General features: G+C 40.5%; 2 protein-coding genes across 2 annotated transcripts in view; both read left to right on the top strand.

Annotated features, from left to right (window-relative positions):
- Positions 1-26,482: 26,482 nt before the first annotated feature.
- On the top strand, positions 26,483-54,446 carry CALB2 (calbindin 2). Its single transcript, XM_051974599.1, has 11 exons — positions 26,483-26,661; positions 39,181-39,257; positions 41,477-41,566; positions 43,754-43,834; positions 47,833-47,889; positions 48,658-48,735; positions 49,415-49,470; positions 50,914-50,953; positions 51,124-51,177; positions 51,809-51,880; positions 53,763-54,446. The coding sequence occupies exons 1-11, from the start codon at positions 26,571-26,573 to the stop codon at positions 53,877-53,879; spliced, it is 813 nt and encodes a 270-aa protein (XP_051830559.1). The 5' UTR covers positions 26,483-26,570; the 3' UTR covers positions 53,880-54,446.
- Positions 54,447-61,850: 7,404 nt separating this feature from the next.
- The window catches only part of GOT2 (glutamic-oxaloacetic transaminase 2), a 17,162-nt gene continuing 6,923 nt past the window's right edge, over positions 61,851-72,089 (top strand). Inside the window, exons 1-3 of the mRNA XM_051974590.1 lie at positions 61,851-62,037; positions 70,057-70,213; positions 70,800-70,928. Of these exons, the coding sequence (XP_051830550.1) occupies positions 61,952-62,037; positions 70,057-70,213; positions 70,800-70,928 (372 nt within the window). The 5' untranslated portion in view covers positions 61,851-61,951. The remainder of the gene's footprint in view (positions 62,038-70,056; positions 70,214-70,799; positions 70,929-72,089) is intronic.

The following is a 72,089-nucleotide window of genomic DNA, read 5'->3' as shown; positions in this document are numbered from 1 at the left end:
GAGGGCCTGAATTCAAAAAAAGATGGGCCTTTGTTTTGGGGATACACTTGAGGGCATTAAAATCATCCCTATCAATTGTACCTTTCCAAGATTACATAGTAAGGGACTAGTTCTATAGATCCTCTGACATGTCATCGTCATCATCCTCCACATAGCTACCAAAGAGTAGTCTTAAAACACAACTCTGGCTACATCATTTCTCTGCTCAACAAGCTCCTAGGGCTCCCTAATACCTCGAGGATCAAATACAGACTCTTGTTTGCTATTTAAAGCCCTTACAATTTGGCCCCTTCCTCCTTATACTTTACTCACATCCCCAAACTGTTACAGAGTCAAACTGTCCCAGTTGTTATTCTCACACACACAGAATTATACTCTTATTTCTGTGTCTATGCATGGGTTTTTTTCCATGCCCAGAATGCACCACCTCCTCTCCTCAGTCTCTTAAACTCACTAGCTTCCTTCAAGGTTCAGTGAAGAAGCTATGTCTTCCTTTCCCAATCTCCCTGGCTGCTTCTCTCTAAAAACTGCTTTGTATTTATTTTTGTGGTTTTCCATATCAAGGGATATGTGGAATATTCAGAAGGAAGAGCATCTCTGGTGTGGGGGCTTCTGAGCCCTTTCCAGGACTGCTCATGCACCTTTCAGTCCACCTTCACCTAACTCTCACCAGTGCCTTCAAGAAGCTATCGCAGGTGCAGTGACTATATCCTGGTCCCTCAGAAGGTTGAGATCCCCCATCCATCAGTGAGTTAGGGGATGTCTACCCCAAACATATGAAGATTTTCCCTGGTGGAACAAGGGTATGAAAACAACTTGATCCAATGGCCATGAAGGTGTCTAAAGTAGGCACTGTGGAGAACTTAGAGCTTGGGCAGACATTGAAGACATCAAGTGCCCTGTCACTGGACTCCAATGACTTAGGCAGAGAGAGTGCCGCTGATGACTTTTTGCATCTTTGCCCCATTTAAATCCAATTCATTCCCCAAGTCAAAACATCATTCATGAGGTCATTGGGCCTCTTCAAAAACAAATGACAAACAATAACCCAAACACATAATAGTGTCAAGTACTAGGTAATATGTGGGCATGCAAAGGCAAAAAGGGAAATAGTTCCTTTGCTCAAAAAACTTATATTTTATCAAGAGAGACAACATATACAGAATAAATACAAAGGAATTGAAAGAACATCAGAACATTGGGGTATCAAGAAAGATTTCGCAGAAAGGGCTCGAGCTCTTATGGATTCTCAGACAAAGTTAAGAAGGGAATTCATTTCAGATCTAGAGGACAGCCAGGGCAAAGATACAGAAAAGAAAGGAGGAATGGATGTGTGAGGAATACTAGCAAGGCCACTTTGGCTAGACAGTTGAGAGCAGGCAAGGGAATAATGTATAATGAGGTTACAAAGGTAAGTGGCCAGGTCACAAAGTTTTAAAAACTAAACAGAGGAGTCTATATTTGATCCCAGAGTCAATAGCATATCACTGGCATTTATTAAGCAAGACAGTGACCCGGTCAGACCTGTGCTTTAGGAAATTCACTTTGGCAGCTGTGTGGAGAATGAACTGGATATACAAGAGATCTCAGGAAGGAAGATTAATTAAGAGGCAATTCCAACAGTTCAGGCAAAAGATGATGAGAATCTAACTAAGGCAATGTCTACATGAATAGAGAGAAAAGGAGGAAAGTAAGAATTCTTATGAACACAGAAAGCAAAATTTTGCAAATGATTGCCTATGTGGGATAAGTAAGAGTTAGATGCACTGTGAAGTTAAGTGACAAGAAGCATGGTGGTTCCTTCAACATTAATGAGGAAGCTCAGAAGAGTGAGATTGGGGAAAAAAGAATAAGTTCAATTTTGAGTATGTTGGATTTGACATATCTCCCAGATATCCAGTTTGAAATATCCAATAAAAAGTTGCGAGCACAGGATTGGATAACTTTAGATATATTGCATATATCTGCACAGGGACAATAATTAAAACTATGGGAGTTGATGAGATCACAAGTAAGAATATGCTGTGGTTGTTCAGTTATTTTTCAGTCATATCCAACTTTCTGTGACCCTATTTGGGGTTTTCTTGGCAAAGACACTGGAGCAGTCTGTCCCTTTTTTCTGCAGTTCTTTTTACAAATGAATACTGAGGCAAACAAGGTGAAGTGATTTACCCAAGGTCACATAGCTCTGAGTCTGAATTTGAACTCAAAAAGATGAGTCTGGCTCTCTATCCATTGTACTACCTAGCTGGAGTACTGAGAGGGAGAATAAAAGAGAGGCAAAGACAGAGTTTCAATATATATTGATGATTGGATCTTGTATGATATCAGTGAAAAGCAGCAAGGGAAATGGAGAACAAAAGGTAAGAGGAAAACCACAAAAGAGGAGTGTCATTAAGATGCAGAGAAGAATATCCAGGGAAGAGGGCAATTAAAAGTGTGAAAGGTTAGAGACAGATCAAAAAGGTTGTAGAGTAAGGAAAAAACCCATCAGATTTAGAAATGATGAGCTCACTAATAACTATGAAGAGATCAGTTTCACTTGATTAATGATATCAGAATCCAGCATGCAAAGTTGAGAATTAAGGGAACAAAAGTAGCAGAAATGCATCTAGGCAATTTTCCCAAGGAATTTGTCTGAAAAAGAGGAGAAAGGGAAGAAAGTTCTACATTAGCCTCGGTTCAAGTTCCCGTTTCTGACACATACTGACTGGAGGACCCTAAATAGAGGTTTCTCTTGGTGATTTAGGTAACTCAATAAGATTATGAATTGCAGAGGTGTCAATATGCATTGGTAGACAGAATTAGCTTGCTGGGAGATCCCTATTCCAATGACATTTAGTTTAAAAAAATATATTGTGCATAAATTTACTTTCAATATGCTTTTATGTGTATGTGTTGCCTCCCCCTATGGAATATAAACTTCTTGAGGTCAGGAAATGCTTTATTAGTGTCCCTGAGTTAATATGGCTTAATCCAATGCCTGGTCTATGATAGGTCCTTAATAAATGTTTGTTGATTAATCAATTGATGCTGACAAAACCAGTCTTTATCTATTTGGTTTTTTGTATGTGAAGGTTTTATATTAGAACTTTTAATTGATTGTATATATTACTTAGGGGACTTTATGATGTTCCAGGACTTGGTTCAATTAATTTGCAAACCTGCAAATTGGAGCATATGGAGAACCTTGTGATCTACATGAAATCCTACTTTCATGTGTATTCTGTGCTTGACATCCTCCATGACGATGGGAAGAAATCGATTTAATTTGAAGGGTCTAATCAAGCTCTTTATACATTTTTTCTACTTTCTCATCCTCTGCAACAGATGTTGGTGCATAAGCTACAATTATTTTCATGAGGATCTTTTTGCAAATGCTTGTCAAAAGCACTGTAGTTTTGAGATGATGACCAAATGTATCCTGTTGCCTTTGGACACACGATAATACTGGTGCTACCAACCCTTCTATTTACTTCCCTAAGAAAACCAGAGACCCTCATTCTATTTTTCCTGTCTTCTGATTTCATTATAGTGAGACTCTTGAGATTTATATAATTCTGATCTTCTAGTAGCATAAACACTCATTTGGTCACTGGACAAGACAAGCACTAACAACAAAATTGAAGTTGATTGATGGCTAAAAACAATAATCAATAAGTATTTTTTAAGTACTTATTCTGTCCAGGTAGTGTGCTAAGAGCTGAAGATGCCAAAAAAGAGGTATAAAAGAGTCTCTGTCCTTAAGGAGCTCAAAATATAATGGAGGAATCAAAAACTATACACAAACAAGGTATACACAAGATAAATAGAAAATAATTAACAAAGGAAAGGAACTGGAATTAAGAGGAGTTGGGAAAGACAACCAGTAGAATATGGGATTTTAGTTAATATTTAGGCAGAAATGAGGAGGGAGACTCCCAGGCATGGGGGATAGCCAGAAGATGCCTACTGCCAAGAGATAGCGTATCTTATTTATAGAACAGCAAGGAGACAGTGTCACTAGATCAAAGAATACATGGTAAGGATGAAGGTATGAGAAGGCTGGAAAGATAGGAGGGAACTAGATTATAAAGGGCTTTGAGGTTTGTTAATAAGCATATTATGGGGAATAGAGAGATAAGGTGAAGAACTTACAGAAATGTATGAATTCTTTTTCTGTATTTTATTTTCATTATTTCTGTGTTTCCCCTATGACCTGTATAACATGTGCAGGCTCATATCTACTTGAGCCTTGGCCAGCTAGAAACATATTTACTTAACCTGAGTTGATGACATTTATCAATATTTAATCTATTAGCTGGACCACTATCTGCTTGATTAAGCCTGAAGGCCTGATTTTCTGTTTCCTAGAAATCAGGAGATTTCAGGGAAACAGAAACCTTCCATTCCAATCTCCCCAAATAGCAACAACCAATTAGATGCCTCCCTCTCCCCTTCTCAATGCTCTCTTACTTGTGATGTAATTTCTCGTATAAAAGCTATGTATCTTTACTACTTCTTTAGCCCTCCTACCAAGAGCTTTCTCTTTCTTGTCTTGCAATGGGACAGCTCATCCTCCGGAGGTTTTCAATAAACAACTTTTCTGCCTTCTACTGAGTGATCTCTGAGTAGTCATTTTGGGTAAGGGTCTTCCACATCCCTCACAATATCCTGGTTTGGGGGAAAAGGTGAAGGACTTACAGATTAAGCACATATTGATCAGGGACTGTTATCTAAAGTCTTAAAGGCCTCATTTTAGGAAGCATGTGATTTTAGATAAGGTCTGGACTATATTCTATTGTTCAAAGAAGGACACTGGTGAGAAAACTATACATCTACTACATTCCACTGACCAAATAGAGGAACAGTAGAATTATGTGATCAATCACACCATATAGAGGGTGGGATTTGGGGGGGGGGATCTTTGTCTAAAATGTATAAAAACTGTGAGCATTTTCAAGGCTCTGGCCCTATCCTGCTGTGAAATGTGGTTCACAGACCAGGATGGGGTCCGCTTCTTGAGATTTTAATAAATAATTCTGCTTTCTATGAGTGATCTCTGTAGTAGTCAATTTGGGTAGGTCTTTTTGTTCCAAACATTGGTGTGCCATGATCAGCACTATCAATAGTTCTTCAGAGAAGGCAGTGTGGAAAAGATGGGGCATGAGAACACAGAACCTGATTTCATATAGGGTAATTTTTTTTTTTATGAAAGGAAATTTCTGTTCAATTTTGTTTTAATAGAACATCATGTCTCTCCTCAAGATAAAGTTAAACAAAATGTTTCCACCTCTCTTATTTATGGGGCAAGCACTTTTCAGGCCTACAAAACCACTACAAATATTTTAAGTTCTATTAAGTCAGGGAAGGTAGAAGGAAGAGGTGGAGCCAAGATGACAGAAGGGAAAGAGGGAAAAGAAAGGGAAAAACTAATAGAAGGGAAAACAAGAATTAGGGAAAAGGTATAAAACAGGGGGAGGGGCTCTAAATGGGGAGGACTGTTTGAGGGAAGTGGTCATTAAAAGTAAAATACTGGGGACCCACACGTACAAAAATGTTTGCAGTAGCCCTTTTTTGTAGAGGGCTGAAACTCCAAAAAGGTATGCTTGAGTCAGACAACCCAGCACTTAAGGCTAATTACGTATTTGATGTGAGACAATGATTCTATTAGCATATATTTGGATAAATGGCTCTTCTCATTGTTGGTGTTTGCTGAATGTTTGTTGTTAAGATAATCAGAAGCAAGGATTGGAGGGAGAGGAAGAGAAGCAAAGTCACTTGGCGGCAGGATGAGGAGAGAAGTTGGTGACTCCAGACTCCGAATTCAGGATTCTGCTTGGCTGCCTCTTTCATTTCTCCCCCTAAAGACCAAGGACTTTGATTTATCCTGACTCTGGATGACCCTGAAGCCCTCCAGAGAGCTAGCCCATACTCTAGACTTTTTATAGTGGCAAGAAACTGGCATCTGAATAAATACCCATCAATTGGAGAATGGCTGAATAAATTATGGTATATGAATGTTATGGAATATTATTGTTCCATAAGAAACAAGACTTACATGAAGTGATGCTATGTGAAATGAGCAGAATCAGGAGATCATTATGCACTTCAGCAACAAGACTATACGATGATCAATTCTGATGAACATAACTCTCTTCAACAATGAGATGATTCAAACCAGTTCATCACTGAACAATTGGAAAAGAACCATCTACACCCAGAAAGAAGACTATGGGAACTGAATGTGGACTGCAACATAGCATTTTCACTCTTTTTGTTGAAGTTTGCTTTCTTTGTCTGGTTTTTTTTCTTGATCTGATTTTTCTTGTGCAGCAAGATAACTTTATAAATATGTATACATATATTGGATTTAACATATATTTTAACATTTAACATGTATTGGACTACCTGCCATAGAGGGGAGGGGATAGGGAGAAGGAGGGGAAAATTTGAAACAGAAGTTTTTGCAAGGGTCAATATTGAAACATTACACATGCATATGTTTTGTAAATAAAAAGTTTTAATAAAAAAAAAGAATTAGGAAAAAAAAGAAGTCAGGGAAGGTAGATGTATGTTTGGGCGTGGTGGAGTGAAATCTCAATTGTGCCAAATAACCATTTTATAAATTGGTTGTTGTCTAAGTGGGGTGACAAAGCTTAAGAATTACTCTGTTTGCTAGCATGAACAGATATTGCCTGTAAAATTAAAAAAATTCTTCTGATTTTTGGTATGCATACTAAGCAAATATCAGCACAGGGAAAAATCTGTTGTTTATATTAAATTAGAATGATGGTATTTTAGAGCTGGGAGGGATCTTATCTAGCCCAACCACCAGCTGCCAAAGAGATTTTTCTAAAGTGTAGGTTTAATGTGTCACACTTTTTCCTCAACTTAGTCAATTCCAGTGATTCCCTATTTCCTCTGGGAGCATATATAAACTCTTCTATGGACATTTAAAGCTCTTCCTTGCAACCTTTCTTGGCTTTTTACAACTTGTTCCCAACCTGCCATATTGATCTACTCATTGCTCTGCACAAGGCTCCCTCTCCTGTCGGCCTTCCCCTATGATCTCCGTCTCTTCTGCTGGCTGTTCCCTCTATCTAAAATGCACTTAGAATCTTTGGTTTCCTTCAGCACTCAGCTACAGTATCACCTTCTACAGGAAGTCCATCCCAGTTTCCCCACACCTAACCACAAGATATCCCTTTCCAAACCACCTTTTATTCATTTTGCATCTAAGTTATGGTGCTTAGATAGACAGATATTGTTTCCACCATTATAATATAAACTCATTGATACCACTACACGCCTCTCAGATTGGTTAAGATGGCAGACAAAGATAATTACGAATGTTGGAAAGGATATGGGAAAACTAGGACACTAATATATTGTTGGTGGAATTGTGAATGCATCCAACCATTCTGGAGAGCAGTTTGGAACTATGCCCAAAGGGTTATCAAACTGTGCATACTCTTTGATCTAGTAGTATTACTACTGGCCAAAGATATCTTAAAGGAGGAAACTGGACACACATATGCAAAAATATTTGTGGCAGCCCTTTTTGTAGTGGCAAGGAACTGGAAACTGAGTGGATGCCCATCAGTTGGAAAATGGCTGAATAAATTATGGCATATGAATGTTATAGAATATTATTTTTCTGTAAGAAACCATCAGCAGGATGGCTTCTCTGAAACCTGGAGAGACTTACATGAACTGGTACAGAGTGAAACCAGGAGATCATTGTTCACAGCAACAACTTATACAATGAGAAATTCTGATGGACATGGCTCTTTTCAACAATGAGATGATACAGGGCAGTTCCAATGATTTTGTGATGATGAGAGCCATCTACACCCAGAGAGAGGACTATGGAAACTGAGATTGGATCACAAAATAGCATTTTCACTCTTTTTATGGTTTGTTTGAATTTTATTTTTTCTCTTTTTTTACTTTTTGATCTAAATTTTCTTGTGCAACAAAATAATTGTGTAAATATGCTATATTTAACTTAACACATATTTTACCACATTTAATATTTATTGGATTAATGCCATCTAGGAAAGGAGGTGGGGGAGGGGGGAAGGGGAAAATTTGGAACACAAGATTTTTCAGGGGTCTATATTGAAAAATTATCCTTGCATATGTTTTGAAAATAAAAAAACTTCAATTAAAAATAAATTTTAAAAAGGATATAAGCTCGTTGAAAATAAACCATTTCACATTTGTTTTAATATCCCAAATAAATGTTAGCATAAAACCTACCATATAGTGAATACCAATCTTTCCATTAAAGTGTTACTGCATACACTCTGTCTTGATATATGTATATGTACACAAATGCATGTATATATGTATACATATGTGTGTATAAAGTCCCAAGGGCCTTGAAAGTGATTTTCCTGGCTTATGAGTGAATTCTATTGGATGCATCATCTTGGTCTCCTTGCTCCTCTTTCCATAAGACCCTCCATCTCTTATCTCTGGGTATCTGCTCTGAAGGTCCCTCATGTCCATATTTCCTGATTTCCCTTCTTGACATGTTCAAGACTCACCTCAAATCCCAATTTCTTCAGAAAAACTTTCTTTCCAACCCAGTTTCTTCCCTCTGAACTTATCCCCACCTTTTAAAGTGAGTGAGTGTGTGTGTGTGTGTGTGTGTGTGTGTGCGCGCATGTGTAGTCTTTACACTTAAATGTTTACATGTTGTCTTCCCCATTAGGATGTAAACTTCTTGAGTAAAGAGACAGTGTTTTTCTCTTTGTACCCCCAAAACTTAGCTCAGTGCCTGGCACATGGTAAATCCTTAATAAAAACTTGTTGATGATCAATGGAAAGACATGTTACTAGTCCACCAGACAGATTTTTGCAACTTTCCTATACCTTAACCCCTCTTTGGATAAATGGAATGACAGTCCAGATTTTACCTAGAGAATTTTTTTTTGAACAGATGGCACCAAAGTGCAGATATTAAGTACTATAGAAAACCAAATAATAATAATAATTAGTGTAGATACACTAAGGATTTAACTGAGATTTCTACTGCATTTCAATAGTCCTCACACTCAGAATTCATAAAAAGATGTTAACAGATTTCAGGCAACACTACTTTAGTAATATTCAAACCAGTGACAAATGACAGACTCCATGTTCCAGTTACAAGCCTCTCATTGTCCAGTCCCTTTAAAATGACTGTTCCTATTAAAATAGCCTATACTGTGCCTGAATAGAGCTCAGGGGAGGGAGAGACAAAAGATCCTTTAAATTGTAAGATGGACTTCTCATACAAAGACAATCCTCATTCCCTTAAGAACCCTGTCTCCTGCTATAATAACACGGCGCTCTTTAGTAGCTGATTATAATTTCCCTAAATTTCAATGGCCAAAGTAGATGCTATCTGGATGAACCTCACACCAAACAATATATCATCACACTTCATGGATATTTCCCTGGATCAGCAAGGCACAAGGGCCACAGTCAGCCAGCTTTTCTTTAACTTTCTAGCATGAAAGTCAGTTAGTAAGTGAACAAGAATTGTTTTAAATAATATTTTGTTTTTTCCTACAATAAAAATTGCACATAAAATTTTTTTAATCTTAGGAGCTTTTTTAAGTTTAGAGTTCCAAATTCTATTCCTCCTTCTTCTCACCCTTCCCCTCCCTGAGAGAGCAAGCAATCTGATGCAGATTATATGCATGCAATCATTCAATAAGAATTTATTAAGCATTCATCATGGGTCAAGTCCTGTGGTAAGCACAGGTAGTACAAAGAAAAACAAAATAACTCTTGCCCTCAAAGAACTTAATTCTAATGAATAAAACAGTATGTAAAGAAATAGGTTCATAGTAACAGATAGTCAATTAAGTGATTCAGTGGATGCAGCTACTCAACTGTCCCTAAACTTTGCTGGACCTCAATTTCCTTATCTATAAAATTAGGGGGGTGGACTATATGACCTCTAAGGTCCCTTCTAGCTCTAAACTTGTCCATCAATGGTATGAAAAATGATACGGTTTCTACATAACCCAGCTGAGCTCTGCCATGCAATCTGAATGCCTCCTGGCAGGCAGATTGTGGATAGGAAGGCAAACACTCCAGCAGCTCCGCAGTGTTCCTGTGGGGCATCCCAGCAAGCTGTGGTAAGATCCCACTAGCATGTAAGGTAGGCACCCATTAGATGGGTGACTTCTCCCTACCACCTGGCAGCAGAGAAAGAGCAGTCTGCTCTCTGAGCTCAGCCTGGAAATGGGCTTGCATACCTGCCTGATATTGGCAGATGATAACGCTCCCTGATTCCCATTCAGGGGATTCTTCTCCTCTCATCATCTCTCCCTAGGCGACAGAGCATATGCAGAGACACTCCAGGGAGAAAACTCAGATGGGGTCATGATGCCATGATAGTTCAAGAGATGGCAAAATCACTGGGACGGCAGGGAAAAGCCCTCCCCCGGGTTCAACCAATTTGCTCCCATTGATTTTTCAGATCAAAGGGGCTGGCTCACAAATCAAAAGATGCTCCTTTCCTTTGCCTGCTAAACTCGACCTGGCATCTTGCAGATTCCCCTTTTCGGCCTTGATTAAACTTGCTGCCAAGGACACACATAATCAGCATCGTGGAGTCAGGCCAGGGTGGGGAGGCGAATGCGGAGGTGAGCCGGCTGGCTGGTCCAAGGTCACCCAAGCAGCCAGTGCCAACCCAGAGTAGGCACCCAGAACTCCTGAGCATTTAAATGAATTTGCCTCCGGCCTCCCCACCACTAAGGGCTTCTTGTCTATATTTTCAACAAAGCAGCATGATTCCATTTTAAAAAATACAAACTGAGCAGAAAGAAAGCTGGACTGTGCTACACCACATACTCTTCTCTGCCTCAGTTTCCTCGTGTCTAAAATGAAGTAATATGTCCTGTCTGGGTTTTTTGTGAAGGGCAAATCAGATAGAAAGTCCCAGACTAGCCAGTTGATATTTAAATAGCTAGGAGTCACAGTGCTTAGAGTACTTTTCCTTAACTTTCTAGCATGAAAGTCAGTCAGCACATATTTAACATGTGTTGGTCTACCTGAATCTGGGGGAGGAGGTGGGAGGAAGGAAGGGAAAATTGGAACAAAAGATTTTGCAGTTGTCAAAGCTGAAAAATTACCCATGCATATATCTTGTAAATAAAAAGAGATTATAAAAAAGTCAGTCAGTAAATCAACAAGAATTGTTTTAAATAATATTTTATTTTTTTCTTCAATTACACATAAATTTTTTTTTGGGGGGGGCGGCTTGGAATATAGTATATAAAGTATTGGAGTCAGGAAGACTTGAATTCAAATATACCCTCAAGTGTATGTAACTTTGGTCACTTCACTCAGCCTCAGTCTCCCTCTCTGTTTTATGGGAGAAATAGTAATACCTACCTCACAGAGTTTTGGGGAAGATTAATTGAGATAACATATGCAAAATACTTTGCAAATTTTAAAGCATTTTAAGTACTGACTAATATTATTATTAGAAAGAACTTTGAAAAGTTATTTTTGAAATTATACTACTATGTAGCTGATAGTTCTAGAGTATTGCAGTTTATAAATTACTCTCATTAGAGAAACTCTGGTAGTAAGTAATGTAAGTATCATTAGAGTCGCTTTTTCAGCCTCCTTTTTTTTTTTTTTTTTTTGAGTCCCTAGTATTTAAACACTGTGCCTGGCATATGACAGGTGCTTAAAACATGCTTGTTTCCTTCCTTCCCTGCCCAATGCCCTGACATCATTAGGACACACCTCACTGGCTTGGAGGATTCTGACTAGTTTGATTCAGAGAATCACTGATTCACTGAGAAGAGATCTTACTTAGTATATTCATTCTTTTCATTCAGTAAACATTTATTAAGCTCCTATTATGTGTCAGTCACTGTGCTACGCACTAGAGATACAAAAAGAGGTTAAAAAAACAAACAAACAAAAAAAAAAAAACAGTTCCTTGAGGCGCTTACAATCTAATGGAGAAAACAACATGTAGACAAATATACAGAGAACAATGATAAATCGGAAATAATTAAAGAGGGAAATTAAATAATTAAAGAAATAATTAAGAAGGGTTGGGGAAGGCTTCCTGTAGAAGGTGGGATTTTAGTTGGGCCTTAACGACAACTAGGCAAGTTCAAAGTCAAAGCAGAGGAGAGAGCATTGCAAGTTTGGGGGATAGACAGAAAAAATTCCTGGAGCTGAGAGATGGAGTCTTATTCATGGAACAGCCAAGAGGCCAGTGACTCTAGATTGAATAGATCATATCAGGATATAAAGAGTAAGAAGACCGGAGAGGTATGAGGGAACTAGGTTATAAAATGCTTTGAATGCTAAAGTGAGAATATTTTATTTGATCCTAGAAGCGATTATAGAGTCACTGGAGTTTCCTGAGTAGGGGGGTAACATGATCAGACCTTCAATTTAGGACAATCACTTTAGGGGCTGAATGGAGAATGCCAGAGAATACAGAATGTAGAGTAAAAGGGATTTTAGAAAACAGGCTGTCTGGTCCTTTTCAACAATGAGGTAATTCAAGATAATTCCAATGGACTGGTGATGGAAAGTTATCATCTGCCTGCAGAGAGATAACTATGGAGACTGAATGTGGATCAAAGCACAATATTTTCACTTTTTTTTATTGTTGTTGTTTGTATGCTTGGTTTTTTTCCCCTTCTTCTATTTGTTTCCCTTTGATCTGATTTTTTTTCCACAGCATGACAAATATGGAAATACATTTAGAAGTGCATGTTTAATCTATATCACATTGTTCTCTGTCTTGGAGAGGGAAGAGAAGGGAGAGGGAGAAAAATTTGGAACAGAAGGTTTTGAAAAGGTGAATTTCAAAAACTATCTTTGAATATATTTGGAAAAATAAAATACTATTTAAAAAAATTTAAAAGAAAAGAAAATAGGCTGTTTGAGCTAGAAGGTATCTAAGAACAGGAGAGTCATAGGTGACCAGGACTTCAAAATTAAAGTTGGAAGCAATGTTAGAATATAGATTGCTAGAGCATAAAATCTTAAAGGTGAAAGGAACCATAGAGCTTATTGAGTAATTCCATTTTAGAGATAGGGAAACTAAGACTCAGAGAGGACCAGAGAGGTCCTCAAAGACACACAGCTAATATGATAGAATCAGGACTAAATTCAGGTCAAATTCCAGGGCTTCCTTCCTTCCGGGGATTATCTGTGACACTTTCTTAGATCATTGTGGGGAAAATGTCTAGAACAATCCATCATTCTTCTTATCAACAAATACTTCTCTAGAAGCCTGGAAGCCAAAAAGCATGGCAAGAAGTGTGGTAAGGAGGAAAAATCACTGGGGTAGAAGTGGCAAATTTGGACTCTTGTCTTTGTCATTATTGTGAATTTATATATAATCGATTGGCATTTTGTTCAGTTACTTTTCAGTCATATCCAACTCTCTGTGACCCGATAAGGAGTTTTCTTGGCAAAGATACTGGAGTGGTTTGCCATTTCCTTCTCCAACTCATTGGCAGAAGAGGAAACCGAGGCAAACAGAAGTAAGTGATTTGCCCAGAGTCACACAGCTAGAATGTGTCTGAGGCCATATTTGAATTTAGGAACATGAGCCTTTTTAATTCTAGACCAGGCACTCTATTCACTGCACCACTTAACCACCCAGACTGGGCATTAGGAAGATCTAAATTCAAACCCTCTTTCAGCCATTAACTGTTTAAGATTGGGAATGTAACTAAGCCTTTCTGAACGTGTGTGTGTCTTTGTATATATTATATATATATATATATATATATATATATATATATATATATATATATATATATATATATATAATGTATACACATAAAATGTTTAGCAAACACTTTCTTGTAAGGTAACTTGTAACAATAATAGCTAACATTTGTATAGCCTTTAATATAGCTCAGGACTTGCATCTGTAACCCTTTAATATAGCTACAAAGCACTTTATAAATATTATCTAATTTGACCCTCAAAATAACTTTAGGAGGTAGGCAATATCATTCTTTCCATTTTAGAGGGAGAAAAGATAGAAATTAAGTGACTTGCCTAGGATCGCACAACGAGGAGGTGTCTGAGGCTGATTTGAACTCAGATCTTTCTATATTTTACACATATCCCTTCACAATAAATTCAATTCAATAAAAGCTTATTAAGCATCTTCTCAGGAACAGGCACTGTGCTAATTCTAGGGATATAAAAAGAGACAAAAGACAGTTCCAGTTCCTGTCCTCAAGGAGCTTACAGTTAATGGTAGAGACAACATGCAAAGAAATTTTTCAAAATAAACTATATACAGGATAAATTGATGTTTGTCTTCTATTCTCAAAAAGTATTATGACTTCAGGAAAATAAGAGAAATAAAATAAATAGGAAACAATTAAGAGATGAAAGCTACTGGAATTAAGAAGGGTTGGGAAGGCTTTCTACAGGAGACAGGATTTTAGTTGGGGCTTAATCAGGGAGATCAGAAATCCAACCAGAGAATTCCAAACATGGGGAACAATTCCCAGAGCCGAGAGATGCAGGATCTTGTTTATGACACAGACAGGAGGCCAGGTTTCCTGGGTGAGAGAAGCAGGTATTATACATAACAGGAGTATTATCATCTCCCCTAAAGCATCAGCTACCAGTCTCTTCCTTCCCTGGATTCCTCACAGTTATGTGTGCCACAATAATCCCTGTTCTATCCCTTCATATGATTGTTGTGAGGAGCCAGCAAGATGGGGGATGTGTACACAGTGCTAAACTGATATACGATATTATTATTATTTTTCCTTTCGGACCAGGACCAGTAAAATCCTGGCACTATCCCTGTGCCCCAGAAGGATCCGATTTGGAAGCGGCCTGGTGGCCATGCTGGCAACCACATTCTATGAAGAGATCTCAGTTACGTTGACTCCTTAAAATAAGAGGAAGTTTCCTTTAAAAACCGAAGCCAGGCTGATGGTGCTAGGGACCGGCAGCAGCTCCTTCTGCCCACCCCCATCTCTCCCCATGTGCCTGGCTCACTGCAGTCCTGCCAGTGGGCCGGCGCAGCCAGTTGCCCATAATTGGATTATCCAACTCATTGCAATGTTTTTTGCACCAATGCTCAGGTCATTGACAACAGCAATAGCTCAGGAAAAAGCAGGAGGCTGAAGAGCCCTCCGGGGCCGACTGGACTATGGCAGTCTGCAACGGGCTCTGAAGTTGGCCTGGGTTTTTCTCCTTTGAGGTTATCTAACACATCCTCCTCTTGGGAAACCTACAAACAGGTAAATAAATGACACCTCACTATGTTTCTAGAACCACGTTCCCTGAGGATGACATGCTAAGTAGAGGAAAGGGGATGAGCCCATTTTACAGATCAAGGAAAAGGGGTCACCTGAGTATGCTTAGTAAATCTATAATACAGATGTAACTTGATTACTCTTAAAGAATTACTAGGATCTAATTAATATTAAGCATATATAATGTATAAACTGAGGCACTGTGGGAGATAAGGGAGAGTAGCTAGTATGTACCAGGCATTGTGCTAAGCACTTTATAAATATCTCACTTCATCCTCACAATAGCCTTGGGATTTGGTAAGTACTGTTCTGAACTCCATTTTACAGTTAAAGAACTGAGGCACTACCTTTACAATGTAATTGGAAAAAAAACATATATTATCAAGTGGGAAAAAAAATAAATATCAGAGGTAGGATTTGAACCCAGGGGAAAGAAAGATGAAAGCAAAGACTAAAGTGCCCAGGGTCACATAGTGTCTAAAGTAGAATTTGGATTGGATCTGGAGTCAGCTATTCCTAACTCCAAGCCCAGAGCTCTATCTGCTCTTGCACTAAGCTCAGGACAGTGCTATATATGCCCTCAGGAAGCTGGTGCTCTAATAGGGAAAATAAAATATAAAGATAAACAAGGTAAAACCTTAAAGCACAAGTAGAGAGATAATGCCCATGTTTCAATGGGGATTAGTTGAAAGTTAGCCATAGTCAGGTATGAAGAGTGAGGAGGAGATGGGAGAGGGAGTTGGGGGAGAGAGAGAAAGAGAGAAAAGAGATGAGAGATGAGAGGAGGAACAGTTGGGTACCACAGACCAATTTAGAGAACTATAGAGCTGCAAGGAAGGATCTTGGAAATTACTTAAAACATGCTCTCACTTAAAAATTATGGTTCAAGAAAAAAAAAGATTAAAAAAGAAAAGCTGAGAGTGGAATGAAATTATTTGTCCAACATTAATGCACTCTTATGGAGCTGTAAATTGGTCCCATCATTCTGGAATGCAATTGGAAATTATGCAAAGAAAGTGACCAAAAATACTCATGCTCTTCGACTTATTCCAGATATTCTGAAATGAAAACTAAATGTTCCTACATATACCTAAATATTTATAGCAGCACTTTTTTAGTAGCAGAAAAAATGGAAATAAAAATTGATGTCCATCAATTCTAGAATGACTTGGCAAATTCTATGTATGAAAATAATAGAATATTACTGTGTTATAAGAAACACTGAATATTTTTTTAAAAAACAGAGAAGTATGGAAGTCTTATATGAACTGATGCAACATGAAGTAGGACAGAAGAAAAAAAAAGTTAGACACAAAGATTGCAATAATGTAAATGGAGGGAACAATTGAACAATTAAAATTGAATGCTATGAAGCTATAATAATAGAGTTTGTCCCTAAAGAAGAATTGGGGGGAGGTACCTCCCTGTTCTCCACTTTGTAGAGGTAGAGGGATTATATACAGGTCTGGAATACTTTTGCTAAACTTTTTTCTTTTCCTTCTTTTTAAAAAATTCTGTTATAAGGGGTAGCTTTCTGGAAAGGGAAAAATTTCAGGACAAAGAAGGCAGGAAAGGGAGAGTTAGGGTATGTTGCTTTCTTTCTCTTTTTTTGTTTTTTGGGGGGTTTTTTGCTGAGACAATTGGGGTTAAGTGACTTGCCCATGGTCACACACAGCTGTGTGACAGCTAGGAAGTGTTGAGTCTGAGGTAAGATTTGAACTCAGGTCCTCCTGACTTCAGGGCTGGTGCTCTAACTACTGTATCACCTGCTTCTATTGCTTTCACAGAACATGCTACAGCACCTGGTCCAAGGTATCACAATCCACTAAGAACAATTAGCATTTTCCTGCTGTTAAATCATTTTTCAATCATGTCTGACTCTTTGAAATCCAATTTGGAGTTTTCTTCTCAAAGAAACTGGAATGGTTTGCCATTTTCTTCTCCAGATGAGGAAACTGAGGCAGAGTTAGGTATCCTGTCCAGGGTCACCTAGTTAGTAAATGTCTGAAAGACATTTAGGGAAGGAAATGGCTAGATTTGAACTCAGGAAGAAGACTTTCTGACTCCAGACCTGTTACTCTGTGCTCTGACTGCTCCATAATAATTAGCATACTCTTATTGTAATGTCTGTTACTTGAAATATTACTGTTCTATAAAAAAATGATCAATGGACTAATTTTAGAAATGTCTAGAAAGATGAACCGATGCTGAACGAAGAACCAGGAAAACATTGTATACAGCAACAAGACTGTGTGATGATCAATATGAAAAACTTAGTTCTTCTCGGCAACTCAGCAATCCAAGGCAATTCCAGTATACTTTGGATGGAAAATGCCATCCTCATCCAGAGAGAGAATTATGGAAACTGAATGTGGATCAACACATGCTATTTTCACCTTTTTTCCCCCATGTTTTTCCCTTTTGTTTTGATTTTTTTCCCAACACAACTCATAAAGAAATATTAAAAATTGAATGTACATGTATAATTTTTTTAAAAAATAAAAAAATTAAACATCTATTACTAGTTTTAAAATCTTTGTAATACTTAACGTTCACAGAAGACTCTAGAAGTACTGAACAGCTTTGGAACAGCACTTAGCTGCAGCTTTGGAAGGATTATTAGCACAGGTTATAGATGTATCTTGTGATCCTATAAACTTGTCTGTAGTGCTCAATATCTGATCCTCACATCTCATTTCTTTCTTTCCCTCTCTCCTTCCTCTGTCCCAATATTTGACTGTCGCTACCTTTGAATTAATTTGAATTTAATTAATGAATTAAAATGCTAGTGATGTAACTCTTACAGAATGTTAAATAATGTAAACAAATTCATAGAAGACAATTAGCTTTTGTCTTCCTTGGGTGCAGACTCTTACTACCCACTCTCATCTGAGGATAAAGTGGCTGTAAAGCAACCAGCTAATAATTCTTTGTGGATTGTGATACACTAGACCAGATGCTTTAGCATCTTCTATGAAAGAAACCGTAGCCTAATTCTCCCTTTCCTGCTCTCTCTGTTCTGAAAATTTTCCCTTTCCAGAAAGCCACTCAATTATGAGTTTGCCTCGGTCATATATTGATTCTGTGATGCCAGTCACTAACCTCCAAATAAAATGTAGCATGTCCTTCAATGATGATCATTTTTAAATATTAAAAAAAAAACAACTTCCTAAAAGATTCCACCAGACTAACTAGTAAAAAACTCAAAACACTAAAAAAAAAAAAAAAAAAAAAAAAGGAAGAGCCCTAAGCAAGTACTGAGTTGCACTTGTAGCAGTAGTTTCTTTACTGAAAGTTACTTTACCAGTGAAATCACAGATCTGACCTTTAAAAAACAAAACAAAAAAAAACTCATCATCTGTATGACATCTCTGTTTGAAGATTCCCAAAGCATATTTCGAAGACTACAAATTGAAATATACATTAACGTTAAGCTGCTGCTAGCCTCCTCCTTCTCTTTTCTCCTTCCTTTCTTCCTTCCTTCTATCTTTCCTTCCTTCCATCCTTCCACCTTTTCTTCTTTTCTCACTCCCTTCCTTCCTTTCCCACCTACTTTCCTTTCTTTTTTTCTTCCTTCTTCCCTTCCTCCCTCCCTCCCTTTTTTCCTTTCCTATCTAATTTCCTCCTTCTTTTCTTCCTTTCTACTTTCCTTCCTTCCTTCCTTTGGATGGAAGGATTTTCCTTGTTCCCTTTCTCCCTCTCTCCCCTTTTCCTCCTCCTCCTTCCTTTTCCACATTATTCAATAAAATTATTCAAAAAAATAAAAAATAAATAAAATTCAATAAAATTATTCAAAAAAAAAATTTTTAAAGACCATAACCCAAGACCAATGAGAAGAGTATTGTCACTCACCAAAGGAACAGAACAAAGAAATAAATGGCACCAATTCTTGGAAATTATAGGGAGCTTGGCAGCCTGAGCACTTTTTGGTTTGGGGTTCATTACATAATTGTCAACTAAGAATGGGATTGCTCCTGGCAGATCTCTGGTGTTGAGAATAGAATCAGATAAATGCCCAGCAGCAGTGAGCAAAGCCTCCAGTGTTTACATTTTTAAGAAAACATTAAGGTTCATAATGCTTTCTTCAAAACAAAATGAAATCATAAATAGTATAAGGATCATTATCCTAATTTTTATAATGAGAAAGTCAATATATTTGCATTTGTAATTTGTATATTAAGTATCAGGGCCTGAATTTGAACTCATATTTCCCTACTCCACTTCTCCTATACCATTCTCCCTATTTTAATGTATTCTTTTTTTTTTTTTTTGGCAAAATAATTGGGGTTAAATGACTTGCTCAGAGTCACACAGTTAGTAGATATTAAGTGTCTGAGGCTGTATTTGAACTCAGACCAAGTTCTTCTGACTACAAGTCCAGTGTTCTATCCACTGCACTATCCTCTCCCCTCGATCTATTCTTGCTATGAAGTTGATTTGAGTTTATAAATTATGGAAGATGAATCTCTATTTATATTAGAAGCTCCTTAAAGATAGAAATTTCTTCTAGATAATTATATCCAGACACACTGGCCTCCTTGCCCTTCCTAGACCAAGATCCTCCATCTCCTCTCTCGACATTTTCAATGGGTGTCTCCCATACCTGGAATTCTCTCCTTCTTCCTCTGGGCCTTCTGGCTTCTCTGGCTTCTTTCAGGTCTCAGCTAAAATCCCAACTTCTGCAGGAAGCTTTTCCTGATGCCCCCATTAGCGTGAGACTTTCCTATGAGACTATCTCCAATTTATTCTATATATGTCATTTGTACACAATTGTTTGCATACTATCTCTCCAATTAGCTCTTTGAAGGACAGGACCATTTTCCCCAGTCTTTGTATCCCCAGCATTTAGCATAATGCCTGACAAAGAGTGGACAATTCAGAAATGCTAACTGATTTAACTTGATTTGACTAGCTAGTACAGTTCTAAAACATTAGGTAGAATTAGAGTGACCAGATCTTGAATCCCAACTCAGAAATTTAGAATCTGCAGGATCCTAGCCCAGCCATGTCCCCTCTCTGCTTCAGTTTCTTCATCTTTAAAGTGAGGATTTAAAAAGTACCTACTTCACAGGATTCTATGAGGGGCTCAAATGAATTAGCATAGGTAAAGCGCTTTATAAACCTTCAAATGCTACATAAAGTGCTAGCTACCATCACCATCATCATCATCATTACTTCTATCTTCTACCTGATCCTAGAGCAAGACTTTTTTGTGTGACATGGACTCCTTTGACAATCCAATGAAGCCCTTCTCAGAATAATGATTTTAAATGCATAAAATGAAATATGTAGGATGGTCAAGTAAAACAGTTATGTTGAAATACAAAATATTTTTTACAAACTAATTTAACAGACCCCAGATTAAGAACCCCTGCCCTAGAGTGCCTAGAAAAGGATTTGGCCCACAATTGCTTGCTGTCTTCACTATCCTGGTTCTACTTATCTATACCCTGAGCTCTCCAGGCCCCTCCCCAAACTAGTTGTATCTGAAGTCATTTAGTCCTTATTGAGTGGAGAATTTGGAATTGAAAGAATTCTTATTCTTTTCCTTAGTACTTTATGTGCAGATGACTCTATTCTCCAAAGATAAATTAGCAAGCCCAATACAAGTCTGGGAGCACAGTGGGAGACAGTATGCAGCCCCCTAGCAAAGAATTAGATGTCCATCAATTGGGGAATGGCTGAACAAGTTGTGGTATATGAAAGGAATAGAATATTTACTGTTCTATTAAAAATGATGAACAAGTTGATTTTAGAAAGATCGGGAAAGATTTACCTGAACTGATGCTGAGCGAAACAAGCAGAACCAGGAATACATTGTATACAGTAACAGCAAGAATGTGCAATGATCAACTGTGACAGACTTGGTTCTTCTCAGTGGTTCAGTGATCCAAAGCGATCCCCATAGACTTTGGACAGAAAAGGCCATCTGCATCCAGAAAAAGAAGTAAGGAAACTGAATAAAAATCAACATACGCTAAGTTCACTTTTTTTTCTGTTGGTTTTTTTTTCCTCTCCCATGGTTTTTCAATTTCATTCTGATTTTTCTCTCCCAACATGATTCATAAAGCAGTGTGTATTAAAATTTAATAAATTAGAATAGAAAAAATATGTAGCTGCCTCTACTGACAGCCCAGAGGCACCAAGATAGTTCATCAAACACCTTGAAAAACTCCTGAAGGGAGCTAGACCTGGCCACAGCTTCTGTCTTGGAGATCAGCTGTATTGACTATTTGGAGTACCATGGTGGCTCAAACCTTCACTCAAGTTGCTTCCTTTCCAGGGCTAATGGGACTGTGTCACTTGAATTAATGAATCTGGGGTGTCAGGATGACTTTTCAGAGGCTATAAAGTTTCTCTGTTCTCCTGAATGGCATTGGGCCCCAGGAGCTATAGAAAGTAACTGTCCATTCAATCTGAGGCATTCAGAGCAATCAAAAGCCCTCCTGGCATCCTGAGAAATCCTAGGGACTGACCATTTCCAGAGATCCATCTGTCTGTTTGGGATGAGATGGAAAAAGGAGGGATTTTTTTTTTTTTGGTTTGTTTCTGTTTTTGTTTTGTTTTTGATGATAATCCCAGTTTCCCTATCATCGGGAAGTCCTATTTAGCCAGGAAATGGGACAGATCTGTTTGCTAACAGTGCCCAGGTAGGACACACTGCCAGGCCCTTAAAGCACAGGCCAAGCCCAGCAGTTTGCTATCAGGTCCCTGCTAAGTTTGGACTCCTCTACTGCCACGGGAAAAGAATGCTTCCCTCTCTCCTTATTTCATAATTCCACATACTTTTTCTCCCAAAAGGTTTCACTGTTCTCATTTTATGTAAGCTTTCCAACAGCCTTGAGGTACAGTGCTTTCCACATTATAGACACTTAATGATGCAGGTTATGTTGTTCTGGGTTGCATTATATTACACTATACTGTAGGGAAGGCTTGAACCATTAGGTCCATTTTATAGATTGGACCCAGAAGAATAATGGAACCCATCTAAGGTCATAAAACTAGCACATGATGGCAAAAGGATGGGAACCTAGTTCATTTGGTTCCAGCCCAGAAATCAACCTGCTAGGACCCTCTGTCTTCTGGCTTTCAATTCATAGCTGAACTTCACTGATCAAGAAATTGGGCTTCCCTGCATGTTTACAGTAAACTTGCCTTGTCATCCATCTTACCTTCCTACCTCCACAGTTCTTGGATCACCTAAAACTTCCCTGGGTGAACGAGATGAGGTGAGATCTTTCAAGACAGTTGTGAAAATCGAGTAAGGCTTCATCTTTTTCAAAGTTTGAATAGGCCTGAAGGACTTTATGCATTAAGTCAAGGGCATACTTAAAGTCTCCTTCTTGTTATCCCCCTAAGGGCATACTTCAGTCCCCTTCTTGTTATCCTCCCTATTTCAACCAAATATGGGCAACTATGTACTTATTTGTCAAGTCCAATTTCTTGGGTAGTTCCCGTGTTTAGAATGTAAGATCCTCAGGCATCTTACGCCCCCTACGGTGCTTCCTCCCTTTGATTGTCTGCTGGATGGGTGGGATGCCCAATTCGCCCCAAAACGTATAATAAACTTTGCTTTGCTTCTAGAGATCTCTCCAGCTTTTTTTATTAAAAGGTTTCTGACCCACACATGGGGAATTCAGATCATAGCTATTCCCAGTCCAATAGACTACATTCAAGGAGGAGCTAAAATGGTTCCTGGCAGTCAGTAGTAGAATGTACCAGCAAAGGGCAAGAGGGTTACCAAAAACCTGCTTCTTAATACTTCAGCAACCAGGGCAGTATCTTTACTCTCATGGGTCTTCTAACAGAGAATCTTCTGCCCTTATCAGGGTGATTCCAGAACCCTTCAGTGCTAGAATGACATGCTCACAGATTTGCTTGCCTCACAACCTCATCCCTTCAGGCCCCCTAACCTAATAGGTCCTCTTCTTTCCTCTAGGTACTATCCAGCCTTTCTCTCCACCACACACACACACACACACACACACACACACACACACACACACACACACCTGTTTCTATGGAAACCACTGTGTTCCTGCATCCCTTTCATCTGAAAGTCTGGGAGGCAAGGCTGGCTCTGCTGGCACTCTCGGAAGCCAGGCATGACCTTTTTAACCTGTCAAAAAAGACCAGAAATGGAACCAAAGAAAAAGTGTCCAAAAGCAAAAGGCTAAGGATAGAAAGAATATTTAGAGGCAAAACAAGAGATGCAGGTCTGCATTCCGAATATTTTTTTTCTCTGATGAAACCAAAATACCACCAGAGGTTCAAACCCCAGCCAGGTAAATACACAGCCTTTAGTTTCACTGTCCATCATAATAGGGAGTCTCTATGTTGTGGGAGTCATAAGAGAAGATTAACAGAGAGAGGAGAAGCCTCCATAGGGGAGAGCAGGAGCCTTGATCAGGGACATGGAGTGCATTAGCCTCAATTACCTTTTCTAGGATAGTTGTGAAATCCTAGAAACACTGGTATCACAGGGAGGGCCTAACCTTGGGGACATTGTCTAATTGACTTGAAAGTCCTTGTCAGCTGTCCCGCAGAAACCTGAGTATTGCTGCTAAAAAGTAGCAGAGGAAATTAAAAAGAGCTTACTTGGCTCTGATACTTGTTATCATGGTGACCTTAATGAACTCATTTATTCACTCTGGGTCTCAGCTTCCTCATCTGTAAAATGGGGATAATAATATTTATACCAAGAGATGTCAAACACAAATAAATGGGGCTAGAACAGACTGAAACATAATTGGGAAATATTTAACAAAATAAATAAAAATATAATAGGATACAGATAATACGTAGTTTTCTAAGTTGATGTGTGACCAACAAGGATTGTTAAATATGGTTTAGTAGCCCCGATTTATATTTGAGTTTGACATCTTTACCTGATATCCCCTCCATCCCCAATAAGGTCTAGAGACTTGGATAAATGGCCAACACGCACATGAGACCTTCACACACACATTCTGGGCTTCCTCTCCTTGACCTTCCCTAGTCAGAGAACATCACTGCCCTCCAGCACCTATCCCTTGGGTGCAAAAATGAGGAACTTCAATAAATAAAAACAGGGAATAATTCAAATAAAAATGGGGAACTTCAAAGACTTAAACTTCCTCATTTTGGGATCTAGGGAGATCCAAAAGTGAGACTTCCCAGAAAAGCTGGTCATGCCCCAAGACATTCAAAATAAACATTCATAAGTGCTACAAGAGCAGATTTAAATGTTATCTTAATCCTACTGTTACAACATCTCTCTAGACATTATCTGTTCAGTTTGTACCACTTTGTATGCAGTCAGAAAAAGATAGCACTTTCTCCATTTCTTAGTAAGAGAAATGAGAAGTTATTGGTCTTTAGCCTTCAATGAGGAGGAAATTCATCACCTGATAACTAAGAAATACTGTCTATCCACCTTATGTTCCCTGCAGGAGATTGCCCTCCTTTGGGGTTATACCCTCTAAGGTGCACTGTGTTTTCAGGATGAGGCTGGTCAGGGAATTTCTTAGAGCTTACTTCAGCCAAAGCAACAGGGCGGATTCTATTTCCCCATGCATGGGGGATCAGTGGTCAGGGCTGGCTGAGTGTGAGCCTAAGCAACATAGTCTTCAATTTCTTAAAGGAGGACGTCATTTCAGTTTCCTTTTCCCATTTCTATTCTTCAGGCACAGCAAATAAAGGTAGTCACTATGTCTCCCATGCAACCAGTGTGGATACAATGAATCATGTGGATAAGCAGAGTCAGGGAGACATCAGATGGGAAAGAAAGAATGACTCACGTCATCTGGCATTTTATTAAAAAGTTTTAAAAACTCATCTAGACATAAATCACCCCATAATTTTCATCAATAAGCTAAGCCACTCCCTCTTTTGGATCCTACAAGAAGCAACGACCCCCTGGTCCTGATGCCTTTTATCATTTACAGAGGGAGAATCGTGAAGAAAGCTCTGAAGTGAGAGAAGCCCAGTACTGTGACATTGGGCAGGTCACTTCTCTGATAGTGGGTTCTACAAGATGGGGATTATAGATCTTGTATTAGCTATCTCCCAAAGTTGTTAGAGGAAAGAAAGCACTTTGTAAGTTGAATGCAAATTAGTACTGTTTCTCATAGAACACTGAGTCCAACTCCCGATCTTTTAGAGATGGGAAAACTGAGACCCAGATTGTAGCTTTTATTTCCCACTTCATGGCTGCTCTTCATGTGCTTCTCAATCATTAAAAAAAAAAAATGTTGGGAAGAAGGGCATGATGTAATTTGCCCTGGTGTCCACACCACAGAGATGACCCAGCCACTTCCTTCCACTTAACAGATAATCTCTCCCTTCTGAGATCTCGTCTCCCCTTTCTTCTCTCTCCTACTGACCTGATTCACCTCCTTTTCCTTTCTCTCTTCCCTCCTCTTTTCTGAAGACTGTTCAGCTAACACTCATTAACACATGTTAATGAGCATTAATTCACATCTCTGCTGCTCCTAGTGATGGAGCAGGTGGAAGCAAGGAGGGGGCACAAAGCTGCCAAGAAGCTGCAGTAAAAGGCAGGCATCCACCAGGTTGTGGCTTCCTGATGGCAGAGAACTGGGCTCAGCCTCTACAGCCCGAGGGACAAGGGCAACCCCAGCATCCCCATCCAGGAAGCACTGGCACTAAAGATGTTCGGTATCTCCAGGAGGCAGTTCAGAAGTACTCTGGCTCAAGGCTGGGCAATCTCTTGGCAAATCCCCAGAGAGTCAAATTGAGCTAGCTAGTCACTTTGGTCCCTTCCAGCTCTAGCACCCAGAGTGCCATGACTGCTGACCTCAGAGAGCCCAGTTGCTGCTCCTTGTACACACTTAACAGGATGGGAAAGGGCAAGATGGAGACAAGTGAGGAACGAGTAGCTATTGGGACAGTTCATCCCCTTGCCCTCTGGCTGGTCCTGCTGGTTCCAGACCATGAGGTAGGGGCTGCTCCCCAGGATGGTTCCCCCTCAGGGGATAGAGAAGGGTGGGATAAGTAACCAGAAAGCCCTAGGTTCGAGGTTCATCCCATCCCCTCATCATGACATCCCCTCCTAAGCATCAACGCCGCCCAGTCCCATCCAAAGCATCCCTTTGCTCCAGATGCGCCCCCACCTGTGCCTCCCTCCGGAGCCCGGAGACTGGTTCGCTGCATCCGTGCGCCCTCTAGTGGACGCCGCTCCCCGTGCGCCCTCTCCCGAGGCTCTGTATATAAAGGCGGAGAGGCGCCAGGGCTGGACGCAGAAGTGGGGAGCGCGAGTCCGGGAGCCGCAGGGAAAGCGCAGAGCTGAGCATCGGCCCGACCTGCCCATCCATCATGGCTGGACAGCAGCAGCCTCCTTACCTGCACCTGGCCGAGCTGTCGGCATCCCAGTTCTTGGACATTTGGAAGCACTTTGATGCTGACGGTCAGTAAGAACTCAACTTTCTTTTGCTTCTGGTGGTGGTGCCGAAGGTGGCAGGGGATGGGGGCTCCGGGGATTCTGGGTCAGGACAGGTGCGTGTCAGCCCCCGCCCCGGATCTTCTGGGGCTCCACACCTGGTCTAGCTTTGGGACATAGTCGGTCTGTTCTCGCTGACAACTGCCAAACAACTTTTTTCCTCCCGAGGCAGTTCAGGGATGCCTGTGTCTAGCTTTCTCCTTTCCACTGCGGGCGAGTTGGAACATTCCTAGAGAGATGGAGAGGGTGGGAGCACCCAAGCACCACTCCCGGGAGAATGCTAATTGGCTGGCTGTGGCCACTCTGTCCCTAAGGTCACTGCCCCGAGACTCGGGACTTCTCTCCCTCCACTTCCAAAATGAAAACCACACCCCAAAAATCCTCACACCTTTTTTCCTCCAGATTCTGCCTATGGTTTAATAATCGTGCACCAGCTGTACCTGCTGATATTGGTGGTCCTGTGGCCATGGCAGAATTGGGGAAGGGATTCTTCAGGAAATTTACAACTTGCCCCCCAACTTTCATCTCTGTGTGCCAGCTGCTGTGACCTCCATCCAAAGCCTGTTTAGAATGGGGAGTCCTTCAAAGGGCACTTTTCTCTTCCCAAGCTGAAACAGAAGGGTGTGGCACCCCAAGTGTTGGGCAGGGCATACCAGCCAGGGTGAAGCTGTGAAACCTCTCTCCTTGAAGCTCCATCAGAATGGGAAAGGTGGCCATAAGTGCTAGGTGGTCTACAAACATTCTTCTATTTAAAGCCTCCCACCTAGTTAAGATGAACTCTTGAGGTTTATTCCATCTCCAGGATTCTGCAGAGTCCTGATTTAGTCATGCATGAAAGCTTCTTGTTATGGCCTTTGCACGGCTAAGGGAAGTCTCCCCATCTGTCCAAAACAGTCAAGCTGCTCAGAGGTCCTAGCTGAAGGGAGCACCCAAAATCCTTTTAGGAGAAAAGAAATCCCACTTAAGTAACGTGTCCCTTAGCAAGAGGTAGATAGAACATAAGGGAACTTAAATGGATGAAGCCAGTTCTGGTTTTCCCCTGCTTTTGGTGAGGGAGCACAATGAGAGAAAGAAGCCAGAAAAAGCAAAAGGGACTTAATTCCAAAGAATCTAAGTTCAGTCTTTTGCTCTGCCTCAAAATAATTGCAAGTTCTTTCTCTTATGCCTTAGTTTCTCAATTGGCCAATTTGGGGGTGATAGGAAAGCAGAAGGGAGATTGATCTTGTCAAAAAGCATATGTCCATAAAGTCTCCTAGATTAAGGGACTTCAGAAATGAAGAATAATTATCCTCCAAGTTATATAAACCTTCCTTAAGGAGCCTTTTTTTTTTCAGTTCTCTGCTCCAAAGACCTGTGTGTGACTGAATGAAAGTTAACAAGTAGCCAAGATTATGCCAAATCTTTCTTTTGTCAAACAATTATGAACAAATTGCCTAGATTCTCCCTCCTTGAATTTTATAGGAAATATATAATCACCTATTTAATTATATAATGACATTTGTTTAGAAGCACTATCACATCCTTAACATCCACATACACTCCCCTCCAAGTCTACACAAGATCACGTCAATTATTCCCATTTTACAGTTGAGGAAATTAGGGGACTGTGTGAAAAACTTCCTAAGATATAGAATAAAATGTGGGCTTAATTCCTAGGACTAGAACCCAAAGGTCCTGTCTTGAGGCTACTTTTTTTTATGACATTTGGCACATCTTCAGGAGAGTAGCTTTCCAGGAGTAATAAATAAGATACCTCAGTAATTTTTTCTTATATAGGATTCCCCAAAGCTCAGCCCTAGAATGGTTGTTTTTATTCCTTGGGGATGAATCATCCCAGAGAAGGATCTTGAGAATGGCTGACTTAAGACTAGCCCTCAAAGGCCACACCTCTCCACCCCAAAAGCCCTAGTTTAATAAATAATAACTAGTATACTGCTTTAAAGTTTGAAAAGCACCTTACATATATTTAATTATTTGATCTTCACAACAATCCTCAGAGGCATGTGCTGTTTGTGTCTCTATTTGTCAGATAAACAGACTGAGAAAGGTTATATAACTTGCTTAGAGTTACAAAGTTAGTAAGTATCTGGAGCTGGATTTGAACTCAGGTCTTCTTGACTCTAATCCTTGCACTCTAGTAAAAGTAATTCTTCATCCAATGTCTCTCTGCAAGACAGATGCTGCAGAAGTGACAGCCCCTCAGGAGGTCTCTGAACAAATGATTTGATAATATCTTTTCTGTTGTCTTCATGAACATAGTTGAGAAATATGGACAAAATGGTAGTACAGATAATTAGCTTTCAAACTGGTTGAATGACCAGATCCAAAGGGTGATCATTAATGGGCTGATGCCAACTTGGAAAGGATCCCTAATGGAGTAAGTATCCTAGAAATCCTTGTGCTATTAAACATTTTCATCAGGGACTTGGTGGGAAGCACATTTGAGAGGGCACAGAACTGGGAAAATTAGCTACCATTTTGGACGTCAGAATCAAGATACGAAGGAAAAGCTTGACAGGTAGAATGATGAGATAAATCTACCAAGATGACATGTAAATAGAGAGCACAGAAACCTAAATTCTTTCACTTAGAAAACACATTTTTACAAGTACAGGATAACTGAAGTATGGCTAGCTAGATAAGAGTTTTATGAAGATACGTGGGTTTTAGTTGATTGCAATTTCAGTAACTCAACAGTGTGATGTTACTGTCCCAAAAACAAGAATTAAAAGAGCCATCACATTCAGAACAAAAATGGTGATAGTTCTATTAAATTATATCCTACTCAGGCCACACTTAGAGTCTTATGTCAAGATCTGGAAGCTATAATTTAGGAAAGACATTGATTACATTGGGTTCATATCAAGGAGGATGTTGTTGTTTGTCCTTCGTTCTTGAAGATGATTATGGTATCAGGGAGATGATACCATGGCATGTAGGTGAATTGGTTTTAAATGAGGAAGCATTGTGCAAGGTCACCTGCCTCATTTTCTCCTCCAAAGCCAATGGCCAGATATAGATCAGAATGACTGGAGATGGCCCTCAAAGGAGGATGACAAGGATGGTGAAAGCTTGGAAACCATAAGAGAAACTAGAGAGGATTGGTGGGTGAAAGGATGGAGGGTGGATAATATGATCACTTTTTACAGAAACTTAAAGAATTATCATGTGAAATAAGAAAAACAAACACTGATATTTGCATAGTGCCTCTAGGTTTGTAAAAATGCTATACACACCAATCCTGCCTTTTGTCGAACAGTCACAAGGTACTAATTTGATGCTCACAACATATGATCTCATTTGAGCCTCACAACAACCGTAAGAGGTAACTACTAGGGGCATTATGATGTCCAGAGGGAAAGAGGGCTTAGATTTATTTTGTTAGGGTCTCAGAGGACAGCTATAAAAGTTGCAGGAGCAGATTTAGGTTCCATGAAAAAAAAAAAAAGTCTTAACAATTGGAGCTGTCCAAAAGAGGAAGAGGAAATGATTACCCATTACTGAAGTCATTTTGAGCTGAGATTGAATGAATATTTGTCAGGAATGCAATGGAGAAATTCCTTTTTTAATTTTCTGGATGACCTCTGGCATCCTTCCTACTTTATCTATACTGAGATTCTGTGGATGTGAATTTAACAAGTTGGAAGGAACAGATTAAAATTCTAGGACAACTTTCCAGAAATGAAAAATGACTTTGGGAGGAAAACCAATGGGTACGACTGCCTGGAATTCAACTGAGTCTGTGCCAGGTACTTAGACTCCTACACTATACAATTTCTGTTGATTCTCCTCTCTCTATCCATTGATTTTCTGCCTTTTCCTCTTTCCATCCCACCTACCTTTTCCCTGATCTCCCTCCTCAGCTTTGATTTTTTTTGTTTATTTTGTTTTCAGCTCCGACCTTTAATGCTCCCACTGCCATTCAATCCCTCAGAGACATTCCAAGAAAGCCTCCCCTGGCTCTCCTAGGGGCACCTGGGGCTCACTAGAGGCCAATTAACAACTCCCTACCACCTGTGAGAGACACTGACTCCCCATTCTGTCAGGCTATCCACACCCAGTAAACAAATGGAACGATAGATATAAGGTAAAAGCTGGAAACTGAGATATGAGTATATCTTATGTCTGGCTTCCCTTCTAAAACCTTGGGAATAAGACAGTCTCCTTATTAGAAAGACAAAAAAAAACAGTCTCTTGCTAGAAGATGAGTGTATCATATTAATACCCTTGTCCAAGGAGCTGTAACATATTTACAGATATTATTTTCACCAACTCTCATGTCCACACTTTGCGGTTAAGAATATTTTTATTCTCCTTTTCAAGAACAGAAACCTGAGGGTCAGGTAGGGAAGGTGTCTTATACTTGCCACAAAGCAAGCAAATAGCACAGATCCACTGTCCAGTCTCCGAATCTATTCCATGAGTCTGTAGACCAGACAGACTAATCTGAAGTCTCGGAACTTGTGTCTTTATGTATGGATATATATATTGCAGATAGATAAATAAGAAGGAAAGAAGGGAGGGAGGGAAGAAGGAAGGAAGGAAAGAAGGGTGAGAGAGAGGGAGGAAGAGAGGGAAGGAGGGAGGGAAAGAGAAGAGAGATAGATAAATAGATAGCTCTAGTTCAACAGAATTGGTTCCTTTGTAATCCTCTATATTTTATTTGTTGTTGTTCAGTCATTCTTGTCATATCTGACTCTTCTTGACTCCATTTAGAGTTTTCTTGGCTCCCTTTCCAGCTCATTTTACAAATGAGGAAACTGAGGCAAACAGGTTAAGTGACTTGCCCGGCATAACACAGCTAGTAAGTATCTGAGGCCAGATTGAAACTCGGGAAGATGAGTTTTCCTGGTTATAAACCCGGTGCTCTATGCACTGCACCACCTATTTTATTTTATGCACTTATTCTGAGAAGGGGTTCACCAGAGGCTTCATTAAACTATCACCAAAAGGATCCAGAACACAAAAAAGGTTAAGAATTCCTGCCATATATTCTACTGTAGCAGCCCTTCATTTGTGACAACTTCTGTTCAGACACTCATCCTTCCATGATGCTAGGTGTGGGAACAAAGCTCACCCGGGCAAAAATGGGTCAGAAGAAGAGGGAGTGGACAGCAACCACCAGCAATGCTCCTGAAGAGCATCTCCCAAGACATTACGAGCATCTGTGCCATTGTTTGTCAACCCTTGCTGTCCTTCCTATAAGAAGGTGGGATTCAGTGTGAAGATGTCACTGCTCTGAAAGGGGCTATATTAAAGCAGCTCAGGGGAACAATGTTTAGAGCCCGGATGTGGAGGCAGGAAGGCCTGTGTTCAAATTCTGCTTCATGAAATTTATGAGCTAGATGCCCTGGACAAGCTACCACTTCAACCTCTCTCAGACTCAGTTTCCTCATCTGTAAGTGGAGATAAATAATAGAACCTGCCTCCCTTAACATGAAGAGCAAATGTAATGACATATGTACAGTGTTTTGCAAAACTTAAAGGGTTCTATCAAACATAGTGGCTATCATGATCATTATTTTTAATTATCATTATCATCATTATTGTTGTATGTATGCATGCAATGATATTGTCATTACATGACAGAATTTGCTGATGTCAGGTCACAGATACATGGCCCCTTCTTCTTACCCAATAAAACCCAGCACATCATTAAGAAGGTCTAACTGGCATCCATCATGTTCCCTGTCTCACGGCCAAATGGGCATCAAATGTTCTGAAGGCAGAACCTTTATCCTGCTTTTGAGAGTGCAATTATACTGGCTGGACCAGCAGTCACAGGGAAAGAAATTCAGAATATCCTGACCCATTACTTTTACTCAATGTTCTCACACTAGAGGCAATGTGGAGAGAAAACCTGACAAATAAGCTAAGTCAAATGCTCTCTTCCAGGCAACTCTGTGCAACACTCATCTGGAAGCTTATGAAAGAAACCACAAGTCTCGTCTCTTTAATGAGATGATAGAGAATCAAGGAAGGGATTGAGTTAGAGCTGGAGAGATCATTTTATCCAACACTGAGCCACAGAAAGGCCAAGAGTCCTGCCCCGGAGTTACATAACTAATGAATTTGAGAATCTGTTTGAGAACAACATGTTTATGACATAACAGGGAGAGCCCAACCATTGTGAGCTCCCTGAGGGCAGGGACTGACTTGGCTTTCTTTGTGTCCCTGGTACTTAGCATGTGTCTGGTATACAGCAGGTGCTTAATAAATGTTTATTAACTGTTTGTTGATTGACCCACTGATTAAAGAATATCCTCTCAGAGTCAATTGGGCTTAGAATTGAGGCAATAATATTTAAAAATAGATAACATTTGTATAGCACTTGAAGATTTGCAAAGCACTTTACAAATATGCTTTCATTTTGCCCTCAAAATAACATTGAAAGTTTTTCATTTTTATTCTTTTTAAAATATCTTAATTATTTTTAAAGTTTTATTATTATGTTCATTTTATAGATGAGGAAACTAAGACAAACAGAGGTTAAGTCCCACAGATAGTAAAGGATCTAAGACAGGATTTGATCTCAGGTCTTCTGCCTCTACATCTAGTTATTGTGCTAATTAGCAGCCTGTCAAGTTATCATCTCCATGTTACAAATGAGGAATCTGAAACAGACAGAAAGAGAGAAATTAACTTGATTTGCCCATGGTCTCAAAGCCATGGATCTAAACACATTTAGCCCTTTCATCCACTTCCCCACCTCAATGGAGATCAATATGTCCTAAGGCTTTGGAAATTCTGTCTCTGACTGCTTTGGTCCTGGCACTTTGTCCACCTTCAGATGGTAGGAGACAACAAAGCCTTCAGAACCATGGTTCACTTTGCCAGATACACTAGGATCCTTGATTTCAGGTTCTGGAGGACTCGAGCACTATTAGATTTTGGGAAGTTGGGAAGAGGGTTGGAAAAGAGAAAGGCAGCTCAGATGGCACCTCCTAACCAACTTGGGTCTCATCTCTTTTCCCCTGACCCCCACTCAGTTCATACAATAGGCCGTGCCATGCCCGCAATTCAAGGCCACGGTAAATAGGACATTAGGGAACCAAAGTGGGTTTTTCTCTCAACTCACCCATTCTGGAAACCACAGGCAGAAACAGGTTCCCTCCAGCCTCCAGGACTGACTCATTGCTAAGACCCTTCTCTTTCATGGATGGAAGCAACAACACTTTAGGAAGGCTTTGTTTATTTCTGAAAGCTAATCCCATCTTTGATTTCTCTTCTCATCCCAACCTGGCCAAATGGAGTTTGATTTTTTTTTAATAAACCTGGGCTTGCCTGCGGGTGCTGGTGAGAATTAGGGAGCAGGGGCCTATGCCAGTATCCCTGCCCAGCACACCTTGTTTACTCCTCCTCCAGACTCAAATGATTATTCAACTCCTCCCCCTGAGAGGTTTTCAGGGCTGAAGGAGCCCTTGAGAAATTGGTCCCAGCCCCCAAGGAGCATCAATTTATAGCAGTTCAAGTTTGGAGTACTTCAAGAACAGCAATACCCCGGCAGGCTCAGTCTCTCTCGAATGATGTATTGCATCATTTTCCCTCACACATTTCTCATTTCTATCCCCACCTCTTGGCTTCATCTTTCTCCCCCTCCCTTCTCATGGCATTTTAGAATCTCCCCCTTCTCTCTTAGTCCATCTGCTCTAACCCTCTGCCCCTTCCCATTCCCTAGTCCCAGGTATCAGTCCAAAGAAAGAATATTGAAGCTATATTCAACTGCCTCCGTTCCATTTGAGTTCTTCCAGCACGTGAGGTTCAAATTCAAGTGGTCAAGGAATTCACTTGACTCCCTTTGTCAGGTATTATGGTAGAAGAGAAAACCCAGTATTTCTGATCAGGTTTGGGATTTCAAGGAATATAGATAAAGCTTCACATTCAGTTGCTCCAACTACAATCTGCATTGAATGAGATACAAACTAAATGAACAAAGACATACAAGAAGGATACAAGAAGACGTGAACATCTTTGGTCCACCTCCCAGACACCCACTGGGTTCCCATCTTTGTCTGGCTCAGGAAAATGAGGCTGCATATGTAACTGCTCCCAAAAAGTTGGCTCCCTCCAGAAAACAAGAGCCCACTGCCAGGCAGCTGACAGATTCTAGGGGCCATACATATTTATGAGTTACAAAAAAGGAACTAGAGCTTCTTATACATACTCGAGTAATAATAATAATAGTCCGAATCTGTATGGCTTGCAAAGCACTTAATATGTTATTTCATTCTAACCTGACAATGATTCCGTTAATAATGTTATTATCCCCATTTTACAGCATAAGAGAAATCTAAACACAAGGGTTGATTAAATCCCTTTGGACTTTTGGCCTGCCCTTATAGAGATCCATTAAACACTTTAGCCGCCTTTATGTGGATGTCTCCCATCCCTCTGAGTAAAGGTGATGATCTAACTGGCCTGCATCACTGAGATTTATGATTAAATGGATAACCCAAGATGATCAAACATCTTTGGATCCTGAGATGATTGGGACAAAATAGAGGCTTTGAATCATGTAAATTCCCTTAAAAAAAAAAAAAAAAAGGTGATAGTTTATGGACTTCTTTCCTCCTGGAGGGGAAAAAAGTGTGTCTTTGGATTATTTCTGATCATTCTATTTTTAATTTTTGCTCTTTAATGAATTTGCATCTTAATTCATCAAAAGAGCTTCAAGAGATATTCAAAAATAGTCATATGTAGATGTATATGGCATTTATTCAGTCTGTAGAAAGCATGTTCAGACATGAGAACTCTACGCTTGGTCTGGAAGAGTGAGGGGAGGGTTTGTGGAGGAGGGGAGACCTCAGGTGTTCCTTGAACCATCAGTGGGGTGGAATCTGCATTTGCACAGGGAGCTTCCTCACCAAGGAAATCACAAAAGCACTTCCAAAGTATCCCTTTGCTACTTATTCATATGCAAAAGATCTGGAGTTTTCATGGATGGAAAGCTCTAAGTGAGTCAATAGGGAACCCCCCTCCCCCCCAAAAAAAAATAAATGAACACATGCAAAAGCTAGAAGAAGCAGAGGGAAAAGCATGAGATGGTGAATCTCCAGCACCCTACCCCCTCACTCAGACAAACATTTCTGCAATGGTGTAGTCTGCTTTGGGTGCCAAATGTTAGGAAGAGCACTGACAAATTAGAACGCATCCAAAAATCAGTGACCAGGGTAGTTGGGGAGAGTCCCAGACACTATCATACAAGGATCTGGGGATGTTTAGCCAACAGAACAGAAGACTTAGGGAGGGATGTGATCACTGGCTTCAGGTAATTCTGATCATTTTTAAAATGCCTTTTAACTAAAGCTCCCTGGCTCAGTATAAAGTCTAGACTCTATCTTTTCTGTACCCAATTGCTTCTATCCTGTGGTCTTATCTCATATGAAATGAGAAGAAGCTGAGACCTTATACTCTTGTTTATTTATTATTGTTATTGTCTTTTAACTACTCAAGCTTCACTTCCCTTTCCATTTTATTCTCATTTCAAACTGAGATCCAATTCCCTCCTTTGGAGTGCTCGCTCCTCCAAGAGATTACAAATGAAGTTTAAATTTATTTTCTTTGTTTCCCTAGCATTTAGCACCGTGTCTAGGATATAGTTGCTATTTAGCCAATGCTTGTTGACTTGACAGGACTATAGAGATTTCCATCCATGTAGTATTTTAAGACTGGAATATAAGTCATTTATTCTAACAATATTTGTAAATGCAAATCTCACAGAGATGCAAAGAGGTACCTTTCTCTATTTGTGTAGCAGGGTGCTCTGGCACTGATAATGCATCGAGCCCATCCTTTGGGAAATGGCTAAACAAGTGTAGGAGTGTAAAAGAATATTACTGGTCTAAGAAACAATGAATAAAATGAACCCAGAGAAATACTGAAAGATGTTTATGAAGTGATGCAAAATGCAGTGAGCAGAAACAGAAAAACAATGACTACAACAATGTAAGTGGAAAGAACCACCACAAAACATTTGCAACTGAATGCTATGAAATTTAAACCTTGATATTATTGACAAAATAATATTAATAAATATTTCCTTTCTTGGCAGAGATGGGGAAACTATGGATGTGGAGACTTCAAATAATGTCAAGACTTTTTTCTGTTTGCTAAGTTTTACAGAGCTGGGAGATTTTCTTCTCTTATTCTTTATTATTTGAGGGACCCCTGTTGGGAAATGAAGATGATAAAACAAAAGATATCAATAAAAATTGATTTAATTTTTTTAATTGCATCTATCAGCCAAGAAGCACTAAATGTCTGTGATCATAGAGAGTGAAAAAGATTGTCAGATATTTTGCAGAGGGGATACAGAGAAACAAATGAATTGACTTAAACATAACTCATTATAGCATGTGTAAAGTCAGAAATAGGACCCAGGATCCTAAGGTTCCCAGACTAGCTCCCCTTTTTCACTGCTGTTCATAGGAAACAGATTTGCTAAAAGGTTAGGAAAAACCAGTAACCATGGTAACCACATCCTTCTCCAAGCCCACTAGTGTGGGACTTACCTAGCAGGCAGAAGCCCTGCAAATGCTACTTGGAAGTGAAACCAAATATCTGCTTTTTTATCCTGAAGGGGCATAAGCATGGTGCCAACCTGTTGCAGCCGTGTATCAGTAGTCTTTGAGTGATAGGTTGGTGCTGCCATGAGAGAAGCTTTAAGTGCATTCCAGTAGATACCAACAATGGTGTGCCAAGTGCTTTCCAACTAATTTGCTCTGACACTTAAGAACCTCTCAAATTCTACCTCCTCCAGAAGTCTCCTAGGACTAATCACAAGAGATGTGACACATTTTCCCTCATTCTCTTTCCCCACTTCCATCTACCACACAATGCCAAGGAAAACTACCCCTGTCTTACTTTCCTACTCACATTTTTATCCCTGACTTGCAGACAGAATCCATAATTTATATTACTTATTTCTATACACGTTCAATATTTGGTGTTTGATTAATAATGTGCTCGACACATGGAGGTCTAGCTCAAGGATTCTGTCTAAAAGTAAGGTCTCTTAGTTGATATGCAAAAAGCAAACTGAGAAATAATATTCTCAAGAGGCCAAGAGGAGAAATCCTAGAGAGGAAGAACGGAAAGAAACAAGCATTTATTAAGCACTTACTATATGCTAGATATATATATTTCCTCATTTAATCTTCATAATCATTCGAGGAGGTAGGTTATATTATTATCATTCACACCAAGAAACCAAAACAGACAGACATTAAGAGCCATTTCAACTTGGAAGTGTATGAAGCTAAATTTGAATTCAAATCTTCCTACCTGCAGAATTCTCTCCCTGTATCACCTAGCTGCCTCTGAGGAGGCACATTCCAATCAGGATACTCTGGTTACAGATCACATCACTTCATTCTCTTAGGCAAGCCCCTCAACTACTCTGGGACTCAGTTTCCCTCTATGTAACATAAGAAAATTATAAAATATATACATATATTAAAATGTAAAAATGTAAAATGAGAGTCCCGATGGCTAAATTTTTTTTAAAAATTGGAATTATCCAAGAAAAGTTAATCAATTATGTTCTGACTCAGAGAAGACACTATTGGTCTGATGCCCTAAGGAGGTTAGTGACAAGATCCATAGGTAGAAAAATATTCAAAGTAGCAAAACAGCTTGTAATAAAATATAAGCCCAGCTATGGGGGATGTTGGACAGATTGTGGTAGATGAATATATTCTTGTATCCTATGGAACAAAGATTGGGAAGAATTCAGAAATCTGGGAAGGTGTGAATGAAAGGACACAGAATAAACAAGAATAAAGAACAATAGTCATGACTAAAGCAGTGTAAAGACAGCCCCCTGATCTCCAAGATCAGGTATTACTTTTGCACTCCCCCATTCATGGCATAGCACTCAAGGCAAAAGTCAACACTGGACCCCATGGGCTTGGCTCTTTCCAGAAAACAGGTTTTGAGAGGAGATGCTAATGGGGGAGGGGGGAGCTCTGGAGGGAGGGGGAGGGAGGGAGGGTCGGTCGATTATCTGTTATATCCATAGAAAATGAATAATAAAAATTAAATTTTAAAAATGAAAATGAAGGAACAGGATGGGATAACCCCTAGGGTCTCACTTTGTGGCTCACTTTCCTCCTTTATGAAGTCTTCTCTCATATTCCTCCTTCTATGAAGTCTTACTTGCAGAAGGACCCTTCATCGTGTCTTATGTTATTTTATATTTGTGAGTGTGTGTGCATGAATCTGTCCCCCAGACTCCACTGGGGTTAGTTTCCCAGCAGTAAACAGACAGCAAATCCGGGTTTGGTTGATGATGATGATGACGATAATGATGATGATGATGATGATGATGATAATGACAATGACATTATCTGATTTCCTGCACAATGAGAGTACCAGCTCTCTAGTTACTCATACAGCCCCCTTCCCCTTTCAACCTTCCATCAGTTTTACTCTCCAGCCTTTCTCCTCAGGGTTGATGGCTGGTGTTTTGTTTTTCTTATCCTATAGGAAATGGATACATCGAAGGAAAAGAACTAGAAAATTTCTTCCAAGAATTGGAAAGTGCAAGAAAAGGAGCTGGCATGGTAAGGAATATTGGTATTCAAATTCTCCTTTGGCTCCCCTTGCTGAACTTTTCCCACCTATAGCTGGTAGCTAGGCCATCGTCAGACCAAGAGCCCCTGCCTAAGACTTGCTTGGCTTTGTTTAAAAGTAGAAAGAGCTGGTAACTACCTGCCCCAAATGACTTCTTTCTCTTTCCGTCCTTCCTTCTTTTCCTCCTTGCTTCTCTTTTTTTACTTGTATCTTCCTTCTTTCCAATTTTTTTTTAATCTTCCCTCCTCCCTACCTCCCTCCTTCCCTTTCTTCCTTCCTTCTTTTCCTCCTTGCTTCTCTTTTTTTACTTGTATCTTCCTTCTTTCCAATTTTTTTATCTTCCCTCCTCCCTACCTCCCTCCTTCCCTTTCTTCCTTGCTTCTCTTTTTTTACTTGTATCTTCCTTCTTTCCAATTTTTTTATCTTCCCTTCTCCCTACCTCCCTCCTTCCCTTTCTTCCTTCCTTCTTTTCGTTCATTCTCTTTCTTCCTGGCCTCCCTGTCTCTCACTCAGGCTGAAAGTATGTATCTGACCTGTGGCTGATCTATGCAGTTTCGTACTTGGGTCCATTCATGCCTCCTCGGGCAGTGTGGTGGCTCCCTGTTATTGGTACACTTAGTTATTGGTACCATCATATTGGTGCTGGAGTTAGGGTCATCAGTCCATCAGCTTTGGCCTCCCCAGGATCAGGAATTACTTTTGCACACCCCCATACATGGCTGAGTTTTTAATTTCCAGGAAATAACTGCTAAAATAATACTGAGCAGCTGATTCCTCAGTTATGCAGCTATTGAGCTAGTTCCAAGTTCCAACTCTACATTCAGAGTTACTGCTATTTGGGAGCCTACAGAATGAGTCAGAGAGAAAGCTGAAAATCTCTTTGAACCAACAGCCCTAGATAGAACTGGCCTATGAGCCAAGAGCTCTCCCCGAAGCAGGCTCCTCAGCTTGTTCCGTGTGGGGAATGGCACCGGAAGCCCCCACACGTGTTTATCAGGACCAGGCAAGATATCTCTTACCTGGGCATCAAGAGCTATATATTGTGTGGACACTAGGGGTCAGACTCTCATCGAGTAGCTCAATTTACTATTGATCTAACTTGACTAAAATAAATTCAAAGTTACTTCCAAATCACTTAGAATGGCAATGAGATGATTGCTATCCTATTCCAGTTAGTAGTAGGAGATTGGGGGAGTGATGGGGCCAACAAAAGCTCACCCCTTAAAAAGTGGTCATTAGGTCCTAAGGAAAGACGTTTCCTGGAGAAAAACACTGTAGTCCATGCCGTGAGTGATTTTCCCCAGGTACGATTCTAGGTACAAACTGAGGTCCCTTCCAACTTCGAGATTCTATGAATTCTCTCAAGCCTTTCCCCCCAAAAAATGATTTCTGATATTAAAAAGTTGGTTTAGACTGCTCCTTAGTGATTCCTATGTGGATAGATTTGATTTTTTTAATATATAAAAGGCACACTTTCAAATCTACTAAATAACCAACTTCTAATAGTTCAAAAGCCCCATTAATATGGAGATTAGGATCAAGCAAGATGACTGCTGTAAGCAAAAGAAATGACTTTATGGCTGCCACAGCAAATCACATACATGACATTGTCCCTTTTTGTGCCTCAGTTTCTGCTTCTCCGAAAGGAAGATCAGATCCCCATCTATCTGGTCGCCTTAGAGATGTTAACTGCAGCCTTACCTGCAGTGGATTTGATGGTCCCTAGTCAGAATGAAGACTATGTAACTCAACGTTAGCATAATGTCTGTGGGAATCAGAGAATGGCAAGAACACTCCTTTTAGTATAGGGTGGAGTTCAGTTCCCTACATTCAGCAGGGCATGCTGAGACATTGTACCTTCCTTTAGAAATGGTGAAATTAGAGCAGGGGAAGGTCCTTAGGAAGGAGCCCTGTATTGGACCTGGCTTAGGACAGATAATGACTAGGTGGGCTTGGGCAAATGTCCCTAACTTTTCTCTAAGTGTACCAGTAGAGGGAGTTTCACACCAGAAGGTCCCTATACTTATGAAATCATAATTTAAAAAAAAAAAAAAAGTGAAAGGAACTCAAACTAGATGAGCCAGTTTAAGATTAGCCCAATTTGGAGAGGGTTGCCACCCACTGTTATGTCAGAGGGAAGTTCAAGGGGGCAGCCCAGGGGTCCAAAGGAAAAGATCCCTTAGTATTGCCCTTCCTTGTCTTTCTGAAGGAAACAAAGACTGGCAGCTTTGGGGAGAAGATGAAAGAATTCATGCAGAAGTATGACAAGAATGCAGATGGAAAAATCGAGATGGCAGAGGTGAGTTCTGCTGCCCTGATAAAGCCCCAGAGCTAGAGGGGTATGGTTGGAGGGGAGAACTACCCATAAGCCCTTCCCCGCTGTCTTCCCCATTCATCCTCATGGGTGTAGAATCTGGGGCTGCCTTCAAAGACTTGGGTTTAAATTCAGAGAGAGCACATTTCTCAGGAAGCAAATAGAAATTTCCCAGTGCCCTTTAGGTCTAGCCCAGGCTGTGCTCTCTCCAAACTCCAAATGGGGTCGAGGAAGAGTAAGAGGACAGGATTGGAACAACCGAACCTGGGGTCTGAATTCCAGCTCTGTCATTAATTAGCTATGTCATCCTGAGCAAGTTTCTTTATCTGTAAAAGAAGAACAGGAGGGGGTCTTTGTGAGGATTTAGTAAGGTAACACAGGTAAACTATTTTGAAAACCTCCAAGTATTATATAAATGTAAGCTATTATTACTCATCCTCATTTTTTATTTTCTGGAAAGGGAGGGCAATGACCTAACATGCTTGCTGCACCCCTTGCTCAACATCATGAAGTTACTCCATCTTTGGCGGGGAGGCTATCCCCCCTCTAGGAAGTCCTGACTAGTCTGTTAGGAGAATCTCTCTCTCTCTCTCTCTTTTTTACCCTCACATACAGCAGGAAAGGAGCCCAAGGTATAATGAGGGCTCCTTGGGCACATTGGGACACAGGATTGGAAGTATCATTTGTGCCAAAGGTTGCACATATAAGTTAATTTTAAATGATAGGCGTTAGAAACAGCCCCAGATAAAATACCAAAGTCAAGAAATTGGGCCTAAGATAGGATCAAAGGAGATAACATGTATAGCACTTTGGAAACTATAGCTATAATCACATAGTTTTCTCTTACCTTGCCTATCCTGTGGATTTCTCCCACCTCATTACCCATGTCCCAGATGCCCATCTAAGATTGCTTCCTTGTTAATAACTAGGGTTTGTTGTCAGAGAATCTGGGTTTTGTTCTTGGCTCTGCTGTAGATCATTATGTAACCTTGGGCCAAGAATTCAACATTTCTGTTCTAAGTTTTTTTGTCCATAAGATCTGTGAAGTTCCTTGTAGCTCTAAGACCTAAGAGGTCAGTTTTCACTAAAATGTTCATTCAAAAGCTGTTTTTTTTTTAAATTTTACTTTATTTTATTTATTTATTTTTTAACATTTGTGGCAACATTTAATCTGAATTAAGTCTCTTTCTTTTTTTATTCTAGCTTTTTATTTACAAGATATAGGCATGAGTAATTTTTCAACATTGACAATTGCAAAACCTTTAGTTCCAATTTTTCCCTTCCTTCCCCCAACCCCTCCCCCAGATGGCAGATTGACCAATACATGTTAAATATGTTAAAGTATAAATTAAATATATGTATACATGTCCATACAATCATTTTGCTGTACGAAAAGAATCAGACTTTGAAATAGTATACAATTAACCTGTGAAGGAAATCAAAAATGCAAGCGGACAAAAATAGAGGTATTGGGAATGCTATGTAGTGGTTCATAGTCATCTCCCAGAGTTTTTTCGCTGGATGTAGCTGGTTCAGTTCATTACTGCTCTATTGGAACTGATTTGGTTCATCTCATTGCTGGAGATGGCCACATCCATCAGAATTGATCATCATACAGTATTGTTGTTGGAGTATATAATGATCTCCTGGTCCTGCTCATTTCACTCAGCATCATTTCATGTAAGTCTTTCCAGGCTTTTCTGAAATCATCCTGCTGGTCATTTCTTACAGAACAATAATATTCCATAACATTCATATACCACAATTTATTCAGCCATTCTCCAATTGATGGGCATCTCACAGTTTCCAGTTTCTGGCCACTACAAACAGGGCTGCCACAAACATTTTGGCACATACAGGTCCCCTTCCCTTCTTTAGTATCTCTTTGGGAAATAAGCCCAGTAGTTGCACTGCAGATTCAAAGGTTAGTTACATTTTAAAGAGTTACTAGTCTCCCCTGGCATCCCTTACAATAAATGCTTCATATGCAACATTTGTAGGGGAGTTAGGAATGAGTGGTAGGAAATAGCTATTCCCATCTCCTCTCCTGCTTTGAAGGGAATAAGCAAAAAGAGGTGTCACATTGGCAAGGTTGCTTATTGACCTCAGACTAGTCATGTATGAAGGGTAGGGACCGAGAGATCCTCACTAATCTCTCTCTCTTCCCTTCAGTTGGCCCAGATCCTGCCTACAGAAGAAAACTTTCTACTGTGCTTCAGGCAACATGTGGGCTCCAGTGCAGAGTTCATGGAGGTAAGTTCTGAGGTGTTCTAGGTGGCCTATATCTGTTTTCTTCATCTTGTAAGACAGAACCATCCCTTTCAAAACCCAAAATCAGGAAAGACTCTTCTTGAGATAGTCCGTCATTTGGAGAAACAGCCCAGAGTTATGCTTTAGGAAGAACAGGACAAGTCAGGAAACCCTAGTTCTTGGGTTTCCTCTAGGACATGAGAGTCCTAGATGTTGGCCCATAGCTCAACATACTAATAATCAGTTGATCTGATCCAACAGCTTTCTTCAAGGAGCTCAAAATACTTTGCAGGTATCTTGTTCCCCTTCACTATAACTTTTTGAGGAAAAGAAGGAAAAGTGGATAATGTATTTTTTAACTAAAGATAGAAAAACTGAGGTCTAGGAAAAGGAAATATTCTGGAATCTACTCTTAATTCCACTTCAGATTCATTGTGTGACTATAGAAATCATTTCTTCCTTATATACCTCCATTTTCCTTTTTTAAAATGGATAATTGTTAGACATTTGATTCAAAAAGTTTTCCATTCTTTATATGTAAAAAAAAATGACCTCAGAATTTAAGGATCTTACAGTATTCTTTGTATCCCTAAAGAGAAATATGACAGAAGTGGCCATGACTCAAACAGACTGGTAATTATTGACTAATAATCTGCTTGCTCTAACACTGCTCTGCTCCTGATCAGTCTCAAAGCCAAAATCAAACCGTGCCCACCACATACACATTCTCTCTACTCTGGCAAACAAACAGAGTTTTAAAAATAGGATTTTCAAAACTGGGATTCATGTTGCTGTTTTATATGTTTTAAATCAATATCCATTTAATAGGCCTACTACCCAAATTCACTGCCAAAAATGAATAGAAAGCGAATGCAAGAAACAAAAACCTTTCAATGAAATCCCCATGTGCAATACACATTGGCTAGGAACTAACAATTTCTTGGGGTGGGGGACACATTTTTAAAATCCCAACATTCCCTGGCACCATATGTTGGCATTCATATTCAAATGGGAGTATTATCAAATGGTAACGCCGGCTCGGAGAGAATCCAACACACTGATAATCTCCTTTGTCTAATATGACACTAAAAACATTTTAAAATAGCTTTTTCTTATAGTTGGCCCATAGATTAGTATTCTATGCTTGATTATTCACCTGACTAGCCAGTTGGAACATCTCAGGGTGGCTTACACCCAAATATACTAATTACCTCTTGAACTGATCTAACATCATTTATTTTTTCATACCTAGCCCCTTCCTTTTCTCATAAGCATGTCAGTCAGTCTATAAGCTTTTATATTAAATGCTGACTAGGGGCCAGGCATTGTACTAAGCTTCTAAGTTTTTAGAAAGGCTAAAATGGCCCTTGCCTTCAAGGAGACATTCTTTCAGGGGAGATAAGAGATACCCAGAGTAAATGAAAGGTTATGTGAAATGAAACGGAGGTATGTAAGTGGCTCAGGGAATAGAATCAGGCGGACTCACCTCCATGAGTTCAAATCCAGACTCTTAACTGCATGATCCCAGGCAAATCCCTTAAATCTTCTCAGTTTTCTCATCTGTAAAATGAACTAGAGAAGGAAATGGCAAACTACTCCAGTATCTTTGCCAAGAAAACCCCAAACAGAGTCCAGTGAAGGAACTCAACAACTGAGTGGAAGAATGGGGTAAAGAACAGTCCTAAGTTTCCCCTTCTACCCAGAACCAGAATGAGATTAATTGGAGCGGAGCACGGAGACAGATTAAAAGGGAACTGAAAAGAGGCCAAGTATCTGTGATCATCGGCCCTCTCTCTGTAGCTGAAATGATTTGGAATCCATCTCTGGCTCAGTCCTCCTGAGCACCACAATAGCTGAAAAAGTAGATGTCCCAGCATAATAGCCCAGATCCCCGCCCCTCCCGAGTCTCTCCCCTGTGCACTTTCTATCAGCCAGAAACATGAAATGGGCTTCTCAGCAGCACAGAAAGGTTTGTGCTCTCCGAGAACATGAATCCCACCTGCTCGCGCCAGAGTCTTTCTCTAATTTTAGCCAACCTCAGGACTCTTTTGGAATTTCAAAAAAACCCAAGTCTCTTTAATTCTTTGTCTTGAATGAGAAAGGAATAATGATCCAACGGCAGAAATCATTATGCTAAAGGAGGAGAGCTAACCGAAGCAAAAAGCAGAAGAGCCTGGGCGGAAGGAAGGGAAAGAAAACTTTGGCCTTGGAATGATCTCATTTTGAAATCTGGTTCAGATTATGTCACTCCTTAAGTCATTGTCTTCTCTCGCAGGAAAAAAATGAGCCCAACTGGACTATGTGAAAGCGTGGGTTCCTTCTCCCTAAAGGAGGCATTTATCCATTTATCCTCAGTCAAGGAATTATTTGATGGCATTAGGTATGAAGGTTTTCTTGAAGAAAAGGAGACGCTCTCATCGTTAGATATTCCCCAACCAACTGATCTATAACATGGGTTTTACTATTTACTATTTACTAAGCTAGGTGGTACAGTGGATAACTGGACCTAGAGTCAAGAGGTCTTATCTTCCTCAGATACCACTTGTGTCTGTGCACAAGTTTCCTTAGTTTCCTCCCCTGTAAAGTGAGCTGGACAAGGAAATAGCATATCACTCCACTATTTTTGCCAAGAAAAACTCAAGCAGTTTCAAACAATAACTTGTTTTGTTTTGTTTTTTAATTTACAGAGTTGCTATAAAGTGCTTTGCTACCTTAAATATATGGGGGAAATAAAGGGCCTAACAAAGAAATAGCCTTCTCAGGGCTATGACCCTTTTCTTTTGTCCTTGCTCCCACTCTCCTATCTCCTCAGAGAACTTATCCCATGTTCTTCCTCTCCCTCTCATCTCCAATCTCTTCCTAAGGCTAAACTCCTTTCCTGTGGTCTCCAAGCATGCTCAGTTTTCTCCAGCCCTTAAAAAACCTTTGGATGACCCTGCCACCCTCCAAATAGTATCTTATTTCTTGCCTCCATGTTCTTGTTAAACTCCGTAGAAGAGTTAAGTCTCCTTACTGCCTCTCCTTCCTCACTACCCACTCACTTACCCAACCCTCGCCATCTCTCCATAGCTTTTGCCACTTGGTTACCCCATCCATAACTCTGCTCCATGATCCTTCTTAATCTCCTATTTGGCTCATCACGAAAGCTCTGTCCTTCTTTTCTTCCCTCTCCACATTCTCTCCCTTGATGATCTCATCTGCTCCTATGGATTCAAGTACTACCTCTAGGTAGAGAACTAACTCATATACGTAAATATGGGTACACATGTATAGCTTCTGAATTCTAATCCTGCTTGGTGACAGGAATGTTGTTAAGATCAAATGCAGAAGAATCAGGGAGGTGCTGCACTGGATGAGCACTGGCCCTCCAGTTCAAATCCAGCCTCATATACTTGGTACTAGCTGTATGAACTTGGGCAAGTCACTTAAGATCAAATATATTATTAATTTCTTTGTAAAAAACCATATAGTCAGTAAAAAAAAAAAAGTCACTCCCTTTGAACAGTCCTAGTAATGCCAGAATTCTAGTAATGTCCTTACATTTCTGCTTTTGAGGGCTTTATTATGATTTTATGGGACCTTATCCTATAAACAAAATCAGCTTGAGTCAGTTCAGTTGACAAAGTGGCTGCCAATATCAAATTCCTCACTGGAATTTATAGCAAATTAGAAGCAAATTAGACCATGAAAGATTATTAAAAAAAAAAAAAAAGATAAAATAGCTTTCCTTGCCCAGATTGCTGAAGGCAGCTGAGGTCTCATCAACAGGCCTCAATATCTACTATGACCCTCTCCCCCAAGTTTCCTGGAAATCCATGTATCCAGAGCTGAGCATGAGGGGGAAGGGAGAAAAGGATAACCAAGTCCAGAATGCTGACTGAGATGGGATCTCTCTGCTTACCCTGATAACCTATGATAAGATGCCCTTCCCAAATACCACAGAGACAGATGCATCAATGGCCACAGGGGCTCTTTGCCAACCTCCAACAATTCCCTTTCAGGCATGGCGAAAATATGACACGGACAGAAGTGGTTACATCGAAGCCAATGAGCTCAAGGTAAGTTGCCATGAAAAAAAAAAATGGAAATAAGGCCATTGCAAGCCTGAGTGTGCTTGGGTACACAACCATATTCCTGGGGTGTATCGCGAGAGAGGTCCCTGGCCAGAAGGCTGCTTGTGGGGAGAGGGCAGGAAGAGGGAGGGACAAGACGGGGAAAGAATATAAACAGGTTCCATCCTTCCACCGCACATCTTGTAAAAAGGGAATTGGAAACTTCCCACCTGGAAAGCCCTGGCATCTCTCGATTTTCTCAGCTCTAGGCCAGCCGCAGAGCTAGGTGTGAGATGACGCAGCCTCCCAGTGACTGGGTGGCACTTCTGGTGTGCCTTGGAGGAGGAGGCTCTTCTGGGATGGGAGCTTTTCTGAGCTGTGGTTCCCCATTTCCAAGTGCAGTGATTAGGTACCGAATTTGAGGCAACAAGGAGGGGAGAAACTGCCCCCTGCATCACTTGGATACTGAGGGAAGTTAAGACGCTGTGAATGCAGCCCAACCAGACATCCCTTCCCTTCAGACCAGGTGCAGATTCTCAGGTGTTGCTGATCGGCTCAAGGACCACCCCAGGGATGGATGGACAAGGTGAGGGAGGCATTGGGAGTCTCCCACTACCTCCTCCATCTATCCCTGTCCTCCCTGACCTTTTTTCTCTTCTCTTCCTTCTCAAGTATCTATGTCTCAGAGCAGCCAGTTATCTTTAGGACTATGACTTAAATCCCGCTGATGTCGCTGTGGGATTACTGGGTCACTGATTCCTTCTGTGTTTTTAGGGATTCCTCTCAGACCTGCTGAAGAAAGCAAATCGCCCCTATGATGAGCCCAAGCTCCAGGAGTACACACAGACCATAGTAAGTAGAAAGCTGCCCCCTAGGAGAGGAAAATTGGATTGGAACACAGCCTTTATCCTGGGCTGAGGGGCTCTGAACCCTAGAGGACCTATGAACACCAATTATCTCAAATCCAAGCCAGACTCATGACAATTGGCCGGAAGCCCTTATTTTAACCATGTCAGAGCCCTCTCCCACTTCCTGCTCCTTACCCTCCATGTTTCATCCTTTCAAGAACTAGCTGAGATTCTGAGTCTGCCTTAACCCCTAAGCCAGCAGGAGACTTGGGGACTGACCATTTCCATGGCAACCTCTGCTGCTCCAGCAAGGGAGAGATGAGGGGAGACAGCTAGGCAAGACTCTGAAAATAAGCCAATTATAGCTCAGTGAGAAATGAGAAACAGGATTTCTAGCTCCTCTACTATAGGGAGAAGTGAGACGAGGAAGTTTGTGTAAGCTCCTGATCTCCACATAGCCTCAGAGGAAAATAAGCAACCTCAGGGTGTCCCTGCACATTATCTCCTTTCTGTCCTTTTCCAGCAAAATCTGGAGAATAAGTGATAAATAGAAAGTAGCTGAAAAATGACCAAGGCTCCAGGAATTTAGAGTCTCATCAGCCTTTGCCAAACTCAGCCTGATGCATGAAGCAGATAGTTGTCTTGCTGACCAATAACCCAAATGTATTTCTCTATCCCAATAGCTGCGGATGTTTGATTTGAATGGAGATGGTAAATTGGGCCTCTCGGAGATGTCCCGGTAAGAGCCACCTCATACTTCTGAAGTCATTATTACAATATATTCTACTGGCTTTCAGCTCTGCTGCCTGTGGCTATAATTCCATCATCTCTGGACAAACAAAAAGAAGGATCTTTCAACTGAATTCAACAAACATTCAATAAGCATTAATTAATGTTCAAGGAACTGTGCTATGTACTACTAACCGAAAAATGAAAAATAAGTCTCTACTCTCGAGGAGCTTTCAGTCCTGAGAAACCAGGTGGAAGGAAGAGACAGATATACATATTACTGTAAACAAATTAGAAAATTATAATGTATATAAGAAAAACCAGGAATGGTCTGAATGGTTCATGGAAGGAGGAATATTTTCTAGCTGAGAAGATCAGGGAAGATTTCATGAATAAGGTTTCTCCTGAAGTAGACCTTGACAAGGGGAAAGATGGAAAGAGGAATAAAGACCATGGCAAAAGGAGATATTGTGCTCAAAGACTCAGCGATAGGGAAGAACAGGATGAGATTAAGGATCAGGGTTGTTGTCCTACATTCTGCAATAGGACCAAAAAGGCATCCCTACATCAGAGTCAATATATAGTATCTGAATGTGCTCATCAGATCATATGTGATCCACTTCTGCTGGACCATAAAGAACAGCAATGGGAATGCCATAAAATAAGGTTAAAAGGATAAATTAAACCTAGAGGGACTCAAATGCCTAAGAAATTTCTATTTTATCCCGCTGGCCATGAGAAATCACTGAAGCTTTCTTCTTTGAAATGTTGTGACATGTGCACTGGAAAGACTACTTTGGTAGCACTTTGAAAAAGAAAGGGGGAAAAATGATGACAAGGGTGGTAATTAGGTGGCCTTATTAATAATTCAGGAAAGAGTTGACACAGACTTGAAATAAGAGCGATGAGTATGAACTGGAAAGTAGAATGTTCATAATAGAGATATTTCAGAAGTGGAATCAATAGCACTTGACAAGTGACTGAATGTTTGTGGTGAAGAAGAGGAGAGAATCAAGGGTGATGCTAAGGTTTTGAGCCTATGTGTCCATGGGATTAGCAATAGCATCACAAGAAAGAGAGAAAATAAGAGAAAATTTAGTAAAAAAGTCAATGAGTTCTGCTTTGGATGTGGTCAATCTGAAATGTTTCCAAAGTGAATGGAATTAGAAATGCAGAATTAAAATTTAGGAAAATAATTTTTCTTGGGATATAAATTTGACCTTAATCTAAACAATAAAGGAAGCCACAAGAATGGATGAGATCTCCTGAAAATGAGAAAACTAAATGGTACTACATGACCCCCAGTGACTCATTTTACTTGTTGTTTTTTTTTTTTTTCTTATATTGGGACTTTTCAATCTTCTCTAGATACTAACCCTCTCCAAGAATCCTTTGCCCTGCCTCAGTTCCTCTTGTCTACTGTCTAATCTACACTCTAACATTTCCCTTCCAGACTGTTGCCTGTACAGGAAAATTTTCTCCTTAAATTTCAGGTAAAATAGTTCTTTTTTCTTTCTCTAGTCTATGTCTTCTTTCCTTTTCTTCGTGAACTTTTCTTCTTCCTTCCCTCAACACACACACACACACACACACACACACACACATATACACACAAACCTTTTAAATTTATTTTTATTCATTCATTCATACTCAATCCTTACAGGGCATGAAGCTGACTTCAGAGGAGTTCAATGCTATCTTCACATTTTATGACAAGGTAAAATGAAAGACCAGCATGCACAAAGGAAATCAAAGTTGTATTTCTAAGGTATAAGGCTAGAAATAGGGAATCTGAAACCTCACAGCAGGGGGGAAAAATGATCAGAAATACCTAGTCCAGATTAGGCTGTTTTGGCCACTTCTAGCCTCCCAGTGGCTCACCAATGCTCACCTTTAGACAAGGATATCCTTCATGGGACATGATGGTATCAGCCTTTAACACCTGTCTTAGAAGCTGGACATGTGCCCCGGACTCTCTAACTTCCTCTTAAAATCTCATCTCAGGAATGGGATCCAGGAAGTTGTCTAGATGCTTTTTTCCTCTATGAAGATCTGTTCATTTCTCAGGAATAATAACAAGGAAATAAAGTAATTCATGCATCAGCTATCAGAACAACTATTTTGAGGGAAAAAGCTAGCCAATTCAAATAACTGAATGATTGATTTTTTTTCTCTCCATTGAAATAGTTATTTGACTAAATTCACTAGATTGGCCAGTTAATTTAACAATATATATACCGAACCTCAAAGCTCTTCAACTTGTGCTGAGTGATGGAAGATGAGATTTATGGAGAGGAGTGAGGGAATTAGTAGAAATTCCCTGACAAATGTTTGCACTTAATTCACAGGATGGGAGTGGCTACATTGATGAGCATGAACTGGATGCCCTTTTGAAGGATCTGTATGAGAAAAACAAGAAGGTGAGGACATCTTTGGAGGAACCTTCTAAAATGGCTCTGACTGGGAACAACAATTCTGTCTTGGCCCATCCCATGGAAATCTGAGAAGGATTTATTTTACACCAGTCAAATTAATTAATCCAAGTAGGCTTCCTATGTGAAGGAGATATTGGAAGGAAGGAGCAGATATGAGGTGGGAAACTATTAGACAATAGAACAGGCCCAGAGAACAAAGGCAGAGTGAGAAAGAAAAAGGGGTCACAAGTAAGTTTTGTTTTCCTGGGAGAGATGAGGATTCTTAAATTCAAGTGTGCCCCTCCTGTGATTATATTGTCTTTCAAATTAACTCCCTTCATAGATTTAAACTGGATTCACAGGCTGAAACCTAGAGAGAACTGAAGCTACCAAGAATGTGTCTCTCTAGATAGCATTCTTCATGACAATTTGGTAGGCTTCTAGGTAGCACTCGGAAGAGAGAAGAGGGGGGGATTCTTAAGGTAATAAATATAAAGATGGGCTTGCCAATCAAAAAATCATTAAGCAAGGAAGTAAAGCAATTAAAATCACTGCCAGAGAAACCCAGATCTATGGCAGCCTTTGGGACCCAATGAAATGACAAGAGCAGAAAGTACATCCAGAAAGGAGAGGTTTACAAAGTTTAGTATGAGCTGACTTTGATATGAACGAGGGGGCCACCTCTCAGGATGAACAAAGAACATCTTTGAGAAGTGATGGGGAAAGCCATAGATTTGGTTCAGGTCTGAATGTAGAAAAAGTTAAGATGTCAACAAATTCTTTTTTCTGAAAAGGAGAATGAAAACGCAAAGGTGGCTATAAGATTCTGAACAGGGGTGAGAAATTGCTCATGGGAGTGCGCATAGCAATGCCCCAAATACCCACAAAGCGCAATACTAGTGCAAGCTATATCCATATATATGGAGGAAAACTAGCTGAAAGGTTTAGACTCAGGTGTGTAAAAGTTAATGTAGACTTCACTTCTGAGCTTTGATGAAGAACAAGAAACACATCCCAGAGCTCCTGAACTGTTTCAAGTAGGTGATTCCATCCAATTCCCACGGAACATTTGATTTTGGGTTCAGGATTAGGAAGCACAGGATATATTGCCACTAGATCACGTCAACCATTCTTCAGGCTTGGTTTTTGATCACTTAAAGGGAGAAGATGATGCAAACTAATAGGGTCCCTTTCTATAGCAAAAACTTGATTTGGGGAGAGGAGAAGTATATTGTGGTGGATCCTGGTACTTCAAAGACATGGATCATTTCTGTAGGAGCTCTTAGAATTTTGTAAGTTAATCAGTGAACATTTAAGTGTTTCTTATGTGCCAGGCACTATACTAAGAGCTGGTGATATAAAGAGAGGCAAAAGACAATCTCTATTTGTCTGTTGACGAAAGAACTAGAATTAAGAGGGATTCAGAAAGTCTTCCCGGATAAGGTAGAATTTTAACCTGAAGTTGAAGGAAGCCAGGAAAACTAAGATGGCTTCCTTCAGCAGAGTCCTTTGGAAGGGGATAATGGGGTTTTTATTAGCACTAACTCCATCAGAGATTTCAACACCTTCCTACACAGCATTTTGGTCACCTTCAGGACATGTACTGTTGAGTGCAGGAGGAAGTAGGGTGAGGGGAATTTATCTGAAGATCAAGATATAAGGTTAGCATTAGAACACAGAATAGAGTCCAAGCACGGATTTAAATTCCTGGGTTTCGTATGTATTCATGTGGTGTTCAGTTAAGCCTTTTGTATCCCTCTGGAGTGGTTCCAATTCCAAACGGCTCAGCTGTGTGTAGAGAAGGGGAGTGAGGTCTCAGTTTTGCATTTCTAAGTGGCCACCTGTACTGACCCTTCTCCCATTCTCTTTCTCTCATCTGGTCTCCCAGGAGATGAATATCCAGAACCTCACAAGCTACAGAAAGAGCGTGATGTCTCTGGCTGAAGCTGGGAAGCTCTACCGCAAGGACCTGGAGATTGTGCTCTGCAGTGAGCCCCCCATGTAAAAAGAGATGGGGGTCTGTTCCCCTTCTCTCCTCCCAAATTGTCTTTTCCCTTCCTCTGCCCTGCCGCTTCCACCAAGACCTAGAGATTTGAGGCCCGGAACATCCCCTGTGACCCAGCACTGCACATTCAGAAAGCAGGAGAGGAAGGGAGCAGCAGCTGCTGATGGACGTCCACAGGGCCTTCTGTCCCACATCACTTCCACCCCACCCCAGACTAGCCTTGCTGCTCTGCTTGTGACTCAGATTAGGGGAGAGGGGCCCTAGTTCTCTTTGCTGTGATGCATGAGCTCATCTGTTGTATGATTTAGGCTACTGCGTCCAATAGGGTGACAGTCTATCTTGCTCCCCAGTGTCCCTCCTCTACCCTGCTCCCCAAGCCTCCTCTGATCCCTCTAGCTGGTGGTGTGTTGTTCATTTCTTCCAGTTTCTGACTGTGGCGAGAACGTGACCTGCCTTGCCTTTTCCAATTTGGTTTTTCCCTTTTTTCCATTTCAGTTTCTTGTCTTATTATTTACCAAAGAAGAGTTTACAAACAATAAAATGGAAAAGTTCTGCTACTCAAGCCCACCTATTGGCTTACAACCTGTCCTCTTTCTTTCTCATTAGCAACCTTAACTCCAAATGGGCTTAAGGAGGGAAATAGCTATGGGAATGTCTTGTCAGTGGCACACTGCCACCCAAGAAGAGAGACTCATTCAGGAAGATACAGTCCTGCATCCTGGGAACTCAGGAGAGAGGCTGGGGCTAGATAGATCCACTTGAAAACCATCTATATAGAGATAATAAGGAAACTATTGAGGGTGAAGAAGGAGAAGGGCCCAGGACAGAGCTTTGGATTGGAGAAAAATAAAGGAGAGAAGCAAGGAAAAAAAAAACCAAGAAAAAAACAGGGCCATGACATCCAGAGGAGAGAGGGTCACTACATTCCCAGAGACTGGTTGTCAGTATCCAAGACAGCAGAAGTATCAAGGATAAGGATTGAGGAAATGCCACCAGATCTGGCATTTAAGAGATCACTGGTGACTTGGCGGGGAGGAGAGCAGATTCAGTTGAGTGAGGAATCAAGGATAATGAAGGGATTAAGTACCTAGGAGACTAGAACCATGGTGATTAGTGGAAACTTGGAACTTTGGGGGGAAAGTAATTTGGAAAGAAAGATAATGCAATTTTGCCTTATCCATGCCTGTACATGCTCTGCTGCTCCCTCTTTCCCATGAAACCATGAAAAGTAAGAAGGAAGTAGGATAACAGAAGAAAAGGGAAGGTAAGGGAGGGGAGGATTAGTCACTGAGTACTGCCCTAGAGCAAAAAGCTAGCTTTTGAAAGGCACTAATATCAGCCAAGAGATGAAAAAGAGCACAGGATACAGGATGGCTGGATAGGAAGATGGGGGGCTGGTCATAAAGCTTTAATTGTCCTGAGGGAACCTTCATTTGATCAACAATAGATGAGAAAGCAGGGTAGCATTGAAAGTGGTAATGTAGTTATAGGATATGCCCCGACTACTGAAAAGGTAGAGAGGGGCCCCTACTTTGGAGACTTTCATCATCTCTCTCCTTGACAATTATAAGACAATAGCCTTCTCAATGGTCTCCTTGCCTTATGTCTCGTTCTGTTTCAATCCATTTTCTACACAGCTGCTAAAATGATTTCCCTAAATAAAATTATTTCATCAGCTTATAACTAATCTTCAATTATTTCCTTTGGGATCAAATATTAACTCCTCTTGGGGACTGGGGGACCCCGCACAGGCCTCTTAAAGGCCTTAACAACTTGACTCCAATATAACTTTCCAATTTTGTGTTACATTGCTCCCCTCCTCATACTTCAGCTACACTGGTCTTCCCATTGTGGAACTCCCCCTGTCATTCCCAGTCTTTGCTTAGATTATGCCCCATGTTAAAATATACTCTCTCCTTTTTACCTCCCAGAATCTCTTATTTCCTTAAAAGTGCCATTCAAACTATCTTCTATACCAAGCCTTTTCTGCCCCCTTAGAATTTATCTATTAACATACTGTCTCCCCAAAGAGAATGTAAGCTGCTTGAGGGCAGAGGCTATTTTTGTCCTTATATCTCAAGGGCTGAGCATGGTGTTTTGGCACACTGTGGGGGTGCTTCAGGTATTGGCAGATTGTTGCCCTTCATGCTGGAAGAGGATCCAAATAGCATCATTATGTTGAGGTCAAGATACAATGTGTCCTATTTAACATGTATAGGACTGCTTCAATCTGGGGAAAGGGGTGGAGGGAGGGAGGGGAAAAGTTGGAACAGAAGTGAGTGCAAGGGATAACGTTGTAAAAAATTACCCAGGCATGGGTTCTATCAATAAAAAGTTATAATTATTTAAAAAAAAAAAAGGGAGAGGTGGGGAAAGATACAATGTGTCCAACTGTGGTTGATGACATCCATGTCAAAAGCTTCCACTGGAGATCTGGAAAACAAGAGAATTGGATTTGATTCTTGGTTTTGCTACTCACTAGCTGTATAATCTTAAGCAAGTCCCCTCACTTCCTTGAGCCTCAGTTTCCTTATCTGTAAAAGGGAGGAGGCATAATACTGTTGTGAGGATTAAATTTAAAAAACACATGAAAGCACTTTATAATCATAAATGGCTCCACATAAATATAAAGAGCCCTGCTTTTCACAGATTTCTGTTAGCTTTCCCAATCAAACCTTGGAAGTGCCTATCTTCAAAAAGAAGAGAATAATTTGCATAGTGTTACAGAAAAGGGGTCAGGAATCAACTTATATTTGCAGACCACCAGCAGGGCTGAAGTGTCTCTGTGAACTTTAGACCCAGTAAAGTTCATTCTTTATTACAACAGGAAACAAATACTCCCCCCCACCAAAAAAAAAGCTCTGACTTTTGCTGTCAGACTGTCTTAGCTTCCCAAAGTTCTGGACCTCATTGACCCAAGTCCCGGTAGTCATTTTTCCCTTTTATCTCCCTCCTTCATCATGTGGTATTTTGGTTGTGAAAGTATATTACAAACAGAAGCATTGTCAATATTGCCACAAGATGAAATTCACTGAATAGTGAATGTTTTTAATCTGTGCAAAGAAAGCGCTTTCCCAAGGCACTAAACGGCCTCCATGTTTAAAGTAGGACTTTTGCCTTCAAGGAATTTACAGTTTTAGGAAGATAAAACATAAGGTAAACTTCAGAGTCAAACAATTCAAGAGACAATACAAGTCAACCAAATATTCTGTGATTGTTAAATATATCTTGGCAGTATAGCAGAACCGTTTGGTCAAATCTGGCCAATGTCCTCTGGGTGACTGACTCCATCATTGGCTGTGTGGCAAACTCAGAGACCAAGAAAACTGATTTGCCTTCTGGTCTCCAGCTAACAAGGTCAGCCTTAGCTCTCCTTTCTCCTCAGTCCTTTCTGTCACAACTGCCCTTTCTAAAATGTTTACTATCCCACATCCCATGCCAAGGCGTTCTAATGTCAGCAGCTGGCCAGACTGGGGTGGCCATGTTTCTGGATGCTTGTGGAGGCACAGCTTGGCCCGGCTCCATCTCATTAGCGCTTCCCAGAACCTGGTTTTTGAGATCCCTTTGCTGTCTTCCTGTCATATCAGAGGAGCCTGGGGAACTTGGTCTCCAGCAAAAACATGATTTTTTTCTTTTAATGATCCCTTTTAGCCCTTTCTGAAAGCCGGTATCTTTGTTCGTCTGGCTGAAGAGAAAGCTGTAGACAACTGATAGGAACATTGTGTGGTTTCTTAAAGTTCTTTCAAATGTTAGGAGGCTGGAGAAAAGCTATCTGGAATAAAGCTGACAAGGACTAAGGGGTGAATTTGGATTTTACCCTTTTCTTCCTCTCCCTGAATACCAGTTAAAGAGCTACCTACATTTGGGCTCACCAAATCATTAAGAGTGAATGAACAGGTATTTTCACTCTTTGCAACTCCAAACAAATGGCTTAGGAAAATCCTACCACAAGTTTGATCGACCTATGAACTTTTTCTGCACTTTTCAAGTTAGGGGATTGCAAGAAATTAATTGATATTAATTGTTGTAACTAATATTATCACTCATCAATATTAGCCATGCTTTCAGAATCAAAGAACCAAAGAATGTGAAAGGTCATCCCCAACTTTTTAAACTGTACTTCCCAATCCCATATGGGATCTCATCACTGAACATGGGGTTGTGTGGGTCAGAAACCATGTAATAAAAAAAGACTGGAGAGATCTCTAGAAGCAAAGCAAAGTTTATTATATATTCTGGCAAGAATCTGGCATCCCACCCATCGAGCAGACAATCGAAGGGAGGAAGCACCATAGCGGGCAGGGTCAACGCTTTTAATCCCTAACGCAAATTCCCCCTCTCACCAATGACCCTTATCCTTATTGACTGAGGATCTTACATTCTAAACATGGTAACTACCCAAAAAATTGAACTTGACCAATAAATACATAGTTGCCCATATTTGGTTGAAATAGGGAGAATAACAAGAAGGGGGCTTAAGTATGTCCTGAAGGGGATAACTGAGAGGAAATTTTCAGTATGCCCTTAAGAGGATAACAGGGAGGGGGCTTAAGTATGTCCTTAGGAGGATAGAGGGAGGAGACACTTTCAGTATGCCCTTGACTTAATGCTTAAAGTCCTTCAGGCCTACTCAAACCTTGAAATAAATGAAGCCTTACTCGATTTTCACAACTGTCTTGAAAGATCTCACCTTAGCTCATTCAGAGTCATGAAATTATGATTTATTACCAGGAAATGTTTGATTTGTATATCTATTTTATATACCTATATACCCGAGATCATGTAAAAATTTCATGGGTGAAAAGTGTAATGGGCTGAGGCTCGAGTTGATGCACTGAGGTCTCAAGCACATGAGGCTAAATAGTAATTGGACCATACTCTATTAATATATATACTTGGAGAAAGAATGGCCCCCGCCCACTCTTTGTGCAAGTCCTGATGTGTTCTATAGGAAATGATGATTTTGGTGGGTAGAGGCAGGGGAGTGGAAAAAGAAGCGGAAAGAGAGACTGCTGGCTGGTTTCTTGACACAGCTGCTCACATTGCTATCACGACCCCCCCTTCACCTGCAATCCCCCTTCACCTCTACTGGCTGGCTTCCTGTCGCAGCTGCCCATATTGCTATCACAATCCCCCTTCATCTCAAAAAGAATAAAGATTGAAGATTTTTCCTTTAACCTGAATTCCTGACTCCGCCTGATTTTAAATAGGCGGTCATCACAGAAAGGAAATGAGAGTTCAGTCATTAAAGTTCAGACATTAAAAGATTACAGTATGCTAAGTAAAGTGGGTAAAACCAGGAGAACATTGTACACAGCAACAAGATTATATGATGATTGATTCTGATGGATGTGACCCTTTTTAACAATGAAGTGATTAAGGCCAATTCAAAACGACTGGCAATGGAGAAAGCCATCTGCTTCCAGATAGAGGTTTGTGGAAACTGAAAGTGTATCACACCATAGTATTTTCACCCTTTTTGTTGTTATAAGCTTGCTTTTTGTTTTATTTCTCATTTTTTTCCTTTTTTGATCTGATTTTTCTTGTGCAGCATGAAAAACTTGGAAATATGTGTGCAAGAACTGAACGTGTTTAACATATATTGAATTAATTGCTGCCTGGGGAGGAGTCAGGGGAAGGGCAGGAGAAAAATTTGAAACACAAGGTTTTGCAAGGGGGAATGTTGAAAACTATCTTTGCATATTTTGAAAAAAAATTTTTTTAACTATTATTGAAAAATTAAATAATAAAATTGTAAAAAAAAAAAAAAAAAAAAGAAAGAAAGAAAAAAGGGGTTTCATACATTCCTTGAAAAGAATTTGTTAAATTCAGCTGAAGTGAAGCCAGCAATAAGTCTTAAGGCAAGATGCTTAACTATTTTTTGCATTTACCTTCTCCTTCCAAGAGGGGGAAACACCAAAGAAGCTTGATATTGATCTGTGTGTCTGATTGGGATACACAAAGTCCCTAGAGTCAAGCCTGCTTCATGGATCTTTGTTGAACCAAACTTATATCCAACAGCTTCAAATTAGTGCTCCTTCATTCCCCCAAGGAAAAAAAAAATTCCCTAGTTCAGAATCCCCCAGGGAATTTTTAATTTTTTCTCTAGGAGTCAGCCTAATCTGAACAGCCTCCAAGTATTACTGGGGTATATTATGACAATGAATTCCATAAATTCAAATCAAGAGGTAAGTTAAGTCTGGAATCTATGGAACAGAGGGTTGGGACAAAGTGGAATAGGGAAAGGAAGAGAATGAGAGAGGAAAATAAGAATAATAAAGGAAACATTTAAATGACAAAAGTATGATATCCAATAAAAATTTGTAAGAACAAAAGCCATTCTCCAACAGAAGTAGTCAAAGGACAGATGAGGAATTTTCAAAAGAAGAAATACGAACTATCAAAAACCAAATGAAAGAATGTTCCAAAAACTAATAATAAATAGAAATGCAAATTGAAGGAAATCTGAGGTTGTTGCTCATGTTTTCTTCAGAAGCCAATAAACTGTACAAATTCTTTGCCCCCCCAAATGGAAAGTCCTATTTTTAAAAAAATTTACATAAATCGTTTTTGTATTAACAAAGAACTGGGAAGTTAGGTACTTGCCCATCAATTGTAAAATGACTGAACAAATTATGGTATACGGATGTAACAGAATATTGTTATGCCATAAGAAATGACAAATATGAAAAATTCAGAGTAACTGGGGAAGACTTGAATAAATTGATACAGGGCAAAGTAAGAACCAAGAGAGTAAGACTTCAGAACTCTGAATGATGCAGTGATTTCAGAGAACTGAAGTAGACAGTTTATCTTTTGGTAAAGAGGTAAAATACAGTAAGTGTGAAATGAGGCACATATTTTCAGACATGGTCAATGTGTTGATTTTTCTTGTCTATACTTATTATTTGTCATCAAGGAAGATTTGGAGGGGGGAGGGAGCATTTCAAAGTGACTTGTCAAAATGATCATAGACAAACATTAGTTTAAAACAAAATAAACACGGTAAGAAGCCAAAGGTATGGAAAAAGAAAAGGACTTGAGGGAATACAGAGAAAAAGAATAGTGACAGAACAAAACCAAAAGTTAAGAGTGAACTGAGAAATACTTAAAGACTGGGTAGAAAAAGCAATATTGTTTTGAACATTTTCTGTTTCACCAAGTCTTTTAGGTGACAATAACCCTGGGGCCCTTTGCAAGAAGTTTGCTTTTCATGTCTGAGAGCTACCTAAAAGAGGGATTTAACTTGACTTCTAGATGGGTGCAAAAAAGCAGAAATACGGAACCGCCTCCTTTGCACGAAAACCTAACCAAAGACGACCCCCCAAATGAAGATTTCATTCATGTAGCAATGGCCTCTCCTAGTGGCTTTATGATGAAAATGGCAGCCTCTGTAGCAGCTCAATCCACATTACTTGCTGTAAAGACGGTGCAGCTTTTAAAAAATAAAATCAGTGGCCTTCCAGGTCCCCATCCAGACCCAGAACAAAATCCGGCGCCCCTCCTCTATTAAACGGAGGGGCGCACACAACGTTTCCGTGACACAGGTCGAGAAAAGGAGCCGGCAGCCACGCGGGTCAGGGACTGCGGAGGAGGAGGCGCCGGCCGCGTGCAAGGCAAGGGATGACCGAGGGATGCTCCAGGCTCTCCCCCGGCCTTCAGGGGTATCCGGGAGGGGCACGGGCCCGCGGCCCGGAAGGGCAGCTCACGGCTGGAGACGAGAGCCGACCGTGACCCTTGGTTGGCACAGTCAGAAGGAACACCGCAATCCCGGACCTGCCCGGGGCTGCAGGAGAGAGAGGGGCCCGCGCGGGCTCCCCCAGTCCCCACGAGGAGCTGAGTTGGCCCCGCCTCCGCCTGGGGTAGCGAGGCGCGGGGACCTGAGCCGGATCCTCCTGGTGCACAGAGGGCGCTGCAGCGCCGGAGCAGCGCTTCCGGGGCGGTGCCTCTCGCGGAGAGCCCGGGGCGGGCTTTATCTTTACCTTCAGCTGACCGGCAGAGGAGGTTCTGTGTGCCCGTGTCCGCCCGCCCTCTCACCAGCATCTGCTCTGCTCTCCGTCTCTCCGCCCGCCATGGCACTGCTGCACTCCTGCCGTCTGCTCTCCGGAGCCACCTCCTTCCACCCGGGCCTCGGCGCCGCCGCCGCCGCCAGAGCCAGGTAAAAAGCCGAGGAGCGCGAGGGCGCAGACGATCCCCGTGGGTGAGGAATTTTGTCCTTCTGCGGTTGCCGGCCGCCATGATGACGTCGGGCCCGGAGAGCCGGGACTCGAGGCCGGCGAGGCGGCGCGCTCACGGCTCTCCCATTGGCCCGGGCGGGTTAGAGGGGCGGGACTCGGAGCTGGGGGTGCGCGTGCCCTTGAAAGGGCTCGCTGGAGGGCAGCGCTGCCGGGACCCGAGGCCCAGAAAACCTCCGACGTCCTCGGCCGACCCGGGGATCCGCAAGGGGCCGGCCCAGCTTCCCTGGATCTGGGCCGCTCCTGCAGTCCCTGTCTTTAATGTGGCCTTAAAGCTGAGAGGGGGGTGTCTCGGCAACTCCAGCATGCTCCATCCTCCGCACACGTGTCTAGCTTAGGTCCTAGCTGGAGGGGCCTGGCGTGGGGAGAAAAGTGCCAGAGCCGGAGGGTGGGGGGCTGCTTCTGCCCGCACCGTAATCCTGCGGGCTTGCAGACCACGCTGTCCGGCCTGGGCTCCAGGAGCCCCCGAGGAGCGTGGGGATGTCTGTGGGAGGCCGGTTACACCTACCCCTGGAAAGCGGCGCTCCGAACCCCTTTGCCAGCTGCCTTTCCCAACTAAGTGGGTTAGAGGGGTCGGGACACGATGTAGAGGAGGGGGAAGGTCCCCACTCTTTTTTTGTTCCACGGCCTCTGCCCTCTGATTAATGCAAGATGCATAAGATTAAAAAGTAGATAGAATGTATAAATAAGTTACTCGGGTTTATAAAGGGAGGTGGAAGAACAAAGACCTGTTTAAAGAAATGAATTCACAGACCACAGCTTGTGAATTAGATCTAAGATAACATAAGATTAAAAAGTAGATAAAATAAGTTTATAAAGGGAGGTGGAAGAACAAAGATTTGTTTAAAGAAATGAATTCACAGACCCAGCTAATCCAGGCCAATCTGGATCCACCGTGGATCCAGTGACACCGTGAGGTCCTCCCAGTCTGCCCCTCCCCCCCATTTCCTTCCCATCTCAACCTAGTCAAGGAATGTTTTTTTATTATTCTTTTTCCTGAGGCAATTGGAGTTAAGTGACTTGCCCAGAGTCACACAGCTAGTAAGTGTTAATTGTCTGAGGTCAGGTTTGAACTGGAATCCTCCTGACTTCAGAGCTGGTGCTCTATCCACTGCACTACCTAGCTGCCCCAAGGAATGTTTTTTAGGATGAGTACGTGATACCAGAACATCACAACAAAGCAAGCCACAGGAATGTTGGTTTTCCAGTATATATATAAATATATCATATTCACATGCAATAGTATTATATCTTGATGCCCAGCTTCTTAAACCATAGTTTGCTACCCCAATGTGGGGTAAAGTAACTGAATGTAGGGGTCACAGAATTATGATTTATATCCCAGGGATACATAAAAATTTCTAAAGGGATCATGAGTAGAAAAAGCTTAAGAAATCCTGTTTTAATGTATACACCTTAATTTAAAATTTTTTATTGCTCCCCCCTTCCCCCCCAGTAAATTATGATCTTTTTCTGGTCAGAGGTCTTGCCCCCATGTTGATGGTTGCTGATGATCAGGATTCTTCTGAAGACTATGGCAATTGTAATAGAAAACATCAATGAAGTTTGCCAAGTCAATTGGCTCTTCTTTTCACTTGAATATTTAGAGACCATAAAGTTATTAATGGCCTAATTTCAAACTGTTGGGTTGTGTAGTCAGAACACACTCAACATTTATAGATTGTTTACTATTTTATATGCCTTTCATGACTTCCCTAAACAATTACAGCAGTGACAGCAGAAAACACTGATCACTGTAGCAGACATGTTGATAATGAAAAAATTTTAAATACTGCAAGAATAACCAAAATGTGATGCAAAGATATGTGTAAGCACATGCTGTTGGAAAAATAGCACCAGTAGGCTTGCTGAAGGCAGGATTGCCACAGACCTTCAATTTGTAAAACAATATACATTAAAAAAAAAAAAAAGTATCTGAAGCATAATAAAAAGAGAAATTTAAATTGCTTTTGTGGGTGCTACGCTAATGAATGTATTCTCATCCAGTGGCCAAATTTATTTGTATGTGGTTTCTTTTGACTAAATATGATTTTTTTTCCCCTTAAAGCTAACAAATTCATTTTTCTGTTCTGCAAGGATGAATGATAAACTGAATCCTGGAAGAACCTAATATGATAGATGAAGGAACTGGAACCCAGAGGGCTAACTTACTTGCCAGTGTGACTTTCTTATTTTCAGCTCTAATGTGTACCATGAAATCCACTAGAGAAATAAAAGCTAGATTTTGAGCTTAGAACAGAATTAGGGATATTGAAGTTACCAAATTGAATCTGGATGTGGAGACTAGAGTTTTTTCCAGAAATAGTTCTCTGCAGAAAGTAAAATAAAATTAGGGGGGTGAGGATAATAATGTTGGAAGAGAAGACTACAAAGTCATAGTTTCATGACCAAAAAAAAATGGAGTTTCTAAAACATTCTAAGATATGAATTCACAGGAATCGTCTTCTCATATTAGATATGGAGCTATTTACCAAAAATTTTCCCCAGTTCCTTCTGCTGATCTTCAGCGCACAGCATCTAATGGAGAATAGCCTCAGAAGGAGGGTTGTTTGACATTCCTACAATTAAGTTAGAAATGTAAATGAAGCCTTTCTATTAGCTTCATTTTGACTTGCAAGGACACTGAAATTCAAATCCAAGTCCTTGATAGGTAGTGCACAATGCATTCAGTATTTATGATCTCAAATAAAATGTGCCTCTACAATTCTTTGATCATTTAATGTTCTTCTTCCCTGGCCATCTGCTCAAACATAGCATAGTCTGGGCTTACTTAGGGAGCAGCCACCAGAGGACAGGGGAAAAAAAAAACAAAAGAAAACCTTTAAGTCCTGACCCACTTACATGCCAGGTTTCTTACAAATATTTGACCCTCACAGCAATCTTGAGAGGAGAGTGCTATTTTCATCCACACTTTGCAGTTGAGGAAACTGAGGCAAGTATTTGAATGTTTACTCCCTTGAAACAGTAAAACTTTTATTTTGACCTTTGGGGATAGTTATCTTTCTGAAATGACTCCATTTGGCAAAATATTTGAGTTCTTATCAGGCTAAATAATAATCAAGAGACCAATGAGAAACTATTTCCTCCCCAGAACTACATAAAAAATTTAGCCAGAAGGCCTGATGCGATACGAGAGGGTATCCATCAGTGCCTCCCAAGGTGACCAGACATCTGGGATTCTGCATTGAGATATATAGAATGGGAGGCTCCCTGAGAAAGCCTCAGGATAGGAATTGGAAGCTCAAAGATCAACTAGTACCAACCAGTGTGGTACCACATGACTCAAGCTAGACCCAGATATCTGAGTTTCTAACATACTATTCTGAGATCTCCTAAGATAGAGTGAACCTCAAAGAGCCAGGGAGGTCCTCACCCTGAGACATTAAAGTCCCCACAAGAATTCATGGTAGAGGGCCAACCACCTCTCTTGAAAACACAGCAGGAGGCAGAGTAAAAACCCTATCCAAGAATGAACCCCTCCTCAAAACAAACAGATATCATTGACTCTGTGAGAACTCAGTAAATAGTAGTACAAAATAAAAAGATGGGGGGGAAGAAGGGAAGAAAATACATACTAGATGTTAGATTTTGTTTGTTTTTAACCAACCTGAAAAACAGGTCAAGGAGAGATCATTTGAGATTCACTGGACTTCATGAAAATCATGATTTTTAAAAATCCTGGACACAGTAGTTCAATAAATCATGAAAGAAAACTGCCCAGATCTGTGAGATTCAGAAAGCAAAGTGAAGATAGATAGAATCCATTGATGAACTTAAAAAAAAAAAAAAAAAAAAAAAGGGACTGCAGGGAGACCCACACATGCTTCTGGAGGTTTCTATCACCCCTTTATGGCTAAACTTCTTGCGAAGGCTGTCTCCACTTCCATATTCCTCTCTCAGCTCTTGCAGACCAGCTTCTAACTTCATCATTCAACCAAAGCTCTGCCATTATCACATTTAATGACTTTTTCTCCATCCTCGTGTTTCTTCACCTCCTGGCAAACTTTGACATTGTTGATCACTTTCTGATACTCTCCTAAATTTTTGTGACACTCTTCTCTGCTAGCTGCCTGATAGTCATTCTGTCTTCTTGGCTGAATCTTCATCTAAGTCACTCCACTAACTTTGTTACCTCAAGTCTCTGTCTTGGGGCATCTTATCTTCTCCTTTTTTTTATCCCATTTCACTTGATGATCTCAGATTTTTTTGATCTTAGTGTTTTTAGTTATAATCTCTGTTCAGATATTCATATCTACCTATCCAGCCCTAACTTCTGTTCTAACCTCCAGTCTTACATCTCAAATTGCCTATTAGACATTGCAAACTAGATGACCCACGGACCTCTTAAACTCACACTCTCCAAAACTAGACTTAGTAACTTTCCCTCTCAAATGTCTCCCTCTTCCTGACTTCCTCATTTACTGTCAAGGCTCACAGCCTATATATGTCATCCTCAGCCCCTCACTTTGACCCCATTACCCAACTGGTTGTCAAGTCTTACTCTTCACCACATTATCGCGGTATACTCCCTTCTCTCCTGGCAATACCATCATTTGTGTGTAGGCATTTATTACCTCAAACTTAGATCATTAGGCTCTAGGCTATTCTAATGATAGCCTGCTCTTTGGCCTCCATGCTAAATGTTCTCCCTCCTCCAAACCATTATCCCATTCATCTACAAATTGACCTTCCTAAATGCAAGTCTGACCATATTGCCCCCCATTTAAGATAGATTCCCATTACCTTCAAGAACTAGTGGAAAATCTGTTTGGGGTTTGTAAAGCCCTCTAGCCTAACCTCTTCCAGTATCTCCCTGAGATGACTTCCAAATCATCCTGTGTATCTACATTTAATTGTTATCTCCTCCATCAGACTTTGAGGTACTTGAAAGATAGGGTAATCTTTTGCCTTTCTTTGTGAAGGCCTAGAGACTCTCAGGCCCTACTCCATCCACCTACATTTAGCACAGCTGTTTGGCACTTTGTAGATCCTTAACAAATGTGGCCTGACTGATAGGAAACCCTTTAATATACTATCAAAAGGAAGAGATAGAATCACAGTCAATAATAGCTTCCCCAATAAAACTGAGTATAACCCTTTAAGGGAGAAAAAGGGGCCTATAATGAAGAGAGAGCTTTAAAAATTCTGGTGGTGAGACCAAAGCTGAGTTTGAATTTTGAAATATTAACTTGTCTTATTAAGTACTTTTTCATGATAAGGCATGCTGCCCACCTTGTGACAAAAAGGCAATGGACTCGAAGTACAGATTGAGACATTTTTTTGGATGTGGCTCATGTTAAGATTTGTTTTGTATGACTAAATGTTTGTAAAAAGGGTTTTGCTTTTTACAAGGAGAGCGTGGTGCTGAACAGGAGACAATACAAATTATCTTTGAAAAATTCTTTAAAAACACTGGAGTCCAGAGAAACATAGGTATATTTTTTTTTGAAGAATTAAAAAGATCCTTACGATAAAATAAAGAAGTAAATGTTCAATTTTCCCAGTTTATTGAGGAAATTTAATGAGATAAATGGGGGGGGGGGGGTTGGTTTTGTTCTTGTGGTTTGAAAAAGGGGAAAAGAAGAGTTCGAGGAATACATGAGTGTGTAAGCACAAAGAAAGGTGGGGAATATGACCACATCTTTGGGATTCATGAGAAGACTACATATATGAGAGAAGGGGTGGGGAGAGTGGAGGTAATAGGAACCTCACTCTGGAGTGAAATGGACAGCGGAAGGCTGAGTATGTGTACTTGTGCACACAGACACAAAAATTAATGTAGAAATATATCCAATTCAAGTAGGAAACTGGGGTGGCCAGGGATAGTTAAAAGGGAGGATATTCCCAGGGTCATTGGAAAGGTCACAAACTTCCCTGGGGGGAAGGGTAAACTATTTAAAGGGCTGCTTTAGATTGGCTGGACAAATTGTGAATATTAGGGAATAATTAATTGTACCTTAAATGGTGAAGAAGATAATCTCAAAGAATCCTGGGTAATAAGAACTGATGTTGAATAAAGGGAGCAGAACTAGAACAGTGTATGCAAGTATCAAAAAGATAACAATTCCAGGACATTGAAGGACTCTGAGCACTGACTAGTTGTGTCTCCTAAAGACCCATTTCACAGATGTAATGTACAAGATGCAGAGGCACACATCGTTGGACATAGCTACTGGATACCTTTGCTTGGCTCATTTGGCACTAGATGGGAGTAGGGAGGGAATTGTCCCCTTCTTATTCTGAATTAATGAAGGGAGCAGTTGATAATAACAATAGGGATATCCTAAAAAGAGACCATTCTACCTTTTTAAATGCACAAAACAAAAGGAACCCCAAAGGAGCAGGGCAATTTTAAAAGTAACATGTAGGAAAGAATCTGGAATGGTAATGTAGTAATAATTAGAAATGGAAAGTATAGCTTTCAAGTATTACCAAGTCAACAGCATTTATGAAACTCATTCAGTTACTTTGTGGCACACATTTTAAGTGCAAGGGATACAAAGAAAAACCAAGAAACAATCCTCTATCTCTAGGAGTTTACAGTCTAATGTATGAGACAATGATCAATCGACAGAAGGAATGAGTATGAGAAAGTGATAATTGGTGGGAAAGGCTTCTTGTAAAAGGTGAGGTTTTAACTGGCATAGGAAGGAAGCCAGAGAAACCATGAAATTCAAAAGAATTGGTTCTGGTGTAGAGTATTTCATTGAAAATATACAAAATTAGGTGTAGAATATAGCTTACATTCTTGAAAAATAGACTACTAGCCGCTGGCAGATTTTTAAATATATTATGGCTATTTAATATAAACAACTTTTGGTTGTAGTTGGGGGACTTGGCTTCAATAGAGAGTAAATGCCTATTTCCTACATTTTCTATAGTATAAGTTTGTTTAGCTATTTCCTTCTATTAGTACATTTTCTTGGACCGCTTTCTGGTGGAGGTATGAGTGAGTAGTAACACTGTCCAAAACCAAGAAGCAAATTCACTTTCGCTTTATTCACCTTTGCAAAATCTTATTTTCCAAGTTTTTCCCTTCCTTTCCCAAGACATGAAGCAATTCAATATAAATTAAACATGTACAATTCTTCTAAATATATTTCCAAGAAATATGCTGTGCAAGAAAAATCAGATGAAAAAGGCAGAAAAAAGAAAAAACAAGCAAACCACAAAAAGTGAAAATACTATATTTTGATCCACATTCAATCCCCATAGCCCTCCGTTTCTGGACACAGATGGCTCTTTCCACCACGAGTCTTTTGGAATAGGCCTGAATCACCTCAGTGTTAAGGAGAATGAAGTCCATCACAGTTGATCATCATATAAACTTGTTGTAACCTTACAATGTTCTCTTGGTTCTTCTCACTTCACTCAGCATCTAACGTAGCCATTCTCCAACTGATGGGCTTCCACTCATTTTCCAGTTTAAGGTTCTTAGAACAATTCAGTAAGCTGGCCAATGTGGTTGAACATAAGATGGTGTCCTTGGAACTATACTTCTCTAATAAGCATTTAGTGAATGTGTGCTTTCCTTTGGTAGCTAGTTGCCCTGTAACCTGAGGTTCTTATCTAGTCACCTGGAAGCATGAGACAACTGAATTTTAAAGATTGAAGTCTTGAATATGCAATGGTATAAAAGATTTTCTTATAAAGAAGTAACTTTTTTTAGGATAGTGGTTTATACCTTGAAGCATTTTTATATCTTGCTAGACCCGTAGGCCTCTACAAAGTTCTTTTTGCCAGAATATTGGTCATGAGACCAAAAGGACGACACCTAGCCTTTTTGTAAAGAGATTGCCTTCTCATTGGAGATTGATCTAACAAATTAGGTTCCTTATATTCCATTTTGTAGAACATCTGTCTGCAGCTTGAGTGGGGAAAGAGTAGATAATTTAACTGATGTGCCATATGTCTCATTTTAGCTCCTGGTGGACCCATGTAGAGATGGGTCCCCCTGATCCCATCTTGGGAGTTACAGAAGCATTTAAGAGGGACACCAATAGTAAGAAGATGAACCTGGGTGTTGGTGCTTACAGAGATGATAATGGGAAGCCTTATGTTCTTCCAAGTGTCCGTAAGGTGAGTTTGGCATATGCTACAGGGCTGGAATTAATTAAAGAGGATCCCTTTGGTACAAATCATTGAAGAAATCAGAAGAGTAGAGTTCTAAATCTAACTTTAGCCTCGTTGGGCTTTTAAGATAAACGGACTGAACTAAATGGCCTCTAAGTGGAATTAAAACAAAAGCATTTGTGTACCATGGGCGCACAAGACAATTTTGCCTCTAATGTGTCACTCTCCACAAGAGATTTTTAATTTCCTGGTAACCTAACCACAAAGTAAATTTCTCTATGCCTTATCGAGTTGGAATTTTTGGAATTGGCACTTGTTCAATTAGGCTGCATTATGAGAAACATCCCGACAGTGGACAGGAGGGGGGCAGCCGCTGAAAAATAAAAGTTACAGGAGAGCTATCCCTTGTTTTGGTAAGGAGCAATGTCCAGCCTTGTGGCTTATTATTTGAAAGCTGTCCAGTGCCTTCTGCAGGTTCAGACATTATCTGCTCACTTTTTGAATGTTACTTTATATGTTGGGGGGTAAGGAACAAGAAGGGGAACCAGGCTTTAAGCTAAATGTCTGTTACCTTCACACTTTTCTGCTGCAGGCAGAGGCTCAAATTGCAGGGAAGAACATGGACAAAGAGTACCTGCCCATCGGAGGACTAGCAGAATTTTGCAAGGCATCAGCAGAGTTGGCCCTGGGAGAAGATAACGAGGTTCTGAAAAACAAACGAGTAAGTCAAAGGAACTTAAGCTGCGGTGAATGCTGTGTCTTCGTTTTGTTTTTTCCCCATTAACTTTATTCATCAGTGACTGTAGGGATTCTCCAGAAGTGGTCACAATCAAAGATTCAGAGTGGGGCCTGCCTGAGAGATAGGAGGATGAGGAGATTTGCTAATCAAATTTTGTTCCCTGTCTTTCAACCTATGTTTCTGTTACTTTTACATAGAATATACTTAAGAAATCTCAGTTTAGACCTGAGGATCTGATCATGCGCACCTCTGAGATCGTAAGCCCCCAAATCCTAAATAAAGAAAGGATTAAGAAGGGATTTGAGAAACATGGGTCCAACCCTTCCTTATTCAGGCCAAGTTGAGAGCTGAGGAAGAAAAGATTGACCTTCTCGCAGCTGTTCTCTCTCCAGAGAATTTGGGTGCTGCTTCTACCGTTACACACATGGAAGGCATCAGCCTACTTTTCTTCTTCACTGTCCCTTCCCCAAAGGGGAAATGGAGAAAGAGATGAGATTTCTTAAAGTCCTACTAGGCATAATTACATTAGTCAGACTGAGAGTCACTACTTTGACAGAAGCCTAGCACATATGGACAGGCGGATATATAGCTGGGTAATAAAAGAGGCCAGTCAGCCCAACCGACTTGGCAGCAGTTAAAACTATGCAAAATAAACAAAGCCAACGCACAAGGCCAAAGTAAATTATTACTGGCAGTATCTAAGTCCTGTTTGCAAGACCAACTGAACTAAGATCATATGTGTTAGAGTTCACAAGCCCAGGAAAAAAGCAAATAATGTCTTCCTTGACCTCAGAGTCAATACTGAAAACACTGATTTGTGGGTGCTGAACCACAGAACTCTTGGTACTGCATTTAGGTACTTTTGAGTCCCAGTTTGCATAATACCACTGACTTCAGGTCTATACCAGTTTTTCCCCTCTTCATGTTGGACACAAAATCTTGAAGGAAATTCATTAAGACTTCCACAATTGAGAAATTGCTTTGTCTCTGCATCTGGAGTTAACTGTAATCTGAAGGATGATTTTATAATATCCAGTATGCCAAAGATTATAGATATTCGTGGTTTGGGATTTCTGTTCTGTGTTTTAAATTTAATCCAAGTTTAATAGGGTGAAAATTTTCTTCCATTTTTGTATAGCATCT

Source organism: Antechinus flavipes, chromosome 2 (assembly GCF_016432865.1).
Source record: "Antechinus flavipes isolate AdamAnt ecotype Samford, QLD, Australia chromosome 2, AdamAnt_v2, whole genome shotgun sequence".
In the NCBI taxonomy this organism is placed as follows: domain Eukaryota; kingdom Metazoa; phylum Chordata; class Mammalia; order Dasyuromorphia; family Dasyuridae; genus Antechinus; species Antechinus flavipes.
The sequence above is the reverse complement of the archived record's forward strand: the minus strand, read 5'-3'. Positions and strand labels throughout refer to the sequence as shown.

Coding starts and splice junctions, on each gene's coding strand:
- CALB2 (XM_051974599.1), top strand. CDS start 26,571: ATGGCTGGACAGCAGCAGCCTCCTTACCTGCACCTGGCCGAGCTGTCG. Junction 39,258..41,476: donor CAAGAAAAGGAGCTGGCATG/GTAAGGAATATT, acceptor GTCTTTCTGAAG/GAAACAAAGACTGGCAGCTT. Junction 43,835..47,832: donor CCAGTGCAGAGTTCATGGAG/GTAAGTTCTGAG, acceptor ATTCCCTTTCAG/GCATGGCGAAAATATGACAC.